This window comes from Camellia sinensis, chromosome 1, assembly GCF_055761805.1.
Source record: "Camellia sinensis isolate YWXY chromosome 1, ASM5576180v1, whole genome shotgun sequence".
NCBI lineage: Eukaryota > Viridiplantae > Streptophyta > Magnoliopsida > Ericales > Theaceae > Camellia > Camellia sinensis.
Window position 1 is genome coordinate 247,197,193 of NC_138961.1, and position 72,089 is coordinate 247,269,281.

Here is a 72,089-nt window from a genome sequence, read left to right on the forward strand (position 1 = left end):
AAGGAGGGGTGTGACAAGATGTAAAATTATAACAACTAAAATACTAACAACTCACAATACCAGACAATAACAAAGCACTTGGTTCGTACAAGAACCCAGACTCAGTACTTGAAATACTCTCAAATAGGATATGTATATACCAGCTTCATAAGCTACCTAAGACACTGAACTTCTCCAAAACAAAAAAGTACTTAGGTCAATGAAGGAAATGATGTAAGTGACGAGTACACATACTTGCTACTTTCAAAAGCATAAAGTCATACAAGATATTCCTACAATTATAAGGACTTTTACCACATCAAGTTGCTGACTACATGACTCCATTCTCTCAAAATCCCAGACTAGATGATTAGATGGAAAGAACTAATTGTAATGTTGCTAGAAAAATAAAATGTTGATGCTTCCACAAATGGCACATATACAAACCTATAAAAAAGTTTTTCTTTTATTTATAATTTTGGTAAACCAAGAATGGGTACGATCCTCAATAGAATTAGATAATCCATCAATTTACCAACTTTTTGGTCAGGTCTGAATAGCACCGCAGCACTGCATGGCAACGGAAAGTTGCCCCTAGTCTAAATAGTGCCGCAACACATGGCAACCAGTCCTCAGAGTGACAATTACAACCAAATTCTCGGATACAGAGAAGACAAAGACTAGAACCGTCACATAGACACAATCGAATTTGAAGTGTTTTACGATTGGACTTCAGAATGAAGTTGCCTACGTATCCCAAACATGGGAATCAAGCCTTGCGTAGTTCGGGGTTAAGGTACACTCGGGTATTAACCTCTCTTTTTGCGCTCTAACTTTTGCCAAGGCCGCCCTTTCTGGGTTTTCAACCTTGCGAGTTTTGTTCTTCTTTTCTTTTCATTTCTTTTCTTCTTTTTTCTTTTTCATCTTTTCTTTTCATTTTCTTCATTTTTCTTCTTCTTTTTTTTTTTTTTCATTCTTTGCATTTTTCTTTTTCTTTTTTTTTTTGTTCTTTTTTTTTTCTTGCTCTAACTTTTGCCTGTGTCGCCCTTCCGGGTTTTCGACCCAGCGAGCCTCTCAAGGGTAAAAGTGTAGCTTTGTCCATGTCAAATGGTTTTGAGATCCTGAAGTGATCTGAATCCAGGAGAATGGCTGCTGTTTGCTGACGATGCAGGAGTCCATCCAATGGGGGGCTGAATTTGCCCCTAGTGTTGTGGATAGGAACTCAGTTATCCTTTAGCAACACTTTCTTCTTTCCTCCCTTCTGGGATTTGGCATTCTTGCCGATCTTCATTAGCTTGAGCAATGACCCCATTTTTGACTCTTCGAGCACATCTGACATTTTTTCTCCTAGTTCAAGGGCTGCTTTTGATCTAGCTTCTCAAGCTTTCTTTGATCACATCTAATATTCTCGCCTCTAGTTCATGGGCTGCTTCTAATCTGGCCACACGGGCCTTACATTGTTGTTGACCGTTGAACATTCTGAATTAAGGTTCAAGGTTTGGAAGCAAAGGGGTTGAGTCTCGAGGCTGAGAGCAATCCTAAGCTACACAATCTCAAGAGTGATTTCACACAAGTCTTCGTAGAACCACGCAAAACATTTTTTTGAAATCTTTTAAGAAAGCGACTAATTGCTTGCGTCGAAGACAATGCAGAACCAATCTGGATCAAGCTAGGATCCTTCTCAGTACTCACATTAACAAACATGATCTCATTCATTAAGGAATTAGCATGCCTCTCTTTCTCCCACTTGATCAAATTTTTGCAAATCCCGAGAAATTTCTTCCTCTTTGTTTTCATCACAATGTTCAAAAAGTTTTGAAAAACTCAGGTCAATGTAATGATTTCAAAGGACAGAAAAGACACAATTTTTAATCAAATACTGCCATCTCATTCAGAACTTCTGGCACAACTAGCACAAGGCAGAAGCAAACACAAGAGTGTGAAAATCACTGCTGTTTCATTAAGATCTGTTGGCATAACTGGCTCTAAGGCAGACTCAAAAGAAAGCAAAAATACAAACACAAAACAAGATAGTGATGTCCGAGGTAACACCCCCGGAATCACCCGACTCCAACGCAACAAGACTAACTCGATACAACAAGACAGACCTGATTGACTCAGTACAAAAAGACTGACTATATACAAAACAACAAAGCTGACCCAATACCCAAGTCAGAAAGTATAAAAGCTAGTATTTGCATATTGCTCAAAACAGTGTGTGTCGTTCCCATGTCTGGAGTAAATTGAGCGCCACCCGCAGCTGGTTCATCCCCCGATCACATGGTCACATTATCCCCCAAGTTAACCGACCCAGTGCCGATAGACTTTGCCGAGCTTGGCGTGGCAATGACCCCGTTGTCAATCAAATCTTGCACTTCATGGCGAAGACGAAAGCAATTGTCGGTGCCATGACCGGTTTGTTGATGAAAGGCACAGTACTGGGCAGCATCATGCGTAGCTGACAGAGAATTCGGGAGAGGCCGAGGCTCAAGGGGTTTGAGATGGCCTTGTCTAACAAGGATTTGAAGAGCTTTGGACAAAGGCATATAGAGGGCATGGAAGACCCTTTGACCTCGGGATTGGTACTTCAAGGTTTGTGGATTTTTGCTGGACGCACCAGCAAAGGGATTGGCATGTGCTGGCCTGGTTTGCTGACCTCTTCTGAGTGGAGGATTAGAGCTAACAGGATCGTTTCTGGTACGATGGCCCTTCTCCCGGTTTTCCCCTTGCTTCGAACTGCTCTCATTCTGAGTGACGAAAGTATCTTCCATAATCTTTGCAACAACTGCAAGCACTTGCTGTTTGTTTAGCCCTTCTGCTTTCAAAGCCTCCACAGCCCACAGAAGGTGTTCATGGGGACCAATTGCCATGACCCGAACCCGCCCCTATGGGTTAAGGCTATAACCGGCCAATAATCACGAGATTACCTACGGCCTCAAACCAAATAAGACAAAACTCATTAGAGAAAAAGGGGCCAAACGGAAGCAAATTAAAAACTTTGTCCATAGTGCCGTGCTTATATGCACATCATAACATTCCAGACATACATATGTTAATAACTCACAACAGAAAGTATAGCAACATAAAATTATGTACAGACAAGATCATTCAAAATTGAGTCAACCAAACAAAACTATATATAGATGCACTCAAAAACTTTGCCGACATGATAACATAGAACAAAATGACATAAAGGCGAAGGCAAGTCTCGTGCGTGAGACGCAAGGGCTGACTCTCCAAAACCTTTGTTGTTCCACACAGATTTCACTGAGGCTGGGTTTAGGCTTCTCTCAGCTCACCTACAAACACATGAATGAGCGTGAGCGATAGCCCAGTGAATAATATCAAATAAAGAATATACATTGGAACAATATACATCGAACGGCCTCGGGCCCAATTTGCATTTCCAACTAATACATGCATACATAGACATATGTAAGTTGAGTAACTGAGGTTCCAAACACATCATACGGCATCGGGCCCAATTCATTCATGTCCATCGGCCTTCGGCCCAATCGTTTATGTCAATCGGCCTTCGGCCCACATTTATATCAAACGGCCTTCGGCCCACATTTACATCAAACGGCCTTCGGCCCACATTTATGTCAAACGGCCTTCGGCCCATATACACCTTCGTGTCAAACTGGCTCATAGGCCTTTCATATCAAATTGGCTCATAGGCCTTTCACATCAAACTGGCTCATAAGCCTTTTATATCAAATTGGCTCATAGGCCTTTCATATCAAACTGGCACATAGGCCCTTTATATCAAACTGGCTCATAGGCCCTTTATATCAAACTGGCTCATAGGCCTTCCATATCAAATTGGCTCACAGGCCCTTTATATCAAAATGGCTCATAAGCCCTTTATATCAAACTGGCTCATAGGCCTTTTAAATCAAACTAGCTCATAGACCTTTCATATCAAACTGGCTCATAGGCCTTTTATATCAAACTTGTCCACCATTCAATATTAATAAACTTTACAAACCTTACACAGAAGTAAGCAATTGGACGACAATATGTATTTCAGATATTACTCACAGTGATCGACTTGTGGATTTACCCTGGAGCTTGACCCTACACATCACATAACATGTATGGGTCACAAATAATTCAATCCGTTCTAAATTCACATTTTCATCTTTAGGCTTCATTCTTATCTCTTTAACTCAATTACAATGCTCAATGTATGCCTAAGAGTTCTTACAAGTGAAAGGGAACGGAAAAACATAACACAGAATGCATTTTCAAAATTTCAGAAAACAGGGTCCCTGCTCGAGCGTGGACTTCCCCGCTCAAGCGGACCCTTAAGGCCTGCAAAAGTACTGGTTACATGAAAAATAAGCTCAAGCGTGGAATAGGGCGCTCGAGCGGAATGCTTGTCTAAGTAGCTCCCCCGTTCAAGCGTGAACTCACCCGCTCGAGCGGACACCAAGTCTGCAAAATGTACTGGGAGCACGTTTTTCCCGCTCGAGCGGCCATTACCCCGCTCGAGTGGACATCAAAATTTTGGGTTTTCCAGATTGTGTTCTTGAGCTCAAATTCGACATTCCAACCACATTTCATGCATGCTAAGGCTCAAATTTCACATATACACATACTAACATGGTACCAATACAAGATTACAACATTAGGAAGCTCAATTTCTTGATTTATCTACATGCATGTCCCAAAATATGTCAAACTCATCATCGACATGCTCAAATTCAAACATTCAAGACTTACACTCCCATGATTTGTACATGCATGTGGGAGATGCTCATCATTCTCAACTTAATTGGTGAAGAGGTGGTCAAAACATGAGTTTCCTTTAATATTTCACATGGATTATACATATTTGTGCTCAAACATGCAATTTCAAAGCAATTTCTTACATGCATGCACATATCAAGCTTCAATTCAACAAAACCAATCCAATTTCATTTCATCTTACTCTTGATCACCCAACTAGCTTGAATACACAAAATTACAAACTATAATCCAAGAATTACTCACCTAGAAGCTTTAATTCTCACAATCTATAACAAATTCTTAGATAATCTTCAAGGTTCCCAAGCTTTAAGCTAAAATTGCACAATTCTCTCCTCTCTCTCCCTCTACAGCCGGCTCTCCTCAAATTTTGAGTCCCAAATCAGTCAAATGAAGCAAGAAGAGGGAATAGAGGGTGTAGTGCCCTTACCTAACAAAACCCACTATTGGCATTATAATAATAATAATAAAGTAATGGGGCACTAATTCACTAATTTAATCAACTTAATTTGATCCAAATCAATTTTTAATTAAATTTCACCGTAGGCTCTAAAAATTATGTCAATCACGATGGCACAATCAATTTCGGGTTCTGTGGCCGATAAGGCCTTCAATTTAATTTCCAAAGCAGATAATCAAATAGATATTCCTACGGTAAACAGATAGAAATTCAAAACCACATATTTTCACATGATGGCACACAAAATCATATCAAAATGCATAATCACATTCGTATTAAGGACCAATTAACGTATTACGGAACAGGGGTATCACACCAATGCTTGCCCCTACCTCGTTCTTACCACCTGCCTCCACTTTGCCAAGGGATTGGCCTTCTTCCACTATAACCTGTCCCAAGATTGGGGAGCCTTTTGTCGTGAAACTCCTAGCATGTGATGTGGTCGATGATGGAGCCAAGACCAGATCTGTCACAGTTCTTTGAAGATCTTCAATCATTCTCATCATCTCAGAAGTAGTGGGTTCACGGGTTTGAGATGATTGGAGTTCAGGTGCACCCATTATGCATAAGTTCATGCTTTCCGGAATGAACACCTCAGGCTTGGGTAGATGGGCTGGGGTGATGTATATGCTGGGGTTGAAGGTGGATGGTAGTATATGGATGAGGTTGAGGTGGGGATGTGATGAGTCAGTACTAACCTAAGGTCCTTTGGGTGAAGCTAGGGGCTCTTCGTCAATAAGATCCTGAATCTTATGACGGAGGCGGATGCAACGGTTCATATCATGACCGTGTTGTTGATGATAGGCACAGTATTTAGCCGGGTCATATCTTGGTGGAAGAGGATTTGGAAGAGGTTGGGGTTCTAGGAGTTCTAGGTGGCCTTCTTCTCGCAGCTCTTTCAAAGCTTGAGAGAGACTCATGTAAAGAGGATTGAACTTTCGGGCTTGGGGCCGATTTGAAGTGGCGGGTTTTTGGCCATTGAGGGAAGTGGTAATAGAGTCTACTTTTGAGCATTTTGCAGCTGTGCTACCATCAGTAGTAGCATTGGAACTGCGAACAACATTCTTCCGCGAAGGCTCATCATCTTCCACAAAAATTCCTTGTTTGCTAGCATCCTCGATTTGAACCTCCATTTCATGAAGGGCTGGAAAGGTAAACAGAGGTAGGACGACCATCTTTTGCAACAGCTTGCCATGTAGATTTCGAACAATTATCCTGATTTGATCTTTGTCGGAAGGCCTTGTAGTCATCATTGAGACCTTTGCTCTCCATCTCGCCACGAACTCTGAGAAACTCTCCTTTGGCTCTTGGCGGGTGACTTCGAGATCACGAGTTGTGACCTCGATCTGTGTATTGTAGGAGTATTGAGCAATAAAGGCCTCAGCCAGCTCTTCCCAGTTCTGTTTCAAAGAGTCCTCCAATTTTGCATACCAGATTGCAGCGGCTATCCCAGACATGGTTCGACCGAATAGTGACAGCTTTTGGGCTGTGGTCAAACCCATTGGCCTCAGAATATCATAAAATAGGTGGAGGTGCACCATTGGGTCTCCAGAACCATCGAAACGATCGATATGTGGCATCTTGAACCGGTCCGGTAATGTCATCGCCGAATCGGTGTATCCATCCTCTGTGTCCGAAATGGACTTCACACCCTGAGATTTCTTGAATAACTTTTCAAGCTTGCTTACTTTTAGTGCTGTGGGGTCCATCTCGAACTCAAAGGGAGAATCCGGCAGGTTGGTCTATGCTTTGGATAGCTGGGGTAGGATTAGAGGCGGAGCCGGCCCTGTTGGAATGTCTGTATCTTCCTGGACATTAGCTGTCTCCCCGAGTTCTTGGTGGGGGAGGAGCTTGGTGTGAAGCGGATACTCCGGTTTGCTGTTGTAGCCTGGCAATTAACTCTGCCTGTTGAGCCATGACCTCAGCCTGTTGTTTGGAAAATTCTGCTTGACGAACAGCGTCCTGCTGTATGGTTTTCATACTTTCCTGGAGCTGACGCATCATCTCTTCCATGCTAACTGAAAACTGCTGATCTAACTGAATAAGTGTGTATCCCCTTTCTAAGGTGGAAATAGATATCTCAGCCCAACTGCGCACAGGTGAGATGGATAATGATTACTGATCCGAAGACTGTTGAACTGATGATCTGTGCCTGACTGGCCTTTTTACCCTGCCTCTAGCAAAAGAACACTGATTGCCCTTAAACTGAATCTCTGACTTGACAAAGTTTATCAGCACAAGTCCAATGCACCCGGGGGATATCGAAGCCTTCTGAAGCTATGGTTCCCAAGACTACCTAGCAAAGGAGAAAACAAGCAGCATCTCAGCCCAATTTCACCAGAACAGATATGAGCAAAGCTGATGACTCTGCTCTCCACTGAATTCTGCCCCAAAACTGAATCTGATACCCGCAGATATAACTGATTCTCAAAACACTGATACCAATGCCCGCAGGCCTGATACCCAGACTTGCAAACTGATATATGCATTCGTGTAGAGACACACTCTAAAAGCACATAGCAAGCAAGTGAGAGCCAAAAACACCCCTATGGAGGGGTAGGGTTTCCCTGTCCTATTTTGTTAGGAGCTAGGGTTTCACTACGCACACAACGGTTTCACACAACCTACAATCGGGTAAGCAACTTGTTCTAACTTGGAATGGTCACTATGGATTCCGATATGCACTAGGTCGAATGGTCAAAAGGGGTGCACCTGGTAAAAACTGGGGTTTGTGTTCCCATCGTGGCAGAGCCCGTAACCGGTCAGCCTTATGGCATACTTCTCAAAGCGAGCCTCCGGCAAACAGTTCAGGACTAGTAGATGGCAAACACGGTGTCCTAGGCGCACCAATGCACATGCAATGCAAAGAAACACATAAATATAGTCAAAACAAGATATCATGAGTTCGAGTCAAGTTTTCTAAATCCCCAGCAGAGTCGCCAGAAACTGCAGACGTCCCTGAACGTCCCGGGAAAATCCCGTTTTGTTCATTGGGCTTACTACAGTTCGGACACAATGTCACAGTCCTGTATCTAATCTCGCAGAGTGCAATGCAAGACCGATGAATCATCAAAGAGTCCAAATCTGCCAAATCGTTTTGAAAAATTAATTTTTAGAAAGAAGTGCCAAACATGGATTGCTTTGCCAGATACAGAGTCGCCACCTAAATATTTTATTTTGGAGAATTTAGGAAACCCTGACTCGTGCCTAAGGCCACGTGTCCGTCATCACCAAAGTTGCCTCGGTTCGGGAACTTGGGTACGATTGGGGAAGGTCACTTCGTGAGCACCCCCGCTCGCCCAATCAAAGATCGGCCTCTACTAACCATGATATCCAGTTTTGAAAACATTATGTGCTCTTATTCCGGTTATTAGCCTAGAATTACTATGTGATGCACACAACATACAAGTATAGACTGGATCATTTGAGTTGGAACAAAATATTTCATGTTTGTTTATTTGAAAGATGGTTTGATAGTGCTACTCGTAAATAGGCTAAGACGTGGATTTGCCACCCTCAAGTGGGCTTAAGAAAACATGATTTTACTACTCTCAAGTGGGCTTAAAACTCTCAATTGGTGAATTGTTCCAATTCAAATAACCCAACATTCACCCACAGGCATTCAGGCAGTTATATCACATAAGCACATAGCCTCATGGTAAGCATGCTATCATGGCAGTCACTCACACACATGCAAGGATGCTAAAGCATAAACACTTACCGAGTACTCCGAGCCAAAGAAAAAAGCTAATTAGAAAACATGCATGAATCCTAACTATGCTAAGAATGCCTAATGCAACACATGCAAAAAATGCAACTATAATAGGCTCAGCTATTCTAAGATGGCATATGAGATGCAACAACTGATATACGTATTCAACTCGGAATTGAAATACAATGCAGTTAGTATGATGCGCTGAGCCCGGTGCATGCAAGACAGATGAATGAATGTAAACATGCGAAGCATAAGGATGCTAATTGAAACATGCCCTAAAACTAACCATCATAAGCTGGTAAATAAAAGGGAGAAAGACGTGGGATTGGGAGACATGCATCACACGCACGCACACTTATTACAAAGTTCGCCCTCTCGCGGAGGGTCCAAATAAATAATACAGAACCAACTAGCTAATCTAAGCTAATTAAACTAGTTATTACACAACCAAAATGAATAACGAATTACAGCTAAATATTACACAACATTAATTAATTAACAAATTAAACTAAGGAAGCAAATAAATTTGTTCCGAATGATAAAAGATGCATGCATGCTCGAGTCGCCTTGTCGGGAAATCCATCGTGATGTCTCAACTCGCCTTTGATTGTAATTGAACTCAGAAACTTGCACAAAACTCCAGAAGGCTGAAACTCCACCCTAGGAATTTGTGGGAAGGCTACTGACCAGCTTATGGGCATGGGAGACCACCTGCCGACCACCTTCTGCAGGAGAAACCAAAAGGGGTGGTCAGTCTGCCAGAAAAGCTGGTCGATCGACCAGTTTCTGCCTCTGGTTTCTGGATTTTCTGCAACAAAGGCAAGAGAGAGAGAAAGCAAGGTAGTTGCAACACATGTGTGCACGACCACTCTCCCCATCATTGCGTAAGCTCTAGGGAGTGTAGTCCTCGATCCTCGGGCCACCAATCACGCATCCCGATGCATGATGGCCGAGGAATCGAATTGCACGACTCAATGGGACATGAATGCACATATAAGTAACTAAAACCAACAACTCCATCATGGATGGTCAAGAGTGTCGGCGACCGGGAATCGAGGCACGTTTCATCACTTGGAGTATAAAATGTTTCTCGTTTCCCGTGTTTAGACTAACTCCTACTCCAAACACTATGCAACAACTAGAATGGCATGGCATGCAAACACAATGCAACAGCTAGCATGCAATCCTAAACGAAACGCAACCAAGACATGCAAACATGCAAGAAATGACATGCAAAGGTGCAACTAGCATACGCAATGCTATGAACTAGGAATGGCATACTCAATGCACATGACGCTATATGGCATACACAACGCACATATGATGATGGACATACACAAAGGCATAATCAAGGCATACACAATGCAAGATGGACTTAAACTAAAATGAATGAGCCTCGGCCACACTCAAATCAGTGGCCATACATGATGAAATTAAGGCAACAACACTTATACAAACATGCACAATGTGAGGGACCAAACCTAAGGCACAAAGTGCAACTCTACTAAGGCATGGCAAGGGATTAAATATGGCATACAATCACACATTTTTCAGCTCTGAAATGTCATACAGAGTGGCTCCAAACCATGCAAATACCTCACACAATGCATATTGGATGGCCCGGATACCGAAACTAGTGAGGTGCATTACACTAGAGGTATGCAAAGCAATGCACAAATGACCAAACCAGCCCCAAACAGTCCTTATGCAGGCCCAAAACAATAGGAAAATGGACTAAAATGATGACTCGAAATGCATGAAAATGAAGCTCATACAATGGCCCATAAATGAGGTATTTAAGCACGACTCTCAAACACATTTAAAGAGTGGAAAATATGGGAATATGGCACAAGTATAGGCTCTGAAATGACATGCTCAATGGCCCCAAAACATGAAAATACCTCAGTATAAGCATGCAATAGGCTTCAAAACTCAAGGCTAGGCAAGGGTATTACACTACAACCATGCATAGCAAGCATCATTCGATCATGAGGCATAAAAACAGAGCTAAAGCAGTCCAAAACATACACGAAATCAGTTTAAGGCATGGCCAAAAAGTGCTAGAATCAAAGACCAAAATAGCATGCAATACAAGCTAGTGAAGAGGGTTTACACTACAAGTATATGAAGAATTCAAGAGGTCACTAAACCAGCAAAATTCAGAGGTATGAAATGCCAAATAAAGCCCAAAAACTCATTGAAACATGGTCAATGCATTCAAGAATGACATGCTCCTTTGATAAGCTATGAAGAGGGTTGTTCTACACATGCAAGATGGACACCCAATATGGAAAAACAAGCTCTGGACAGAACCTATGCAGGTCCTAAAACTCACCAAAAAAAGGCCTGAAACAAGGCTTGGAAGCATGCAAATAAGGGCTCCTTTGTTAGGCCAAATATGCTAGGAAACAAAACAAGGGGAGAGAGGGTCATCCCTCTCTCATTTTGGCACTCAAAACAGCATGCTAACCACTAAAAATCCACTGGATTTTAGTGGCTAGAAGGCCAAACAAAGGTCAATGCAAAGGCCCTAATGCATGGCTCAAAATATGGCAAAATGAAGCATGCAAGGGGGGTAGATGACGCCCAACAGAAAAATGATCTCAAACAAACATGTTAAGGACCTCAAAATAAGACTTTTTTTAGTTTACACCAAAACTCGAAAATGCTTGCAAGTATGGCTAAAAGATGGAGCAAAATAAAGCTCAAAAGAGGGAATAGGGTGTTACCCTTGTTGTAATAACCCACATTCATGCCTTAGTCATGTTCATGTACATTTGCATGATTTTGTCTTATTAAGCTTGCATTTGCAGACTTTAACTTGTTTTGCCTAAGTAAAGGTACCTGTCTTGTTTTGTGCTTATGTGATTTGCCTAAGTGTTGTATGCATGTTTTGTTCCTTCCTTGCTATGTCAAGCGTAGGTCATGCCAAGCCTAGGTCATGTTAAGCCTAGGTCATGCCAAGCCTAGGTCATGTCAAGCCTAAGTCATGCCAAGCCTAGGTCATGTCAAGCCTAAGTCATGCCAAGCCTAGGTCATGTTAAGCCTAGGTCATGCCAAGCCTAGGTCATGTCAAGCCTAAGTCATGCCAAGCCTAGGTCATGCCAAGCCTAGGTCATGTTAAGCCTAGGTCATGCCAAGCCTAAGTCATGCCAAGCCTAGGTCATGCCAAGCCTAGGTCATGCCAAGCCTAGGTCATGTTAAGCCTAGGTCATGCCAAGCCTAGGTCATGCCAAGCCTAGGTCATGTTAAGCCCAGGTCATGCCAAGCCTAGGTCATGTCAAGCCTAAGTCATGCCACGCCTAGGTCATGTTAAGCCTAGGTCATGCCAAGCCTAGGTCATGTTAAGCCTAGGTCATGCCAACCTAGGTCATGTCAAGCCTAGGTCACACCTACCATGTTGGAACCACTTTGGTTGACCTCCACCATCACTTAGGCATATTGGCCGAGATGTCATCATCTAGGCTGAGGTGTGCATCACCTAGGCCGAGATGTGCATCATCTGGGCCGAGATGTTATCATCTAGGCGTCCTAGATCCCTGATCCTTGCACCTAGTGATCTTGTTCCGGGACTGGAATGACCTAGACCGAGGTGTGGCACATCTAGGCCGAGGTGTGGCACAGCTAGGTCAAGTGTTATCCTTCCTAGCCGAGGTCATTGGAACCTTACTTGCCGAAGCCTTTGTCCTTAGCCGAGATCATTACTTGCCGGAGTGCCCTTGCCATCTAGCTTGTTGAGTACACTTTGTCTTACACATGTCTTGTCACTTAGTCACCTTTTTTAGGAGAACCAATCCGGTAGTGCCACGTGTCCCGGTAGAGTGTTAAATCAGCCGTCAAAGAGAGAAACTTATCATTTCTATATCTTTGTTCTAAGGAGGAGAGAGAAGCTCTAGGAAGAGAGGAAGAGGAGTTCTAGAGAGAGGTAGATTTCCAAGCTTGATCCCTAGAGATCGAACCGTTAGATCCATGTTTTAAGGTTAGATTCGTGATCTACTCTTCTTATTCTTTATGTTGATCTAATTGCATTGCATGATCTAGCATGTTTCATGAACCATGCATTGCTTTGAAGTTCGGTTTTAGAAAGAGAAAGTGATATTCATGTGTTCTTGAGGAAAAACCATGTTTTAATCCGAAAGTTTGTATCAATATGCATGTTTTCGTGTTTGTTTTCATATGATCTTCAAGTGTGGGTACCAAGGTCCATGTTTTCGAACTCATAGCATGAAATCCCAGATCTTGTAATAACAAGTTATGATTTTAGCATTCATGTTCTTCATGTTCTTCATGCTCATGTTCTTCATGTTCTTCAAGGAGGAAACCCAGATTTCCAGGCTTCATTTCCCTAGGTGTGATCACCGAGACCCCTCTTGCCTAGATCACACACCTTGGTCTACCTTGCATGATCACTTGCACGTTAGTTTATCTTGCATGCACACCTAGGCCGACCATGGTACACCCATGCCGGCACCTTGTAACACCTCGGCAGGCAGCTGCATACTGAAGCCTAGGTAACCACACCTCGGCCAAGAGGTGTGGGACCTCGGCCAAGACCTCTTGAGTTCACCCAGCTAGGTCGTTTTAGCCTAGATCATCTCTGTGCATCCATTCCAGGACCTGGTTGGTACCCAGCATGTTTTCCCTAGATGTTTTCCAGCATGTTTTCCCAACATGTTTTCCCAACATGTTTTCCAGCATGTTTTCCCAGCATGTTTTCCCTAGATGTTTCCCAGCATGTTTTCGCTAGATGTTTTCCAGCATGTTTTCCCTAGATCATTTGCATTCATGTAAAGCTTGTTTTTTAGAGTACATGCAATAGACTTTGCCATGTGTTTGTAGGACTTGGACCTTTGCCTTGATCCCGACGTCCCAAGAACTATGTGAGTGGTATTTTTAATAAAGATATGCTCTTAAGGTTTTGATAAAGCTTTGCCTTGTTTTGATAAAAGTATTTGTTAAGCGTGAATGATATCCCTATTTTATGTATCAAGTATAAGCTTTGTTTTGAATGGCAAGTTATCAAGTGAGCTTTGTTTTGACGTCAATCTTTGAAAGTCCGTACGTGCCAGGGGACTTTAAGCATTTGTGGCACAAGTCCGTACGTGCCAAGGGACTTTAAGCATTTGTGGTACAAGTCCGTACGTGCTAAGGGACTATAAGCATTAGTACCACACATGTGAAGTCCGTACGTGCTAAGGGACTATAAGCATTAGTAGCACACATGTGAAGTCCGTACGTGCCAGGGGACTCTAAGCTTTCGTGGCACCTTTGTTTGTTTTGTCCGGAATGTTGTCACCCCATGTTTTAAGATTTGACGCATGTTAAGTATGTAAGTTTTGTAAGATCAAGTTTGATGAACAAGATTTATCTCATATTTTGTACAAGCTATGATAAGTATGGTTTTGACAAAGATATATTATGTATTGTTTTGAAAGACCTCGGGAATCATTCATTTAACCCCTTTATTACTTGTGCCATTCACTGAGTATCCAAGCTCACCCTCCCTATGTATATATGTAGGTAACAAGCAAGAAGTCGGCTACACCGAGATGTGTGTTTTGCATGTTTGTTTATGCCGACAGTGAGGATGTCGGCAAACTAGAAGATTATGTTTCATGATTTGTGGCTCAAGTGTTTTTGTTTATGTCGGCAATTTTTGAAGCTTATGTATTTTGAACATGTCAGCTCGAGAAGCCTTTTTCCAAGATATAATATGTATTTTTGTACTTCATTTCTATTTGTATTCAAGTTGTATAACTATGTAAAGATGTATGCCATTTCATTTGACTTATGCACTGCTCTTATGGACCACTTGTATTTTAGATTATTGCTTCCGCACTTGTGAGCCCCCTATATCTATACTCTGATTGTGTGTGAATTTTTGAAGTTGGCCTTCGGTAATCACGGATTACTGGCCATCACAGCACCAAACTACTAGGGGCGGTTTGGGGTCGTGACACTTGTAGCTCAGCAACTCCAGTAGCTTATGGACCAAAAATGCAGCTCCTTAGGACCTCTTAAGACCCTCCAAGAAGCTTAGGTTGGTGTTGGAGGTGTTAGGCTAAGAGGTAGTGAGCAAAGGGGCAAGAACTTAGCACTTTTGAGCCCCAAAATAGCGATACAAAGGGAGAGATATATATTTGCCTTAACCAAAATTTGAACCTTTTCCAATGAGGGAGAGGGTCTCTCTTATAGCCAAAGGGGTCCAAAGCTTCTCAAAGAAGCTAAAACACAAGCTTGAAGATCCTCCATACACGCGTATGGAGGATCCATTCTGTGCCTTCCAACTGGTACAGCTGGCAACAACTCACAGAGACATAACTGAGGGAGGCAGGCCGACCAGGGTCAAAAGGTTCAAGTCTCAAAAGCTGGTTGGCAGCCTCCTAGGGTGGTCTCCTCACTCAATGCAAGCTAGTGATATGGTGGGAGACCAGTAAATGTGGCTCAAAAGTCAGGGAGACCAGTTACCTAACAAGAAAAACTTGCCGGCAGGGAAAAGTGGTCTCCAAGAAGAAAAGGTGGTCTCCCACCCTTGTACCACCTTCCAAACAATGAAAATAGGGTCCATGCCAAAAATGAACCAAGACGGATGCAAAACGAGGGTTCGGGGGTCAAAACGCACAGCCGAGTGCCCTGAAAACTGACTGTTAAGCATCGAAAGTGCCGTGCGACCACGAAGGTGGTCTCCCGGGCCATAGTGTCCCTCTAGAGAGAGGAAACAAGGTGTGTGCCAAAAACCGGAGCAAACGGAGAAAGTTAAGCGATCCCGAACCGAGGCACACGGCCGACGACTCTGAAAATCAGAAACTGGTCTCCAAACAGGAACAGTGGTCTACGACCACAAAAAGTAGCCTACGGCCACTGAGAGATGGTCTACGAGACCTCTCCCTCTCTTCGGGAAGAGAAAACAAGACCTGGTTCGCAAACCGAGGCAAAACACAAAAGAGTCCCGAGGTCCGGAGGTAAGGCTCTCAGTCGAGACTCTATAACCTCAGAACGAGCACAACATGTGTCATCACCGAGCGCTCAATCGATGACGTCTGAGTTTTAAGGTTAGTCAAAAATGGGGTGTCTACAAACGTGTTTCATGTTAGTATGCTTCGGAAGTACAAGCCGAATCTATCGCATGTATTAGATTGGACCGACTTAGAGGTTGACGAGGATGCCTCGTATAAGGAGAGACTGGTGCAGGTCTTGGATATATGGGATCAAGTCTTGAGAGGCAAGACCATTCCCTTGGTAAAGGTTTTGTGGAAACATCACGGAGTGAAAGAAGCCATTTGGGAATGTGAGTTGGAGGTCCGTGAAAAATATCCGGATATGTTTGTTGATGTGTAATCTTGTATTGGGAATTTTGTAATATTGATGAACTTTAAGAGCATGGGATATGTCTTAAGTTGTAAAACACTGTATATGTTTTGATTTATGAAAGTATTATGGAACTGGCCTTGAAATGGAAGTTTATTTTAACATCGCATATGCTAATTTTGTTTTAGAAATGCAAATATATTATTGGCATTGAATGTGAAATTGAATTGTGGATTATGTATTGAAATTTGTTGAATGTCAAGGAAAGCATGTTAATAATGCATATTGAGTTATATATATTGTAATTTGCCTCTTGAAAAGAGATGGGATGACCGGTAATGGGTCAGGTTTTGGAATGTTGGTTGGTAATGTTATTGAGAATTGAGAAAAACTTGTTTTTGAAAACTTGTACTTAATTTCGGGGGTGAAATTCCTTAAGGAAGGGAGGTTATAGCGATCCCTATTTTTCCTTCCTTATTTACTGTATTCCGAACTCGGTTCCGTTGATAGTTGTGGTTGTCTGTATTTCATTTCCGTCCTTTAATGCTTTGGATTGGAGTTTAGAAATGTCTTGGGCGTGTTTCGAACAGGTTGGTTGAGCTTTAGTCCCATTTCTTGTTGCCCAGATTTTTTGTGGTCCGCTCGAGCGGATCCCTTCGCACTCGAGCGAAGTTTGCACACCTTCAGTAGTTTGTCCATCTGCAAAAGTACTGCAGATGTGTCTTTCACACTCAAGCGGATTTCCTTACGCTCGAGTGGGTCGCGCTCGAGCGAGTATCCTTGCGCTCGAGCGGGTGTTCTTTGTCTGTAAAAGTACTGGAAGAGTGTAATCTACGCTCGAGCGGGTGTGTTTTGCAGTTGTGTCTTGACGCTTGAGCGGGTATTCTTCCGCTCGAGGGGGTTCAGTTTTTGTGCTTGACGCTCGAGCGTCCTATTCTCCACTCGAGCGAACTAGTCGTATATCAGATTGCAGCTGGGTGATTTTAAATCACTTTTCACACTTTCTTTCTCTCTCTTACTTTTCAAAACCTCCTTTGGAGAGCACCACACTCTAAAACTCCAACTTCTCTCTAGGGTTTAATCTAGTAGGAGTGAGCTTCTATCCTTGAGCCTTTGTAAAAAGTGTGGAGCTTGTTGAGGGCTACAATTTGATCCGAAAATGTTGGGGTTTGGAGCATTCGAATTTCTTCATCTTCCTCCTTTGAGCTCCAAATTTGAGGTAGGGATAACTACTCATTTTTATGAGCTTTAACATAGATGTTGAACTTTTTGTATAAATGGTTTGATTTGGGAAGTTAGGATTGGTGATGTGTTATATTGGAAAGAGGGGTTTTGTTCTTTTGATTCAAACATATGTGTTTTGGGTCTAAAAAGGGAGGTTATTGATGTTGTTGATAATATTTGGACCTTTGGGTCAATGTTGAGAAAATGGGAAAAATGCCATGTTTGGGTATATTTGGATCATTAGTGTAATTAATGACATTTATTATGGGAATATGAAATTGAGTGGAAATAATGAAATTGACTCAATATAAGGTAGAATGATGGAGTTGGATTCATTAATCACTCACCTTTGAAAATGTTGATAAATTATCTGTTGATATAATTATTGTGTGTTTAGAAATAATTACTTTGGGCTATCGGTGGAGGATAGTCTTGATTGTTGTAGACGTTGCATGATGATTAGGCAAATTAAAACTAATCAGTTGTATGTCATTGATTATGATGAATGGAATAATACATCAAATTTGTGTATTGATTGAACATGTATATGATAAATGCTTATATACATTGTGTTGTGTGGGAGGAGATAGGGGATGTACTCCACGGTTTAGGGGAAGATAGGGGATGGACTCCTAAACCGGATATTGTTTGGAAGGAGATAGGGGATGTACTCCATTGATACAGCAAATATGTGTATCTATTGAAGTATTGATACAGCAAATATGTGTATCCATTGTGAAGTTTGGAATTGTTTTATGTAATATTAATACAACAAATATGTGTATCTATTGTGATGTATGAAAGTATTTTTGATATGAGATGTAATCTCACCCAAATTGTTTGGCCAGGTTCTGAGCCACGATTATAAATTGAGAATCGGTTAAGTAAAGGAAAGAGAAATGAAACATGGATATATGTGTCATGTAATTGAAATGAATTATGAATTGATTTATGGGAGTTAAACATTTATCAAATGCTAATGTTTTAGTTATTGCTCATATTATGTTTAGTATATCTCTACTGGGCGTTGGCTCACACTATATGGGACATCATTTTCAGGTGCATGTGCTATGCTACCTCCAAGGACGTAGCTTGGGAGGCTTGAGACTGTTAGACCCTTTTTGTTGTTTTTGTTGTATTACATGTCTATCAAGCCAAGGGCTTATTTTGTGTAGAGTTAGTACTCTCCTTTTGTAACCAAGTGTTGACTTGGAAAGTTGTAAGCCTATATGGCATTTACTTTTGTTGTCAACATGTAATACTTTTGTAATGAATATTCTGATGAATGAAATTATGCTTTATTCTCTTATGTCTAAGAATGTCAAGATTGTATGATTTATGGGTTTATTTTGAGGGTATTACAATTTCCCATTCACCCGATAATGGTTTTGAGCAACCAAATATACCACGTGAATCACAACGCGGCATAGAACGCGTTACCACTTAGACCCGCCAAAATAGACGCACGAGTCCCACCAATATAATAGACTAAAGTTAGGAAAAAATTTTGTTTTTACCCAGAATTTTTCAACCATTTCCAACAAATTGTTATACAGTAGGGATTACTTTCAGGTGTGAATGTATTTTATGGAAAAACTTGCATGTTTGATTATGATGCTTGCATTTAGACACGACCCTGTGCATTGAGGTACATGAAATATTATTGGCCATTCAGATTTGCCAGCTCTAAGGTTGTGTTTTTCTATCCCGATCTAATCATGGTCGATTCTCATTATTGAATCTATTGATAACCTGACTAGTAAATCTGTTTGTCCAAAAAAAAAAAGGTGAAAAATTTATTGAGAATTTGATTATGTGGGCTATCTTTTTTTAATAAAAAGGCGCTTCTATGATGAAGGAGGTAATGTGGACTATCTTGTACATTATGTGTAGCCGTCCGTTCATCTCAAACACATAGCCCAACTACCACCTTGAGGCATGGACAACACATAGCCCAGCCAACACCTAGAAGTATTGTCTGCTTTGGCCTAAGCATGATAGCTGGCAACCCGCACGGATTTATTCCTTTGATTTTCCAAGGACGTCTCCACAATGGAAGTGTCCAATGCTATCTTATAAGTCTATTCTAAATATTATCTACAATCGATGTGGGATGGCAACACATATTTCAAACAAGATAATTGAGAATATTATCCCCAATCGATGTGGGGTGGCAACCCATATATTTGAAACAAATGATATAATAACAAATATATAGCCTGGACATGAACTTTGAATACATCATATTAATATTTTTCCAAACTGGTGTCATTCAATGGTCAATTTTATTGAATTATTTTAGAAAATTTGAAGTTATTTTCAAATTTTCAAAACTTTAATTTATATTTCTTTATTTAACTTGATGAAACTTTGTACCACGTAAAAAAGAAAGGACAAAAATAATGTATTAATAAATGAAGTTTTCAAAATAATTTTGAAATCAAAGAGGCTTGATGATTTAAACCAAAATAGCATTTTGACGGTGGAGGTATTGCTAATCAAGAGTGATAAAAAAAAATTATTAAAAAATCTAAGTCAATAAATTTTTAATTTAACTTCACAAATGGTTGATATATACATACATAGATATATTTTTAATAAACTTAAATAATTTGATAGATATAGACTGTTAGTTTTTAAAATTTTAATCATATAATATAATCTTATGAAATCAAATAGAAATCTCGACATGATCGATCAAAATTCTAATATTTAGAGCTTGTTTGGTATAAGGGTTTTTGATGAAAATAGTCAAAATGTCAAAACATCCAATCACATCACTTTCTTTACTTTTTACACATATTTTCTTAAAACATAAAAAAATCAATTAAAATAATCAACTCCCAAATAACCCCTAATGTCATTTTTCACCTCTCCATTTATTTATATTAATCGTAACTAATAGATTAAAATTTTACAATACATATGGCACGTTTGTTTGTTTGGTGAGTGCTACATATGAACTAATATTCATTTCATCAACTTTTTTCTATTATAATTTGAACTCACAAAATGATTACAGAGGTGTGAACCAAAATGATAAGCAAATAAGTCTAAAAAATTAAGGCTCCGTTTGGAAAGCCTCTCAAAATATGGTTCCACCCATTGATTTGAGTGTGTTGTTTGTTTGGAACTTTCAAATCATAATTCTACACCCATTTCTCAAAACTCAATTTAAAACATAATTATTACTTTTCAAAACTCATAATCAAACAAATAATTCAAAAACTCTTTTCGAAACTCAATTCAAATCAATATTTTAATTTTTTAAATATTTTAAAAATATTTTAATTTTGTTAAGATTTCAAATATTTTAATATTTAAATATGTTACGCTTTTTTTAATTTTTTTAATTTTTTGAATATTTTTAAATATTTTAATTTCAAAATATTACGATTCTCATTTTTCAAATTTTAAAATATTTTATAAAAATAAATTCAAACTCTATCACACTTCATTCACTTAGTGTATCCATCACACTTTATTTACTTCATTTACCTTTAGTGTATCTATCATACTTTGATCACTTAGTGCATCTATCACACTTTGTGTTCATTTTTAGTGTATCTATCATACTTTGTTCACTTAGTGCATTTATCACACTTTGTGTTCACCTTCTGTGTATCCATCACACTTGTTCACTTAGTGCATCTACCATACTTTGTGTTCGCCTTTTGTATATCTATCATACTTGTTCACTTAGTGCATCTATCATACTTCGTGTTCACCTTTAGTGTATCTATCATACTTGTTCACTTAGTGCATCTATCACACTTCGTGTTCACCTTTCGTGTATCCATCACACTTGTTCACTTAGTGCATCTATCACACTTTGTGTTCACCTTTAGTGTATTTATCACACTTTGATCACTCAGTGCATCTATCACACTTTGTGTTCATTTTTAGTGTATCTATCATACTTTGTTCACATAGTGCATCTATCACACTTTGTGTTCGCCTTTAGTGCATCTATCATACTTGTTCACTTAGTGCATCTATCACACTATGTGTTCACCTTTTGTGTATCCATCACACTTTGTTCACTTAGTGCATCTATCACACTTCGTGTTCACCTTCAGTGTATCTATCATACTTGTTCACTTAGTGCATCTATCACACTTCGTGTTCACCTTCAGTGTATCTATCATACTTGTTCACTTAGTGCATCTATCACACTTCGTGTTCACCTTCAGTGTATCTATCATACTTGTTCACTTAGTGCATCTATCACACTTCGTGTTCACATCTTGTGTATCCATCATACTTGTTCACTTAGTGCATCTACCACACTTTGCGTTCGCCTTTTGTATATCTATCATACTTGTTCACTTAGTGCATCTATTACACTTCGTGTTCACCTTCAGTGTATCTATCACACTTGTTCACTTAGTGTATCTATCACACTTCGTGTTCACCTTCAGTGTATCTATCATACTTGTTCACTTAGTGCATCTATCACACTTTGTGTTCACATCTGGTGTATCCATCACACTTGTTCACTTAGTGCATCTACCACACTTTGTGTTCGCCTTTTGTATATCTATCATACTTGTTCACTTAGTGCATCTATGACACTTCGTGTTCACCTTTCGCATATCCATCACACACTTTGTGTTCACATCTTGTGTATCCATCACACTTTTTCACTTAGTGCATCTATCATACTCTGTGTTCACAACTTGTGTATCCACCACACTTGTTCACTTAGTGCATCTATCACACTCTGTGTTCACCTTTTGTGTATCCATCACACTTTGTTCACTTAGTGCATCTATCACACTTTGTGTTCACCTATTGTGTATCAATCACACTTTGTTCATTTAGTGCTTCTATCACACTTCGTGTTCACCTATTGTGTATCCATCACACTGGTTCACTTAGTGCATCTATCACACTTCGTGTTCACCTATTAGTGTATCTATCATACTTGTTCACTTAGTGCATCTATCACACTTTGTGTTCACCTTTTGTATATCTATCATACTTGTTCAGTTAGTGCATCTATCACACTTCGTGGTCACCTTTTTTGTATCCATCACACTTTGTTCACTAAGTGCATCTATCACACTTTATCTATACTGCACTCGCTTTGTGTATCTATCGCACATGCTTACTCACTCTGTGTATCTATCACACCACGTTCGTTTTGTGTATTTATCACACATGCACACTGTATTCGCAGTGAGAATTGCAGTAATTCTCTTGCACCCTTTCTGCATGTAATGTAGTTAGATTTGTGTATGCTTGCTTAAAACTGTTGCATGTTATGCTTCGTTACAGCTTTCTTTGCGTGATCATAAGTTATGACCGGCTTTGTGCATGTCTCTTGCATTTTGTCCCTACCTGCGGGCACATCTCTTGTTTATCTCGCCTGTTTGTCTAAGTCTTCGGCCTTGTCAAAAATGGGTCGTCTCTGGGCTTTAACATTCACTCCCGTCACTTATGACCTTCGAGTTCTGTCAAAGTGGGGCAACTATAGACACCCCATTTTTGACCGACCTTAAGACTTAGACGTCATCAATTGAGCGCTTGGTGATGACACATGTTGTGCTCATTCTGTGGTTACAAAGTCTCGGCTGAGAGCCTTGCCTCCGGACCTCGGGACTCTTTTGTGCTTTGCCTTGGTTTGTGAACCAGGTCTTGTTTTCTCTTCCCGAAGGGAGGGAGAGGTCTCGTAGACCATCTCTCAGTGGCCGTAGGCTACTTTTCGTGGTCGTAGACCACAGTTCCTGTTTGGAGACCAGTTTCTGGTTTTCGGAGCCGTCGGTCGTGCGCCTCGGTTTGGGACCGCTTAACTTTCTCCGTTTGCTCCGATTTTTGGCACACACCTTTGTTTCCTCTCTCTAGAGGGACACTGTGGCCCGGGAGACCACCTTCGTGGTCGCACGCCACTTTCGACGCTTAACAATCAGTTTTCGGGGCACCCGGCTGCGCGTTTTGACTCCCGAACCCTCGTTTTGCATCCGTCTTGGTTCATTTTTGGCATGGACCCTATTTTCATTGTTTGGAAGGTGGTACAAGGGTGGGAGACCACCTTTTGTTCTTGGAGACCACTTTTCCCCGCTGGTCAATTTTTCTTGTCAGGTAGCTGGTCTCCTTGACTTTTGAGCCACATTTACTGGTTTTCCACCATATCACTAGCTTGCATTGAGTGAGGAGACCACCTTAGGAGGCTACTAACCAGCTTTTGAGACTTGAACCTTTTGACCTTGGTCGGCCAACCAGGGCAAGTGGTCGGCTGACCACTTGAACTGGTCGGCCTGCCTCCCTTAGTTCTGTCTCTGTGAGTTGTTGCCAGCTGTGCCAGCTGGAAGGCACAGAATGGATCCTCTATACACGTTTATGGAGGATCTTCAAGCTGTGTTTTAGCTTTTTTGAGAAGCTTTGGACCCGTTTGGCTATAAGAGAGGCCCTGTCCCTCATTGGAAAAGGTTCAGATTTTGGTTATGGCAAATATATATCTCTCCCTTTGTATTGCTATTTTGGGGCTCAAAAGTGCTAAGTTCTTGCCCTTTTGCTCACTACCTCTTAGCCTAACACCTCTAACACCAACCTAAGCTTCTTGGAGGGTCTTGAGAGGTCCTAAGGAGCTGTATTTTTGGTCCATAAGCTGCTGGAGTTGCTGAGCTACAAGGGTAACACCCTATTCCATCTTTTAAGCTTTATTTTGCTCCATCTTTTAGCCATACTTGCAAGCATTTTCGAGCTTTGGTGTAAACTAAAAAAAGTCTTATTTTGAGGTCCTTAACATGTTTGTTTGAGATCATTTTTCTGTTGGGGGTCATCTACCCCCCTTGCATGCTTCATTTTGCCATATTTTGAGCCATGCATTAGGGCCTTTGCATTGACCATTGTTTGGCCTTCTAGCCACTAAAATCTAGTGGATTTTTAGTGGCTAGCATGCTATTTTGAGTGCCAAAATGAGATAGGGATGACCCTCTCTCCCCTGGTTTTGCTATTTTGAGCCATACTATTTCTAGTGGATTTTTAGTGGCTAGCATGCTATATGTATTAAAAATATATATATATATATCAACCATTTGTGAAGTTAAAATAAAAATTTATTGATGTAGATTTTTTAATAATTTTTTTTATTACTCTTAATTAGCAATACCTCCACCGTCGAAATGCTTTTTTGGTTTAAATCATCAAGCCTCTTTGATTTACAAATTACTTTGAAAACTTCATTTATTAATACATTATTTTTATCCTTTCTTTTTTACGTGAGACAAAGTTTCATCAAGATAAATAAAGAAATATAACTTAAAGTTTTGAAATTTTGAGAATAACTTCAAATTTTCTAAAATAATTCAATAAAATTGACCATTGAACGACACCAGTTTGGAAAAATATTAATATGATGTATTCAAAGTTCATGTCCAAGCTATATATTTGTTATTATATCATTTGTTTCAAATATATGGGTTGCCATCCCACATCGATTGCGGATAATATTCTCAATTATCTTGTTTGAAATATGTGTTGCCATCCCACATCGATTGTAGATAATATTTAGAATAGACTTATAAGATAGCATTGGACACTTCCATTGTGGAGGCGTCCTTGGAAAATCAAAGAATAAATCCGTGCGGCTTGCCAGCTATCATGCTTAGGCCAAAGCGGACAATACTTCTAGGTGTTGGTTGGGCAATGTGTTGTCCATGCCTCAAGGTGGTAGTTGGGCTATGTGTTCGACATGAAAGGACGACTACAAATAATGTACAAGATAGTCCACAATACCTCCTTCATCATAGAAGCGCCTTTTTATTAAAAAAGGCAGCCCACATAATCAAATTCTCAATAAATTTTTTGACCCTTTTTGTTTTGGACAAATAGACTTACTAGTCAAGTTATCAATAGATTCAATAATGAGAATCGACCATGATTAGATCAGGATAGAAAAACACAACCTTAGAGCTGGCAAATCTGAATGGCCAATAATATTTCATGTACCTCAATGCACAGGGTCGTGTCTAAATGCAAACATCATAATCAAACATTCAAGTTTTTCCATAAAATACTTTCACACCTAAAACTAATCCCTACTGTATAACAATTTGTTGGAAATGGTTGAAAAATTCTGGGTAAAAACAGAATTTTTTCCTAACTTTAGTCTATAATTTAGGTGGGACCCGTGCGTCTATTTTGGCGGGTCTAAGTGGTAACGCATTCTATGCCGCGTTGTGATTCACGTGGTATATTTGGTTGCTCAAAACCATTATCATGTGAATGGGAAATTGAAGCCAAAATGAGCTCCATGGAAATGGAGTTTTTGTGGAAATTCCTTAAGGTCGGAAAATGGCTTGTCCCACATTGATTTGGTGGGAAGTTTTGAGTGGGTTTATAAGGCATGGGATTGGACCTTGGGGTGTGCCCCAAGGGATGCCCAAGTTTTGTAGAGATGGAGGTTATGAGCAAAATGGGCTTGACCCATTGGATCCAAAAATCACCACACGGGCTTGACCCATTGGGCAAAATGGGCTTGACCCATTGTCTCAAATCATTTCTTTTTATACGGTCAAACTTATCGTATGACAAATAAATAATTTGAAATATGTTGAGGGAAAAATAGGGACATAAGATCTTGTGTGGCTAGATGATTGGCCTTATTAATGTCATGCGCACAATTTATTAGCCTCTATAGTAAGGTGGTTGAGTAAACGCTATGGGATATTTTTGAAATTTAATAATACCATTGTATAGCATACTTCTTATAACTGTGATGTTAATAATATATTTGTAACGAGTTGTATCAAATTGAATTTATTTATTTATTATTTTTTGGGTATCTGTTAAATAATATTCTTAATTTGTTTGTGGGTTCGGACATTGACTCGAGTTGAGTTGGTATGAATTTACAAATCCTTTGAATTGTGTAGTTTTATTATAGTTGTAGTGTCGTGAACCATTCTATTTAAACTGAAAAAAACAAATTATATTTACATCTCGATTTCAACTTCGTAAGGCCCGTTTGGCAAAATTTTTAATTTTTTGTTTTAATTATTCTTGGATCTTAAGTAATGAATGATATATAAATTTTTGTTAGTCGTGGTATACCATTTTTTGGCTTCTAAAATAAATTTAGTTGCCAAAAGCTAGCATAATGTTTGCCATTAAACTTTGGCGACCAAAGTTTTGGTCAACAAATATTAATTTTCGGTGACAAAAAAAAAATTTTAGTCGCTGTAAGGTAATTCTTGCCTACTAAAATAATTTAGTCACTAAATAAAAAATACAAATTTTACTTTTATCTTTGGTGACCAAAAATTTGGTCTTAGAATATTTATTTTCGATGACCAAAATACTTTTAGTCGCCAAAATAGTTATTTTTGGTGACAAAAATATTAGCCGCGGTTAGTTAAATGTTTGGTTGCGAAATAAATTAGTCTGTCATAAATTAACATTTGGCGACAAACAACAAGTTTAATTGCTAAAGGTATATAAAATTTTAGTGGGAAAAATTAAAAGATTGGCGTCCAGTTCTTCTCAGTATTTTCGAAAATAGGGGTTCTTCTCTTCTCTTCCCCTCTCTCTCTCTCTCTCTCTCTCTCTCACACACACACACACACACACAGAACCAGCCACCACCAAATCTCATCTCACTGCAATCGCTCATCATTGTTGCTCACCATAAGTCGCACATCGCCACCGCCACCGCCGTAATACAAATAGTTTCTCGCTTGCTCTCTCTCTCTTTCCCCTTTCCTCTATTTCCCCATTTCTCACTCTTGCTTTAGGGTTTATATGACTTATTTAGTTTAATTTCCTGTTTAGCTTGTTTTTTTGTTTAATTTCTTCAAATTGCAGTAAATTTGGAGTTGCATTGGTAGATTGTCTAGCTAATTTTGCAGTTCTCTTTGTTTTTGTCAGGGGAAAAATTTGGGTTCAGTGAGGCATTTGAGTTTATCAAGAAAAAATTTGGGGTTCCAGTGGTTGTGTGTCCTGCTTTGGGGGGTTAGGAGCTGGCTCTCTCTTTGATCACCAACATTGTGGCCATATCATCGTTATCATCACCATCTCTCATTTCTCTCTCGTTGGTTAGAAGTAAGAACCCTCGTTCTCTGTATCTCAATCTCTATAGATACCTACCTATTACAGAAACAACATTTCCATAAATGGGGTTAAGGCTAGGTACCTCTTACCCTCTTCTCTATTGGCATTATTATTATTATTTAGGAACAAAATTCAATTTTTGAGGAGTGTGTAACTTGGAAAAGTAATTGTGATTTACAAGGGTCTTTGTTTTAAAATGTCAATAACGAAATTGCTTTACTTGATGCTATGATATATACATATATATATAGTTGCAATTAGATTCTTTTACATTTACCTTTCAATCTCAGGCATTTCTTGTATTTCTGATGCTGTAGAAATTCAAGTTCTCATTTTTCTCCTCTTAGCATTTTTATTAGTGTGCTTTCATTTTCATTCTTGATAAAGTATGCTCAAGGTATTTTCTTATTGCAGAGTATTAAGGTGTCCTTTCCGCTTATGGTCAGTCAACTTGATAATGCTATCAAGAAACATAAGTGAGTGTTATTTGCATCACCCTAAATTATTATTCTCTCTCTCTCTCTCCGGTTATTTCAATTGTTCTAGAGTGAAAAATAAATTTTGAGATGAAAGGAAATGGAAAACGTTAAGTTTCCAGTTGTAAGGTGTGAATGGCATCATACAAAAATTATGTAACCACTAGCTCTAAAAACTCATTTGAACATTCCTGTATAATAAAAAGGTAGGACACAAGTATATATTCAGTAGATAATCATAATTCAAGAAACTTTGAATATCAATCAAGTAACTATTCAAAATGGATTCTTATATAAAGGCCAATTATTTTTTAATGTATTGTAGTTATTATAAAATTTCCAATGGCGGCTTTTGCAATGGAAGCTTCCTAGTATAGAGCCTCTATTTCAAATGGAGGTTTTCGGAGCCTCCATTCCAAGTCTAGGCTTATAATTGAATTTTCTACTTCATCATCTATTTCTTGTGAGGTGTGTGACTTGGGGAGAAATGGGTCTAGATTGTGAAATAGGTTGGGGTCAAGACAACTCTAGTAAAATTTTCTAAATCAACAATATTTTAATAATGTTTTTGGTAAAGTTAACGTATATCTTTGTTCTCCTCCAAGTTAACATATATAGTTGTACCTTGTGCACAAAGCTCCTACTTACAACATAATCTGGGAGAGGTAGTTAACGTGTAAAGATAAATAATGTTGATTTGGAATGAGTGACTGATCTTATGCTTCTAAACTGTTGATCATGTTTCTTGAACAGTGCAAAAACTTCCATTTTATTGTGACAGTCTTCTGAAGTAATGATTTAAGCCCCCTTCCACTTTTCTAGGGGCAACTTTCAGTTGCCATGCAGTGTCGTTCAGACAAGGGACAATTTTTCATTATTTTGGATATGAGGTTGTGCATCTCAAGAGTAAATTCTGCGTTCGTTGAGCAATGGCCATTTGTAAAAATAGTTTTGAGAATTTTTAATGAAGTTGACTAATTTTCTCGAAAATTACTCAATTTTTCCAAAACTGGACCATTTCTTGGACCCAAAAAAGGAAATTTTTCTGTGCTCATAACCTGACTTGCATGATTTCAAATCAGAAAATCGAATAAGCATGTTAATCTAACTCTCATTTGGTCAAAATTGTTTTAGTAAAAAGCCAAAAACAAAAAAAAATGGTCAAAATGATGAACTAGGGGCACAGTTGAGCCAGATTTTCTGTCTTTTCCCCATTGACAACATACTCGCCAAGAAGGGCACTCATACCTACCGTAAAAAGGTACCACTGAAGCTAACCGCAAAAAGGCAGAAAGTTCTCTCATCCTCTAAGCAGCGAGGTATCGAGCCAAGTGCGAAGCACGAACTGGAATGGATCAAGATATTCCACTCCCTCATCTGGATAGATCTGGTCACGTCCAAACTTCCCAGCAGAGCATCGTTAACCGATGTCAGCTGCAGATTTGCTACACACCCAATTGTAGCATAACCCCTCTGTGGGAGAAATTCACTGTTGTGAACAAGAACAAGAATATGGTAGAATACCAAGGGCAAGAGCCCATAACTTCCTGCTTATCCATCAACCACCCAGGGGAGGGATAAAAAATGAGAGATTGAAGAATAGAGAGATATGCGCTGAGAGAAAAAGTGAGGAAAATGGCTTTTTCAGAAAAAACAGAGCTTGAGGGCCGAGTGATGTAAGAATCACAAGTGAGAAAGGGTGGGAAACAATACCCGGAGAAACTGGCTCCTCGTGCACCAAGAGGTCTATTGTCTTTATAACACAGCTGAGTGTTGTGTTTGTGTGTTTTTGTTTGTTTCGATTCTTGTTTTGAGTCGTTTGAGTGTCAATAGATGTGTTTAGGTTGTTTTACCTTGTTTTTCCTTTGTTGAGTTGTGTTTAGGTTGTTTTACCTTATTTTTCCTTTGTTGAGTTGTGTTTAGGTTGTTCTACCTTTTGTTTTCCGTTGTTGAGTCGTTTTGGCTGTGGTCAGTTATATGCTCAATACCCGGTTAAGAACCCTTTTCTCATCTCACTTTCAAAAACTCATTTTGTGCTCAGAGTGCCGTGCCATTCTCCACATTTGTGCAAAACAAAATTTGTTCTTTCATAAAACCGCAGGGTTCAACCCAGGTCATATGAGAACAGTAAAAACCAGGACCCATCTGAAGCTATGAAAGTTTCGGGCTGCAAAGCAAAATAAAAGAGGGAAAATTTGGAGCGTCTGAGCTTGTTTCAACTTCTGCAAGTTCTGTCACCACATCCCATATGTTCGGAATGAGTTGTGTACCGAATAAACCAAGTACTGTGTTATGAGCTGTGTGTTCAGAGTGAGCAGTGTGCTGTTACGGGCCGTGTGTTCAAAATGACCAGAATATTGTGTTATGAGCTGTATGTTCAAAAGAAACAGAGTACAGTGTTACGGGCTGTGTGTTCAGAATGAGCAGTGTGCTGTTACGAGCCATGTGTTCAAAATGACCAAAATACTGTGTTATGAGCTGTATGTTCAAAAGAAACAGAGTACAGTGTTACGGGCTGTGTGTTCAGAATGAGCAGTGTGCTATTACGAGCCATGTGTTCAAAATGACCAAAATCCTGTGTTATGAGCTGTATGTTCAAAAGAAACAGAGTATAGTGTTACGGGCTGTGTGTTCAGAATGAGCAGTGTGCTGTATGAGCTGTGTGTTCAGAGTGAACAGAATACTGTGTTGATTGTTTCAAAGCCAGAATGACAATCAGATGTGCTCTTCCTGAGTACCATTCCCTGCCGGAGGCATCTTGGTTGTGTTTGCAATGAGTTCCTAGGGAAAGTTATGAATATGATTAGGATGAAAAACGGCATTTGTGGTTTCTACATGCAGATGTTGCTCCTTGTCAGCATATCAGAACCTTTATACTGTAAGTTGAAGGTAAGTGTTCGAAGAGCACAAGGGGAGATCCCCATCGAAGTAGAGTGGTTCATCGCAACTCACCCCATGAGGTGCTTTCTAAAGCGCCGCTAGGTTTGTTTATTGCATTCCTTAAACATCATGCATTGTATTGCATTGTACCTATCAGGTTTTTTTCTCATTCATGCACGATATTGTATGTACGGTTCATTTGAAACTGGCACAACCAGGTGATATTGGATGTACGGTTCATTCAAAGAAGTTCCGTTTAAGATCATTCACTTAGTGTATTAGCATTATTAAATTTTCAAAAATATCCCATGGCTTTTACTGAACTACCTTACTATAGAGGCTAATAAATTGTGCGCATGACATTAGTAAGGCCAATCATTTAGCCACACAAGATCTTATGTCCCTATTTTTCCCTCCACATATTTCAAATTATTTATTTGTCATACGATAAGTTTGACCGTATAAAAAGAAATGATTTGAGACAATGGGTCAAGCCCATTTTGCCCAATGGGTCAAGCCCGTGTGGTGATTTTTGGATCCAATGGGTCAAGCCCATTTTGCCCATAACCTCCCTCTCTACAAAACTTGGGCACCCCTTGGGGCACACCCCAAGGTCCAATCCCATGCCTTATAAACCCACTCAAAACTTTCCATCAAATCAATGTGGGACAAGCCATTTTCCGATCTTAAGGAATTTCCACCAAAACTCCATTTCCATGGAGCTCACTTTGGCTTCAATTTTCCATTCACCTGATAATGGTTTTGAGCAACCAAATATACCACGTGAATCACAACGTAGCATAGAATGCGTTACCACTTAGACCCGCCAAAATAGACGCACGGGTCCCACCTAAATAATAGACTAAAGTTAGGAAAAAATTATGTTTTTACCCAGAATTTTTCAACCATTTCCAACAAATTGTTATACAGTAGGGATTAGTTTTAGGTGTGAAAGTATATTATGGAAAAACTTGAATGTTTGATTATGATGCTTGCATTTAGACACGACCCTGTGCATTGAGGTACATGAAATATTATTGGCCATTCAGATTTGCCAGCTCTAAGGTTGTGTTTTTCTATCCCAATCTAATCATGGTTGATTCTCATTATTGAATCTATTAATAACCTGACTAGTAAATCTATTTGTCCAAAAAAAAAAAAGGTCAAAAAATTTATTGAGAATTTGATTATGTGGGCTGTATTTTTTAATAAAAAGGCGCTTCTATGATGAAGGAGGTATTGTGGACGACTTGTACATTATTTGTAGCCGTCCGTTCATGTCGAACACATAGCCGAACTACCACCTTGAGGCATGGACAACACATTGCCCAGCCAACACCTAAAAGTATTTTCCGCTTTGGCCACATAGCCCAACTACCACCTTGAGGGATGGACAACATGTTGCTCAACCAACACCTAGAAGTATTGTCCGCTTTGGCCTAAGCATGATAGCTGGCAAGCCTCACGGATTTATTCCTTTGATTTTCCAAGGACGCCTCCACAATGGAAGTGTCCAATGCTATCTTATAAGTCTATTCTAAATATTATCTACAATCGATGTGGGATGGCAACACATATTTCAAACAAGATAATTGAGAATATTATCTGCAATCGATGTGGGATGGCAACCCATATATTTGAAACAAATGATATAATAACAAATATATAGCTTGGACATGAACTTTGAATACATCATATTAATATTTTTCCAAACTGCTGTCGTTCAATGGTCAATTTTATTGAATTATTTTAGAAAATTTGAAGTTATTTTCAAATTTTCAAAAATTTAATTTATATTTCTTTATTTATCTTGATGAAACTTTGTCCCACGTAAAAAAGAAAGGATAAAAATAATGTATTAATAAATGAAGTTTTCAAAGTAATTTTTAAATCAAAGAGGCTTGATAATTTAAACCAAAACAGCATTTTGACAGTGGAGGTATTGCTAATCAAGAGTGATAAAAAAAATTATTAAAAAATCTACATCAATAAATTTTTATTTTAACTTCACAAATGGTTGATATATATATTTTTTTAATAAACTTAAATAATTTGATAGGTATAGACTATTAGTTTTTAAAATTTTAATCATATAATATAATCTTATGAAATCAAATAGAAATCTCGACATGATCGATCAAAATTCTAATATTTAGAGCTTGTTTGGCATGAGAGTTTTTGATGAAAATAGTCAAAATGTCAAAACATCCAATCGCATCACTTTCTTTACTTTTTACACATATTTTCCTAAAACATAAAAAAAATCAATTAAAATAATCAATTCTCAAATAACCCCTAATGTCTTTTTTCACCTCTCGATTTGTTTATATTAATCGTAACTAATAGATTAAAATTTTACAGTACATATGGCACGTTTGTTTGTTTGGTGAGTGCTACATATGAACTTAATATTCATTTCATCAACTTTTTTCTATTATAATTTGAACTCACAAAATGATTACAGAGGTGTGAACCAAAATGATAAGCAAATAAGTCTCAAAAATTAAGGCTCCGTTTGGAAAGCCTCTCAAAATATGGTTTCACCCATTGATTTGAGTATGTTGTTTGTTTGGAGCTTTCAAATCATAATTCTACACCCATTTCTTAAAACTCAATTTAAAACATAATTATTACTTTTCAAAACTCATAACCAAACACATAATTCAAAACTCTTTTCAAAACTCAATTCAAATTAATATTTTAATTTTGTTAAATATTTTAAATATTTAAATATTTTAAAAATATTTTAATTTTGTTAAGATTTTAAATATTTTAATATTTAAATTTGTTATGCTTTTTTAAATTTTTTAAAATATTTTAATTTCAAAATATTACGATTCTAATTTTTAAAATTTTAAAATATTTTATAAAAATAAATTCAAACTCTATTTTATAAAAATATTTATAAATATTTTAATTTTTTTGTTATGTATTTGGTTATGATTTTGGTGTAGAGTTGTGAAAATAGTATGGAGTTTCGAGTTATGCGTTTGGTTATGAGTTTTAAAAATAATTTCTTAATTGACTTTTGTTTTATGTGTTTGGTTACAATTTGAGTGTAGAATTGTTTTTAAATTTAAAATATTAACATTTTAAATTATTTAAATTTTTTGAATATTTAAATTATTTAAATTTTAACTATTTAGATTTTTGGAATATTTATTTTAATTTTTTACTTATTAAATTTTTTAGATTATTTAAATTATTTAAATATTTATGATTTAAATTTTTTGAATATTTATTTTGAAAAAAAATTATTTCCTTTGTAGTATTTTCAATTAAAAAATTGATTAATGTTATTTTCTGTTAATAATAATTTTTTTTAATTGAATTTTAAAAAGAGTTTGGTTATTAGTGTTGATTAGAATTTTCAATAGTGTGAAAGTAGTATGTTTTGTTATGAGTTATAATAATTTGAATTAAGTTATGAAAACTCTTTCCAAAACTCATAACCAAACAAATTTTCGTACTTCACATGTCAAATCAAACTTTCAAAACTCAATTCCACACTCAATTCAACACTCTATTTAAAAACCATAACCAAACAAATTTTCTACACCCAAATCATAATTCTACAACTCACAAACTCAAAATACAACTCATACTTTCAAATCATATTTACAAAACTCTACCAAACGCAACCTTAGTAGCCTAAAACATGATCTAATGCTGACTAAAACAATTATTAGTCGCCTATTGTGGCATATTTAGCGACTAATTTTTTTTAGTCACCAATAATTAAGATACAGTTACTAAAAAAATTAGCAGCTAAAAACCATATTCAACGGCGACCAATATAACTTTTAGTCGCCTATTCTAAAACTTTTGGCGACTAAAAAACGCTTAGGCACTAAAAGTGTAAATTGTTGTAGTGGTGGCTTGTTTACATGTAAGATTATTGGATCGAACCAAAAGGCTTACAAATGGGTATGCATGGTTCCGTTTGATCATGAGGCGATAAAAGAAGAACTCAGTCATTCATATTTCAAAAATAACACGCAATTAAAAAGAGAAGTGCAAACAAAAAACCAAGTCTCAAATAAATATTCATTAAACTATAAACTAATCTTAGGGGTAATTTCGAAGGCAGCATGGATTATGAACATTAATATGATAAGTAAGCAAGGAAGCTATGCATCGTACAAAAATTTGAAACGAAATTTCAAACTGAGTTTTAGATATGTACCTAAATCATCAGCACAGCATCAAGTATCTGTGTCGGCATCTCAATAAGATAAGATTGACAAGACTCTGCAAAAGCCTTCAAGTGTCCTTTGCCATCACTAAAATCGCAAGCAAAGCTCAACAAGCCGAAATTTGAAACAATGCAGTAGCGTCAAATCCCGACCACTGCACTCGACTCGAAGCAAATTCAAAAGAACTCGTCGCCAGAAAGATGAAGCAACACAGGGTTGTCAGAAGAATTTTCCATTTCCAGGCCTTTTATATACCCTGAACAATGCCATTTGCTAAAACAATCATAAGCCCGAAGCTTGGAGTCCTCAAACCATAACAAATTAGAGCCTACAAACAAAGTTTGCACACGGAATGGACCGTGATCTCTCTCATAATCCCGTAGTTTCCAACAATCGGTCACCACATTATGTAGGCTTCTGTTTTGTGGTGTTGAAGGAATCATTCTCTTTTCTTTCTTTTTATTTTCTTTTCATTTCTTCTTCCTTTTAAGTTAGGAATTTATGTCCCTCTCGTGCAGCCAACTCTCAGCTTCAACTGATCTGATCAAAGTGTCTAGCTTACTTGAAGTTGAATTTGTATTAACAGTTTGTGTTAATTGGGTCTAACAGTAGATGCACAAATTTGTGTACACAAAGTATTGTGATTTGCAGTGCGACTGTTTTTATGTTTACTATAATTCAGTGAGAGCATGATACATGATAATGTGTGCCCTTGTTATATTGAGTAATAGGGTACCAGGCGCCCGGCAAATTTACAGTTCGCTGAGAAATTGGACGTGAAAACGAGGCAGTGATTTTCAGAGTACAAGTTGTTTGTTGCAGCCCAGACCTGGATTTTGGAAGAGGTAATAATCAAGGGCCAACAAAGGGGGATCGACCCGTGATCTGAACAGGATAGAATATTTTATGTGGCACATGATAATAAAATTAACTTTACATTTAAAATATATAATTTGAGATTTATTACACTTCCAATATTATTTATGCACCTTTCAATACTTGATATATGAAATTAACGTGAGCATTTTTCAAAGAAAAAATATTGCATTATTCATGGATGCAATTGATACAAAATTTAAATTTTGTGAAACAAAATGAAATTATTTGTTTAGCTGTGTTTATATCTGGAGTCCATCCCTCGAACAGAGCGGAGGCGATATAGCATTATCGGCAATAATAGTGGAACTGATGCAGAAGAAGAGAATATTTTTCAAAATTGCCCACGTTATCATCTGTCTCCGTCTTTTTCCAATAACCAAAATATCAATTTTTATAAAAAACAAATTTATGCTAAAAAAAATTGTGAAACCGGCCTTAAAATGAATAGAGCCAGTGTAGGCTAATCCTAGCCGGTTAAGTTATTTTCTAAGCTGCCAAACAGAGCGCAGTAAACCATAGGCATCAGCTATGACCTGAACCTATAAGGCCTGTTTGGCAATATGGTTGGGACTATATTAGCTCTACTAAAAGACAATAAATTTAAAAAATTAATAAAATAAAATAACACGTATAAATTATAATCATTTCACTTTTTCTCTCACAAAATTATAAAAAAAATCAAAAATCAAAAACCAAAAAGTTAAAACAGTTCTTGCCAAAAGAAGGCAAAGATTTAGGTCCTCAAGCTATGAATCCCGTATCCCCAAAATATAGTACCCTGTCAAATGCATGAATGGATGCTCCGAATCCATGGGGGCACAAATGAAAACAGCAGGCAATTCATGCACATTAGAGGACCAGCCCTCAACATGAATACAATGTCACAAACATCCAGCAGCTTCATTAACTATGTAGACATGTAAAAAATCGGTATTGCCACATCAGGGTCACGAAAAAACTTTTACACGCTGCAATAGCCAGAGCAATATCAATTTGGGTTCTTTGATCTTGAGACACCAGCATTTTTGTTCAGAGCTCACCGACGCTTGTACAAACAAGGCTTCAACTCAGGCCATTCAATTTCCCTCTTGGAATTTTGCTTCTCCTGTAGAACAAAGAATGAAGTTATTTTAACGGGCACTGTTCTTGAACAGGTACTGTCAACAAAGCAAATGGGCATATATACTCTTGCAAGAAAAATGGGATAAAGCTACTGACCTTTTTCTTGAAGTATAATAATATAAACATTTTGTTGGAAAAATCCTGCGCATAATACTTATAAATTAGAGAGGATAATGGGAAAATTAGATTGTTATGAACAACGAGAGAACAAGAATAAACCTTTGATACAGAAGCAAAACCCAGCTCACAGATGGCTTTTGAGAACTTATCTGGATCTGCTCCTCCAGTATTTGGATCAAACCTGCTCTTTACTTCTGCTATCAAGAGCCAGCCACTGTGAAGAGCCATTACCTCTCAAATTATGAAATAGAAAAAGAAAAGAAATCGAAAAGCTTTAAAAAAAATATCACATGCATACGATGGCTTAAGAACTCTGTGTGCTTCTTGAAGGTAACTTGAGAAATTAGTGCCCATCAGTGAAAGGCAAAAGACGGCAACATCTATAGATGAAGAGTCAAGGGGTGTCTGCAGTTCCAAGCACAATCATTTAAAGTCAAAAGAAGGCATCTTACAAGTAGCATTAACCAAAAAAAGATCAGTAACCATAAAGTTGTTAATAAGATCCAATCTATATGAACCACCAAGACATTGGGAGGTTATAACAAGAACAACATAGCATGCATCAGAAAACCAAAAGGTACATTGAGAAATAAGAACATAAGCAACATTTTGAATGACAAGGCCATTTGCATGGTTCAACAATTGAAATATTGAGTTTATGCTAATACTATATGGCCATGTATGTTTGGGTGGACATAAGCTTGGGATTGGACTAATAGTCCAATAAAATTATTAATCCGATATTTGGTTAAACAATTAAAGTACGGACTAATTATTTTAAACTTGACTATTAGTTAAGATAGGATTCATAATCCAACGGATTCGTAGTCCTAGGACTATTAGTCATGGGAATGCTAATCCAATCCGCCCAAACAAACATGGCCTATAGTTATAATAGACAAAATTGCCAATTAAAGGGTATTTTTTTTATAAGTAATTAAAGGGCACTTTCAAAAACGAAAACTTGAAAAGTTAGTACATGATGTAAAGAGGATAGATCTTTATATTATGAGTTAATATGTCCTGGTCCTGTTTTCTCTTGCTGAATTATTTATTTACTTACATCTTGGAATCATATACAATTTCAATTCTCTTTATAGCTTTGGATATAGACACAGAGAACAAATAAGAAGGTTAATCTACTCTCTTTTTTTAACCTTTTTCCCTTTTCATCAACACTTGATTTCAGAGGTTACAATCCATAAACACAATAATGGCACAAGTGAGAGAAAAGCAAGCAGATCACAGCAAAGCTATAAAACCTCTAAAAGCATTATTAAGAAGCACATACATTTGACATATCACACGCAATTACTGATGGATCATTTGAGACAAGGTCAAAAGAGAAGACTTTATTCTTGACATTTCTTGCAAGGAGTGCATCCCCTGGAATATAATTGAACATAATGATTAATGACACTTAGATGTCCACGTAGAGTACAAACTAACAAGTCCTAATATTTGGAGGAATAAATTCACAAGGTTTCCATTGCAAATGTTGTAAGTTCTCACCACATCCAAAATCAGCAACAAGAAATGAAGGGTTGTGATCCTTTATCCATTTAATGATAACATTAACTGGTTGCTCGGGCCAATGTGACATTTGCTCTTGATATCCTGTATGATACTGGCCAGGTAAGTAAACATAAGTTACAATGCAAAGAGCATCAAAATATAGAATAAGTCAAGTATATTTGAATAAACAAAGTTGTATGAAGACCAAATAATTTTAAAGAAAAATATAAGACAATCTATATACAATAAAACGTGATAATTTTGTTCTGACCTGCAAAAATTATCCTACACACTCGAATTGACTCAGATTTGATTTTTTTTTTTTTTTTTTTTGAATGTTTCCGTAGGATTTCATTTGGATGTAATTATCTAAGATCTGACTTCAAACTTCAATCCTCGTATGTTTTCTCTAAGTTTAACCTTGACAGATTGAAGTTTGCTCCAAGTAAGACACAAAAACATGAGAATTAAAGCAGCCACAGAAAATTACTAGTTTCAAATTGAATTCAACTACATCCATAACAAACATAAGCTCAAAATGCAATGTAATGTAATGTACTTACCACATTAAACAGCATGGGATCTTCTTTAAAATAGTTAAGGGCATCGTTTCCACTGTAGAAAAAGGAAAATAATTCAAAATCTAATTTGCAAACTCAATTTTGAGATAGAAATTATTATGTAAATATATAAATTCAAACAAACACAAAGCTTTTTCTCTTCAGTAGTGTTAGAATATAATATGTAAGGTATTGCTTTAATAATTAGGTTAGTATAATAATTAGTATGCTTTAATAATGTACCTTTAATAATGTTGTTTGGTTTGTGCTTCTACTTTAGGTTTGTAATTGTTCTCCCTCTCCTCTATAAAGGAGAGAGCTCAACACAACATTCAATACATCAATCATAATATATACACAATTTATGCTCTCTCTTTCTATCAGTTTATCTTACATGGTATCAGAGCTAGGTTAACAACCTAGTCATTCTGCTTCACCGGCGGGCGGCAGCATCGCCTTGGCCGCCCGCCGGACCTCTACACATACCTTCATTCCGCTGCCACAAATTCCATAGTTGAACTCTTCTCTGCCGTACGATGGCTCAATAAACTTGCTAACCTCTCTTCTCTGCCAATGAAGGAATCCCACCTTCCTTGACAAGCAAACCCCTATTCCACACACTCTCGCCACACAACTGCAACAACGTCATCACCGCGAACTCCTTCGCTCCGTCAACATCACCGACTTGAAAGGCGGCAAGGTGACGGTGTTTGCGCCGTCGGATGAGGCGTTTACGGCCGTCAATGTGCCAGATCTGAGCAAGCTATCGAACGCTACTCCACTCATCCTTATCCTCATCATCATCATCATCATCATCTGCTAAACAACACACACACGGTACACATCTCTCTCCATTGACACATGCATGACAGACACCCACACCCAGCACACATAGGAGGGTGGAAGAGTTGAGCATAAGAAAGAGGAAGACACACAATACACAGAAACACACAACAGAACTCCTCTCTCCCTCACTCTCGGAGCTCTCGAGCAAGGGCCATGAAAAATGTTCAAAGCTGCTGGATCTCTCTCTCGACACCACGACGGCTTTCTCTCCAACCCGGCTTTCTTCTTCTGGAAGGAAAGCTCTGTTTGTACAATACTTAGAGAATTCCCGCTGCTACAACTCCGATCGCAACCACCATCCTATCCCAGCTCCACTTCCTACAGACGCTGTGACCCAGGCTGCGTCGGTCTCTCTCTCGCTCTCTCGGCGGTTGACAGTGGAGGGAGATAAGAGGAAGAAGGAGGAACTCAGCAGAGAAAATGATTGATATCTCAGGAACTCCAGAGCCAGAGGAAATTATGCTCGAAGTATGCAAGGGCCTTCACGAAGTATCATATATTTGGTCCATGGGATGGGTCGGCTCGTTGAGTTTTTGGCTTGTGAAGTTTCTGCAAATTAGAATTTAATTAATTAGTATAGTTAAAAAAAAAAAAAAAAAAAAAAAGAAAAAAAAAAAAGAGCAAGCCTCGGTATGCAGAAAAGCTTAGGTCCACAGACGCCAGCAACAGAAAAGTGCACAAAGCTCACATGAGATGGGCTCACACAAATGCATCTCCATTCTTCCTTTGAAATCTCATTCATTTTATTATTATTATAATTCTTATTATTATTATAAACACCATCAGCATCTATGACCCAACCCCATGCTCTCTCTCTCGTTTTTCAAACTCATTTTACTTTTCTTCCTTTATTATTTTTTTATTTTTTCTTTTCATTTATTTTACACCACCAAACACTTTACACCCACTCTCTCTCTCTCAATCCGGAAAACAGATTTTCTCTCTCTCACTTTACTTTTTCCACCACCCACAAAACATTATGTAGACACCCCATTTTTGACCGCCCTTAAGACTTGGGCACTACTGATGGTTTGCTCGGTGTTGAGAGATGTGCAGGGCAAAGAATCAGTTTCTTCGGCTAGAAGAGAGGCAAATCTTTCAAAACACTTTGTTTAGGAGTTTGGAGTTGAAGAAGAGAGGAAAGGAGAGGAGAAAACTAATTTGGGAGAAGTTCGGCATGAATCCGGGTAGAAGCGAGTCGAGCAGCCCTCGCTGAATCGGGCTTATCTGTCTGTACGCTTGGAGTTTAGCTATGGGGCCACCACCGTCGGAAAGCTTACTTCCGGGGCTTCATTTTGCACTCAAGAATCTCCTAGAGCCAAGTCCGGGTGGGGGAGATATGATCAGTTGAAGTCGGGCATCATCCCGGTTGGATCGAATCTGCGCGGCTTCACGAAAAAGGGCATAACTTTTTGCACAGAAGGAATTTTAATGCAAGGTTTGCGCCATTGGAAAGCTAACTTCTGGGGCTTCAATTTGGACACCAACCAGCACTTTTTTGACCTCACCGGCCACCCATCGGCACTATATTTATCCGACCGGCAATTTATTGTGCCGACCGGCAATTTATTGTGCCGACCGGCAGGTTAAAGTAGCCGACCGGCCTTTTTTGCTAGCCGACGACCTTCCGGAGCATTCTGCAGATTGAGTGGATTCCAGCTGTGCCAGCTGGAGGGCACAGACTGGATCCTCCATACACGTGTATGGAGGATCTTGGCTCTTGGTTTTGAAGCTTCTAAGAGAAGTCTTACTCCCTTGGCTCTATAAAGGAAGCCCTCTTCTTCCTTATACTAGGTTAGAAGAAGAAAACCAGCTGGAGCATTATACATACAACCCTATATCTATACATTCAACCCTCTCTTCCAAGCTCCAAAGTCCATTATCCTTGGCCATTTACACACCAAGCCATAGCACAACACCACCACTTCCATTTCCAGCAGCTGGAGGCTGTTCTTCAAAGCCTAAGGAGCCACAAACTCAAGCCAAGAAGCCATCAAAGTTTGGTCTTCAAGGGTGAGTAGCATTTCCTCTCTTTTGAGCTTTTTCTTATATCATTTCTTAGCCATATTTGCTTACGGTTTTAGGCTCCGACCTTAACTGAAACTAGGTCTATTTTGAGCTATTCTACATGTTTGTTGAAGGGCTCAACCCTCTTTGAGAACCCTATCTCACACTTTCTTCATTACCCCTTTGTATGCCATTATTTTGCATGATTCTTTTAGCCTATGTGTGATCTGTTTTCGAGCCTGAGATAAACTGAAAATAGGCTTATTTTGAGCCCCTCTTCAACATTGAAGAAGGGCTCATCCTTGTTTGGGACCTCCATGTACCACTTGCCATTGTAGCCCTCTTTGGCCCACTCTTTTTGCATAATTTATTAGCCTGTTTTTCTTCTGTTTTTGTGGCTTGGTCTGAACTTAAAGTGGCCATATTTTGACCCCGTCATGTTTCATTGAGGGTCTTTGGCTATTTGATGAATATTTTGTGTACTTCATGTTATAGCCCTCTTGTGGCCTTAATCTTGCATAAATTGTTTGCCATGCTTGTATCTGTTTTCGAGCCTTGTCATCTACTGAAAAACATCATATTTTTGGTCCCTCTTCAGTGTTGTAGAAGGGTATTTTTCTGTTTGGGTTTTGCATCTACCACTTGCTTCATTACCTCCCTTGCGGAGCCGTTTTTGTATGCCATTTTAGCCCTATCTTTGCTTGCTGTTTGGCCATGTCATAAACTGTGAAAATGCTTGTCTCAGGGCTGCCTTGCTTCTGTCTTCATGCTCCATGTCCATATTGTGCATGCTTTGTATAGCTGTAGGCCATTGTGTATGCCTAATTTTGCATTTCGGGTCGCATGTCATGCATCGGGTGCCATTTTGCCATGATTCGGGGCTGTTTCGGGTCATGTTTAGCTTCTGAAATTTGCATGCTAGCATATCATCTTGCCATGTCTTGTTAGAGTGGCATTCCGTGCTGTAGGTTCGGTCCTCGGTTTGCGTGCACGCGTGCACGTACTTCGAGAGTCCCATTTTCATCCGCCGGCATCCTATGTGAGTGTGGCTGAGGCTCACTCATGTTGGTATAAGCCCATATCATGTTTTCATGTCATTGCATCGCATTCTGTCATCGCCTCGGTTTGCGTACCCGTGTGCACGCATTTCGAGGCACTTCATTTTCATCCGTCGGCATCCTATGTGAGTATGGCTGAGGCTCTCTCATGTTGGTATAAGCCCATATCACATTTTCATGTCATTTACATTGCGTATGCCATTGCCTCGGTTTGCGTGCCCGTGTGCACGCATTTCGAGGCACTCCATTTTCATTCATCGGCCTCTTATGTGAGTGTGGCTGAGGCTCTCTCATGTTAGTATAAGTCCATGTTGCATTCTATATGCCGTTTTAGCCATTGCATTGCATATGCCATTGCCTCGGTTTGCGTGCCCGTGTGCACGCATTTCGAGGTATTTTATTTTCATATTATGGCCACTGTTTTGGGCCTAACTAGAGCTGCCTAATTCATGTTTAAGACCATCCTTTGCTTATTTGCATGCTCATCTTGCATGTTTGCTTGTATCGGCATGTTGCATCCTTAACTCGTATGCCTAAGTTGCATTGCATCTTGCATGCATCACCTTGCCTCTTGAGATGAGTATGATAGAGGTTAGGCCTCCTTGTGTGTTTATTTGGTTTGCATTGCATTTGAAATCAAAGTTGCATACTTGGTTCTTTGGGCCATCATGCATGGAAATGCGCGATTGGTGGTCCGAGAATCGAGGCACATGTCCCTTTGAGTCATTACAATGATAAGAGACATGGTTAGTGCATATATGCCTTGAAATGTGCTGCCATGCTTTGCCTTGTCCTCTGTTGCTGTGGGTTGCAGGTTCTGCAGGAATACTCTGCCGACCGGCAGTGTAAGGTGCCGGCCGGCAATCTTTTCTCTGCCGACAGCTTCAATTTTGTGCCGGTGGCAACATCTCAGTGCCGGTGGCAATTTCACCCAGCCGGTGGTGTCTCCCAGCATCCAAGGAAGCAGTCCTGAAATTTTGGCAGCCTCCAGAGGAGCACAGGAAAGAAAACAGAGGCAGCCTACGCATGGCGGCGCGCTTCCCGAGACGGTTTACTGTTTTCTTAGAATAATTAATTTGTTAATTAATTTGTAATATTTAATTAGCTCGCGTAGTTAATTAATTTGTAATATTTATTTGGTCCCTCCGAGCGAGGGCAAACTTGTAATAAGTGTGGGTGTGTGTGTGCATGTCTTCCAACCCCCACTTCTTTCTCCCTTTTATTTACCTGCTTATGATGGTAGATTAGGGCACATTTATTTTAGCATACCTTATGCTATGCATGCGTGCATCCATACATTTGTACTGCATGCATTAGGCTCGGTACATCACGCTAACTGCATTCGTACTTCAATTCAAAAATTGACTATGTGATAGTTGATCGCATTTCATATGCCATGTTTAGGGCTAGCCGAGCCTGCCTAGATCGCATTTTGCATGTGATGCATTAGCCACTTTTAACATGGACTTGGATCATGCATGTTTGCTAACTAGTTTATTATTTTGGCACGGAGTACTAGGTAAGCTTTTATGCTTTAGCATATCGCATGCGTGTGAGTGTTGCCATGACAGTATGATTACCATGAGGCTAGCTGCTTATGTGATATAACTGCTTGAATGCCTGTGGATGGAGGTTGAATTACCTAAATTGGAATAATGCATTAAAACTGTGAGTTTTAAGCCCACTAGATAGTGGCAAAATCATCTTTTCTAAAAGCCCACTTGAGGGTGGCAAAATCTGCATTTTAGCCTACTTGCGAGTAGCAAACCATTTTCAAAAATGTTTTGTTCCAATTTGGGTGATTTGGTCTATACTTGTTTGCTGCGCGCACAAGTAACGTTTTCAAAATTGGATATCACGGTTAGTAGAGGCCGGTCTTCGGACCGGGCGAAAGGGGGTGCTCATAGCTGACCTTCCCCGATCGTACCCAAGCTCCCGAGCCGAGACAACTCCGGTGATGACGGACATGTGGCCTTCGGCACCGAGTCAGGGTTTCCTAAATTCTCCCATAAAAAAAATATTTAGGTGGCGACTCTGTATCTGGCAAAGCAGTCCATGTTTGGCACTACTTTTTCAAAAATCTGTTTCTCAAAACGATTTGCCAGATTTGGACTCTTTGGTTCAGATTAAGAACCGTGACACAAATCGAGTCCGAACTGTAGCATGAGGCCCGCGGACGCTGTTACACATTATCATCACCATTCCACCAATACTAATATATATATATTTATGTCTCTTTTTATTCCATCCCACCACACTTATTGGGCCACCTGTCCACCCACGTTGGCTCCACTTTTCATTACCAAAAAAAAAAAAACCCTTCCTCTCATTTTTTTTTTTTTTTTTTTTTTTTTTTTAACATCTTCCCTCTGTGTTGAGCTGTTTTGCTCCACTTTATCAATCCCTTTGTTTCAACCTCAAATAGGTTTCTATCTTCACACCTATTTGAGTTTGAGGAGGGATTATACATATATCATGGTGAGCATGGTTATATACCATGGGAACCAGCCAAGCCAACCCATGACGTACTCCCTAAGTCGCCCTCTTGGTGCACTACCAAAAGCTTCTACATTGGTCCGGCATGACCTCGTAAACTGTCCCGACATTGATTCCGGTCAGCTTCTACAACGGTCCGGCATGACCCCATAAACTGTCCCGACATTGATTCCGGTTAGCTTCTACATCGGTCCGGCATGACCTCGTAAACTGTCCAGACATTATCTGCTACAACGGTCCGACACGACCATACAGTGTCTTCTCCAACGGTGTGATACGACCATACCGTGTCTTCAACAACGGTCTGACACGACCATACAGTGTCTCCTATCCTATTTTATTTTATTTTATTTTTCTACTCTCTCCAAACTCAAGTTGGTTGGTTCCTATCCTCCTTGAGTTTGAGGGGGCTGTTAGAATATAATATGTAAGGTATTGCTTTAATAATTAGGTTAGTATAATAATTAGTATGCTTTAATAATGTACCTTTAATAATGTTGTTTGGTTTGTGCTTCTACTTTAGGTTTGTAATTGTTCTCCCTCTCCTCTATAAAGGAGAGAGCTCAACACAACATTCAATACATCAATCATAATATATACACAATTTATGCTCTCTCTTTCTATCAGTTTATCTTACAAGTAGATACCAAAATCCATCAATTCGCCAATACATGTGAAAAAATAAAAATAAAATTAAACATTAGGTAGGTAAAAAGTAATCGTACGTGCAAGTGTAGAGCTTCTCGTTAATCATCCGAAAATGGCCTCCCGATAACCTCGCTCTCATCTGCATACATAAATATATACACACATACATACATACAATTCCCAAATCAATACCAATACATGAGTTGCTGTATATATATAGCGACAGAGAGAGAAACACGTATGTTCATATAGAGAGACCTTGTCAAGGAAAGAAGAGGACTTGGAAATTGTACGGCTAGGAGGAGAAGCAGAGTCTTCGTGTTCATCGATCTTTTGAGACACTTGATGAAGATGATCATTGTTGGGATTATCAGAAGATTTTTCAGGTCGTGGTTTGCGATGCCTTGGCCTTTTACGCTTTCGATTCGATCTTTTCTCTTCCTTCATCACTTCCAATAGCTTGCTTATTCGATTTCAGGGTTCAGCACAGGGCATTTTAAACCGACTCAATATGGGGCTTGGCCTCATACCCAGACCCGGACAAACCCCTCTTTACAATAGGTCCTAAACCATAAAATTTAAGGCCCACACTCATGGGCTATATGTCCATAGGCTTAAAAATAGATGAGTTTATGGGTTTGGGGCAAAGCCTAACTCATATGGGCTTAATTTGGGTTTTAATTGGATTTAAAAAATTATTTTCAAATGAATGATAAATTTTTTATACATTAAAAAGTAAATTCGTATACTTCTCCATGACTTTGTAATTAAATTTTGAAAAATTCTCTAGTCAGTAATTTCCCCGTTTTAATTTGGGGTTTTTTTTTTTTGTTTTTATTGAATTCAAAATAAATTAGAAAATAATAAATAATTTTGAAGTGCATTACAATAATTATAATTGAATATTGAATCATAAATATAAAAAAATTATTGAGAAGTAATTTATATAAAACTTATGATGCGTTAATCTGTGTCAAGCGTCTTGAATACTACTCGCCTTATGTGGAAATTGCTGGTAATACACAACATATAACTAGCTTGATGAAAATAGTTGTTTTGTATATTAAATTACAAATTGAGAAGTTCAATTCCTAAATTAGTATTTCATGAAGTTTCTCGGAATTTGATTAATTTCTTTGTTTCTTTTTTCCCATACAAGATGAAAACTTACATTTACACAACAACCAACACAAGCTTATCTTACCTATTTTTTCCTTTCATGATACTATAATCACATTCATTTGATTATATATTAAATTGTGTGCATCATTAATCTCGTAAAAATATAATTGATAGTTTCATAATTGATGTTTTACTCAATTTTTTAATCTTATTATTTTACTAAAAATATATATAATATAAAAAAATAAAAAATAAAAAACAAGAGAGGAAAAAATAATAGTCTATTATTTAAGAATATGAGTTTATATGAATTTTATTTTATTTTTTTGAATAAATTTTATTTTATTTTTTTGAACTCGAGTTCAACTAGCTTTGACTCATTTAAATATTTGTAACCAATTGCATTTGCAAAGTCACAGAGAGTAATCTTAATTTACAGTATGAACCACAATAATGTTGGGTCAGTGAGTTAATGAAAATTTGATTTTCTATTTGAACTCAAGTTCAATTAGCTTTATTCATTTAATTTTTTGTAACCAAATTACATTTGCAAAATCACATAAGAGGGAGTAAATATTGAATGTAACAGTGATAACATCATTTAATGAGTAATTTTAATTTACAGTAGAAATCACAATAATGTTGAGTTAGTGGGAAACAAAACTTACCCATTTTCATTCATTTGTAATTTTTTATTGGGAGTTTACGCTCAATATTTTTTTTTTCCACATGATGACAAATGTTTTTAATGATACATTAGAGATGAAGGGAGCGTGGACCAGGGCAGTGTACCCACCTAGTGGTTAGCTAGTAAGGTTCTTTTCATGCAATAAATTTCCAAAGACAATCACTCCACAAACCTATCCTTTTAATTTCTCATAATTGAATTCTCTAACTCTTTTTGTTTATGTTTCAAATTAAATTATTTTACAATATGATTTACATTTTTAGTTTAATTTTATGGTAGAAAGTATATTTAAGACAGGAAAACCTTCACTAATTTCAGTGCGGCAAGCACACCTTTCTAAATTCTTATCTTGTTTCTGAAGATTTCTTCATGCACTTCATAAATGTCCCATCCAAATGCATCACTTTTTTTTTTAACTCAACATTGATTAAATGGTATAAAACAAGAGCAATATGTGACCTTTTGTTTTTAACCAATCCCTACATCTACATCTTTAACATCTAAAAATTGCAAAATATATCACATCATATGATAAATATAAAGGATATAAAGAGAGAATCAACATTGCAAAAAAAAATTACTCATGTAGGAATAATCCAAAAACAGTCGTAATCTACTGAATCAAATGATCTTGATCGAAATTAAGGGTATTTTGTCTTCCTGTTTCAAAATACTCGTAACAGTCAATCCCACGTAAAAATCTCAAAGGATTGAAACTGAATTTGGACAAAAAAAACCCATAGCCTTAGTCAAGTTAATAGGTCAGCGTTACATCAAGGTAGGTGGGAGTTGAGAATTCCACATTTATGTGGACTGCAAAAGTAGATCAACTAAAACAATTTATACGGAAACAAACTCACTCACATGGACTCCAACAATACTGATGTACACCATTTAAGTTCCCCTATCTAATGCTCAAAACAAGGTAGGCTGAAGATAAAAAGGGCCATAGCATAGCCAGCCAAAACCACCATCCAAAATCTCACATCTCTCTCCTAAACTCTCATCGTCAAAGAATGGCAACCACCGTGGAGGATATCACTGCCAAGGCTAAGATGGTTTCCTTAGAGGCACTGACACCTAAAGAGGAGAAAGTGAATGGCCCTGAATCAAATAAGATTGCCGATGGTGAGATGGGGAAAGCTGATGAAGAGCCACAAATGGGCAAGAAAGATGACGTGCCGGTTGAGACTGAACCCAAGACCGGGGTCTCCTTTCCGATTAAGTTGGATGATGGGAAGCAGTTGAATGCGGTTGGGTTGAGGAAAAAAAGCGTGCTTGGCATCGGCATCAAAATCTATGGCTTCGGTATCATTCTGTCAAAATCTCAGTCTATTTACTCATATATACTTGATCTATGACTATAAAACCTCACATATTTGGTGTCATACCCATGTAAAATCAGTAATGGATTTTATGTGCCTATGTGATAAACAGAGGTGGTTGAACACCTGCAAAGGTGATATAATTAACACAGCCGAACCCAAGAAGGTCTGACGTGTTCAAAACTACAAACTTAGCTAATACTAATAGGGTCACACAAAATAAAACCAAGAAAGATACTTGGAATTACATAACAAGAAATTGATCATCTACAAACAATTTGAACAATCAATTTAATGATGTAAAATCCAACAGTTTGGCCACTTGATCAAGATTCTAAGAGCTGATCTCAGAGAGGATAATGAATATCATTATGCAGCATAAATGCAAGGTTAATTACTTGTATTGTTTTCCAATTGCAGGAATATATGCAGATAATGAGACACTGAAAGATCTTCTGAGGACAAAAATTGGGAAAGCACCAACAAAACCTACCAAGGAAATGTACCAACTGGTAATTGACAGTGATGTAGGAATGCTGGTGCGATTGGTAATGGTGTTTTCCAACCTCACAATGAGCATGGTAAGAAAGAACTTTGATGAAGTTCTTGGAGCATCTATCAAAAAGCTCACTGGTGGAAAGAATGACGAGCTCACAAAGAAGTAAGTTTGTCCTTTCAAATCACCATGACTGCATATTTATATTTAGCCACTAGTTGAATTTTCCCTTAGAGCTCGTCTCTCCTGTCTGTTGATGAAGGATTATGGGTGAAGCTTCAGATGACATAAAGCTGACATGTGGTTCAATAATTGAGATTTCTCGGCTTCCAGGATACACTCTCCAAACAAAAGGTAAGGATACAAGGGATGAAACTATTGTACATTTGCATGGCTATGAACATTGTGAAAAAGGATATTTCAACAAGAATTTCTTTTCTGGTGAGTGCAGTGATGGATGAAGTTGTGAGCAAGGTTGAAAGTGAACTCCTATGCAGGGCCTATACCCACATGTATCTTGGAGATGATCCTTTTGACAAGGAAGCAAAAGAGAAATTTGGAATGACTCTGCTTTCTCTCTTCTAAACAGAAAACTCTTGGCAACTTCTAGGTTTGTGAGGAATAAGGCCTACTACATCTACTTTGTAGTGGCTGAACTTTTGTTCAATAAAAGGGTGATAACAGGAGAGTGGTTGGTTTCCATTACTAAATCTAAGTGTCATCAATCCCGCTACTATATGTTTGGAACTCACACATGCATATATTTACTATGTGAGTATATATAACAAATATCCATCAACAATAAAACACTACCAAATAAGTAATTCATCACAATTACAAGGAAACAGCATTTGGGTACCAACAGGGTATATTCCTCACAAATTACAAAAGGCAAGATGAGGACATTGTCCATGGTGAACTGTTTCTCGGCAATGATGCTGTTATATATTACAACCAAACAACTGTATCATAGGAACAACATATACCTGCATCTGGCATGCCTTCCTTGCGCAGAACAAAAGTTGTGGTCTTCGTGGTCTATTATTACTGTACCAAATTAGGCGATATCCAGAGTTTGTTCTTGTTTTTCTATTGAGAAAACCCAACTAGATTGAGAACAAAAGCATTGCAGTATCTCAACATCAAAAAGGTAATTGCATCTGCTTGCTCTGTGTACCTTTCACTGTGCAACAAATCAAACTGCATCATGCAACCTAATCTGAAAAGAATAATGCTAGATATATCAATTAATATACTAACTAATATTTTAAAGGTTTTGGGTATTTATAATTTGTATAATAAGTGTGGTCAATAATAATGGCATAATCCTAATTGGTACACTAATGTGTACATTAATTGGTGGACCACCAGATCTGAAAAAGATAACAATGAAGTATCTTTTGAAACAGCTACAAGGATAACCAGCAAGGGTACAAAACTAAGTTGCACGAAGCGGGAGCGGGGGCGGGGGCGGGAGCGGAGAAGCGTGAGCTGATAGAAGTTTCTTGGGTTGGGAGCGCCTCGGGAAGCGGTAATATATATATATATTTTTTTAGTAGTTATTTCTAAAATATATTTATTATATAAATGTGAGTTAAATAGTTATTTTTAAATATATTTATTATTTTTATCTTAGGTATTATTTTTATAGATAATATTTTTAATTTATTTATATATATTTTTTAATTTTTAATTGATATATATTATAAATAAAAATCAGTAAAATAATAAAATATGTTAAAAAACAGTAAAGTAACAAAATAATGATTTATTTTATAAATCTTATTATTTTTTTTATATTTGATTTAATTAGATTTATTATATTTGAAAATAACACGATTACAAATAGGAACACAATTTTTTATATTAAAAAATAAAAATAAAATTAGAAACACCCAAAATATAAAAATAATTAGAACCAAAAAAACTATTTAGCAAACAAAAATGATAAAACCAACCACCACTTGATTACCTGGATTAAAAAATACATGCAAAAAAATATAAAAATTAGAACCCCCCCCCCCCCAAAAAAAAAAAAGAAGATATATAAACCTCAGAAAACTCCCAAAAACAATTTAAAAAATGTTGCATTAACAACAATATATACAACAATTTAAAAATTCAAACTCAAAACAAAAAACTCAAATGGTTAAAAAACACACACACACACACACAAACAAACAAACAAAAACCCAAAAAACAACTAAAAGGAAGGGTAAAATTAAAACAAGATTCATCACAAAAATTAAAACAAGAAAAAAATAAATAAAAACACAAACAAAATAAAAAAAACCAAAAACCAACTTAACGAAGGGAGAAAATTAAAACACAAACAAAACTGCAAAGTTTCCAAAGTATAAAATAATAAGCAGAATTAAGGTCTAAAAACAACAACTCCAAAAAAGTAGAACCCCAAAAATATAATATAAAAATTAGAAGAAATTTGCTCAACATATACTGATAAGAAATGACATATTCAAAATTTGAAAAAAAAAAATTAAAAACACCCAAAATAAACAATAAAAAAATAATTAAACTAATACATGAAAACAACTTGAAACTATAACAGAAAATACTGAAAAAACCATCCAAAAACAACAGCTGGGAAAATTCTAAAGTTGAAAACACATAAGAAAAACAGTTTTAAAAAAAAAAAAAGGGGGTCATAATATAAGGTCTGCAAACAACCCAAAAACTGAAAATGGTAAAAATTCAAATACAAAAAAATAAAATGTTGAAAACTACTTAAAAATTAAGAAGAAAAAACTCAAAAAACCACCCAACAACAATAAAATTAGAACACTGAACAAAAAAAACTCTCATAAAACAACTAAAAGCAAAAAATAAAATTGCAAAAATAAAATTATACATGCAAAAACATGTAAGGATAAAGAACCAAATAAATAAATAAAATCAGAAAACACCCAAAATAAACAATAAAAAATTAGTTGAATTAATGCCTAAAAACAACTTAAAAACTATAACAAAAAAATCAACAGCCCAAAATAATCTTTATTAAATAATTGGGCAAATGGTAAGATTAAGAATTAGAATACAAAAAAATAAAGAGTTGAAAACAAACTTAAAAGCTAAAAAAGCACATAAGAAAAACAAACATATTTTTAGAAAAAGGTAAATATTAAGGTCAGTAAACAAAAAAACAAAAAATAGCCACACAAAAAAAAAAAAAAAAAACTCAGAAAAACCAAAGTTCCGCAAAAAAAAAATGTAAAACATAAGAGAAGAAGAAGAAAGAACACACCCAAAATCAATTAATTAATACCTAAAAACAACAACTTAAAATCTATAACAAAAAAATTCAAAAATAGTTATTAGCAAGGAAAAAAAACTCAGGAAACACCCAAAAACCTATTAAAAACAATTGCATCAATAGCTGCATTAACAAAAAAATAATAATAGTTTAAAAATGACAACTTAAAATTGATAAAAATATATATATATATTAAAGAAAAAACATAATGCTTGGGACCTCCATTGGGGGAGACTCCCAGCACCCCCAGTAAGCGGTCATTGGCCAATTTTTTTTTTTTTTTCCTTCAATCACTAACCCTCTCGTGTGTGTGGGGCGTTGGTGGGGGTAGGGAATAGTGGGGGTCTGTACCATAGTTGCAAAAAAAAAACTCAAAATACACTCAAAAACCAGATCAGTGAAAATGATAAAACGACACCACTTGTTAATCCTGGATTAAAAAATTACAAGCAAAAAAATCAACACCTAAAAACAAACTAAAAGTTCTAACAAAAAAAAAACTCAGAAAACTCCCAAAAACAATTTAAAAAATGTTGTTGTAACAACAATATATACAACAATTTTAAATTTTAAATACAAAAAAAAAAAAAAACAAAGGAAAAAAAAATACAACAAAAACAAAAACAAAAAAACCCCAAAAAAAACCCAAAAAAAAAAAACTTAATTCACAACTAAAAAGAAGGGCAAAAATTAAAACAAACAAAACTGCAGCAAACATCCAAAATATAAAATAATAAATAGCTTAATTAAGGTCAAAAATAGAGCCTCAAAAATATAATATAAAAATAAAAATAAACTCAAACAACACCAAAACTTCAAAAGATAAGATAAATTTCATTTGCTCAACATATTACCGATAAGAAATGATATATTCAATTCAAATTTGAAAAAACTTAGAAAATATCCAAAATAAACAATAAAAATATAGTTAAACTAATACAGGAAAACAACTAAAACTAAAATAGACAATACTCAAAAAAAAAACCCAAAAACAACCGCTGAGAAAATGGTGAAAATTAGAACACAAAAAAATAAGAAGTTGAAAACAACTTAAAAATTAAAGAAAAAATTCAGAAAACCACCCAAAAATAGTTGCATTAACAGCTCTAATAACAACAATTTAAAAATTAGAACAATAAAAAAAAATAAAAAAACATACATAAAACAAGTAAAAGCAAAAAAACCAAGGATTGCCAAAATAAGATGTACATTCAAAAAAATTGAAAGACAAAGAACAAAAAAATAGAAAACACCCAAAATAAACAATAAAGATTATTTGAATTAATATAGAAAACAACTTAAAAACTATAAAAAAAAAAAACTCAAAAAACACCCTACAAAAGCTGAAAATGGTAAAAAATTGAATACAAAAAAATAAAAAATTGAAACGACTTAAAAATTAGAAGAAAAAATTCAAAAAACCACCCAAAAGCAATAACAATAATAATAATAGTTGCATTAACAGCTAATAACAACAATCTATAAAGCACGGATACTTCAAATACGAAGACGTATCCGTATCGGATACCGATACTCCTTAGATACTTATGGATACGTATCGGATACTTCTTAATTAATTTTTTATTAATTTTGAAGTATTGGATACTTTAATTTTGAAGTATCGGATGCTCCAAGTCACATATTATCGGATACTTCGTAATTAATTTTGAAGTGTCAAATACTCCAAGTCACATATTACTCCTTTTACGAAATTAGAATTGTATTATTTCTTGCATAACATCCTAATATAATATAATTGCGAGGATAAATAGAATATTTTTACAATACTCTGCTTAGTTTTTTTTATAAAAATAACATAGTGAGTGAAAGTAATAGAATTTATCAAATTGACATATCTTCATTGTATCATGTATGTCCCCTATAAGGATTAATAAGATAATATAACAATAGTAAAATTAAATATCAATAAATAAATAAGCAAATAAACTTGAATAGAATATTTTTGCCTAGTGCAAAAGGAAAAAGCATAGGGTCAAGTTGTGGATTGTTTTGATATTATAATATCAACATATTAGACTTGATATTGAAATGAAACATTTGCAAGACCTATTGAAAATTTAAAAACTAAACTAACTACTGCCTTAAATTAATACCTAATTCTTAAAGATTAGTATGTGATTTCTCAACATTCTTGAGTTTCTTGAGCTTATGTGTAACACACTACTAATAATTTTTTTATTTTTATTTTTTACAAACGTATCCTAACCGTACCCGTATCCTACTTTTTTAGGTTTTGCTGTATCGCCGTATCCGTATCGTATCGTATCCTATCTGTATCTCGTATCCGTATACGTATCCGTATCCATGCTTTCTAGACAACAATTGAAAAATTATAACACTAAAAAAAATTTTTAAAAACTCATAAAACAACTAGAAGCAAAAAATTAAAAAATTTGTCAAAAAAAAATGTACACGCAAAAAAATGAAAGATCCCAAAAAAAAAAACCAAAAAACACCGAAAATAAACGATAAAAATTAGTTGAATTAGTATTGAAAACATCTTAAAAATTATAACAAAACAACATAGAAAACACCCTAAACACCAATTAAAAAAACTTATAAAAAATGAAATCAGAAATAAAATGTACACACAAAAAATTAAAAAAAATGTCAAAATAAAATGTACACGCAAAAAAAAATGGAAGATCCAAAAAAAAAATTCAAAAAACACCCAAAATAAACAATAAAAATTAGTTGAATTAATACTGAAAACAACTTTAAAATTATAACAAAAAAAACATAGAAAACACCCTAAAAACCAATTAAAAAAACTTATAACAAATGAAATTGGTAACCCCCAAGAAACAAAAAAGAAAGAATAAATAAAAATAAAAACCAAAACAAATGAATTCGAAGTTGAAAACAACTTAAAAATTAGAAGAAGAAAAATTCAAAAAACACTCAAAAACAATAATAATAAAATAGTTGCATTAACATTTAAAACTTAGAACACTAAACAATTGAACAAAAAACAATAGTCACACACAGACAAAAAAAAAAAAAAAAACTTAATTAGAAGCTTAGAAAAAGAAAAAGACAGTTGCAAACAGCTGAATAATAAATAAATAAATCCTGAATTAACAGTTAAAAAATGGTAAAAATTAGAACAGAAAAAATACAAAAGCTGAAAACAGTTTAAAAGCTAAAAACACCCACAAAAACAATAACAAAAAGGCAAAGTTGAAAACAACTTAAAAATTAGAAGAATAAAAAACTCAAAAAACACTCAAAAACAATAATAATAAAAATAGTTGCATTAACAGCTAATACAACAATTTAAAACTTAGAACACTAAAACAATTGAAAACAAAAACTAGCAACACACACACACACCCAAAAAAAAAAAAAAAAATTAGAACGAAAAAAAACTCAGAAAACACCCCAAATAAACAATAAAAAGTAGTTGAATTAGTACCTCACAACAACTTAAAAATGATAACAAAAATGACAGCTTCTTAAAAAGAATTACAAAAAAAAAAAAATTCAGAAAACACCTAAAAAAACAGGAAAAAAAAAAAAAAAAAAAAAACTAAAAACAAAAACAAAAACAAACAAACAGTTGCATTAACGGCTGAATTACCAAAAAAACATTTAATTAACGGTTGAAACATGGTAAAAATTAGAACAGAAGAAATACAAAAGCTAAAAACACTCAAGAAAACAATAACAAAAAGGCGAAGTTGAAAACAACTTAAAAATTAGGAGGAAAAACTCAAAAAACACCCAAAGACAATAATAATAAAAATAGTTGCATTAACTACCACAACAATTTAAAACTTAGAACACTAAAACAATTGAAAACAAAAATAGACACACACACACACACACACACACACACACAAAAAAGGCTTAATTAGAAGCTTAAAAAAAGAAAAAGAAAAATTAGGACAAAAAAAACTCAAAACACCCAAAATAAACAATAAAAATTAGTTGAATTAATACCTCACAACTTATTAAAAATGATAACAAAAAAAATCAGAAAACACCCAAAAACTGGTAAAAAAACAGTTGCATTAACAGCTGAACTACCAAAAAAAACTTAATTAACAGTTAAAAAATGGTAAAAATTAGAACAGAACAAATACAAGAGCTGAAAACAATTTATTTAAAATCTAAAAACACCCAATAAAACAATAACAAAAAGGCAAAGTTGTAAGCAACAACTTAAAAATTAGAACCCCAAAAATAAATAAATACATAAACTGAAAAAAAGAAAAGAAAAGAAAAGAAAAAGAAAGAACCAAAAAACAGATGAATTAAGAGCTTAAAACAACTTAAAAATTAGAACATAAACAAAACTTGAAAAACACCGAAAGTGTTTGCTGGAAACATTAAAACAATCATTAAAAACAAAATCATGCACACAAAATCAATTTTACTTGGAACATTGATCTGAATCAGATCATGTCACGCCCTCAAAATAAACCCATAATAACCATAACATTAACATGCATTTATAAAAGAAACTGAATCATTTGAGTTATTCATCAGAGTATTCTTATTGAAAGACATCACATGTAACATCCTGCAACATCAAAATAAATGCCCTAAGGGCTTACATCTTTCCAAGCTAACACTTGGACACAAAAAGGATGAGTACTAACTCATTTACAAGTTAAGCCCTAGGCTTGAATGTTTACATGAAATCTCAAAAATAACAAAATAAAACATATAACTAAAGACAAGTCTTCAAAATCCCAAACATCAAATCCTTCCAGGCTAAGTCCGGGGAGGTAGCTTATCACCAGAACCTGAAAATGATGTTCCCATAAAGGGTGAGCCACAGCCCAGTAGAAAAATACTAAACCAAATATAAGCATTGAATAAAGCTATAGCATTCAATAGATGGTTAACTAAGATAACCAATTTTTACCATTAAACAGTCTCATGACACTAATGTCTAAGGCACATTTCACTTTCCATTATTATCAACATGGCTCAGAACCTGGCCAAACTTACAACAGTGAATTATATATCATATTCACATTACTTCCAATATCAACAAAACAAATGAGACTCATGCTCATATCAAAACACTTCATACTTCCCATTTGATACACATTTTAGTGCTGTATCAACAATCATGTAAAAACACTTCAATATAATAAGCACACATAAAAATGGTGCTAATGGAGTCCATCCCCTATCTCCTCCCAAACAAAAATCCGGTTTAGAGGTCCATCCCCTATCTTCCCCTAAACCGTGGAGTACATCCCCTATCTCCTCCCACACAAAAATGCATATACAATGTATTAAACACTCGTCATATACAACACACAATCAATACATGTATTTTCTGTATTAATTCAACAGTCTAAATCAATGACTTAACCAATGTGATTAGTTTCAGTTTTTCCTAATCCACATGCAATGTCTACAACAATCACGACTATCCTCCACCGATAGCCCAAAACAGTTATTTCTAAACAGGAAATAAATGTATCAACTAACGTAATTCCAACATTTTCGATAGGTGAGTGATTAAACTAACCTACTACACCATTTAATCAATAAATTCATTAATTCCATGAATTCAACTAAATTCCCCAATTTTTCCTAAATTAATTATATAAATTAATTTATTATAACAACTAGGGGTCTTTCCAAAATTACCAAAGTATCCCCAACATATCAAAATACCAAAACTTAGAACAAAGCTTATAAAATAGAGTAGGAAATCCCTACCTTGAAGATCACAACTAAAATAGAGAAGATGGAGATGGTGACCCAAAATCCAAAGTGCTCCAGATCCTCTCTTTTTCAGATTAAAAGAAAGATCTCGCAAAGCTCTACCTTTCTTCCAAAGGAACTAGGGTAGAAGATCACAAGGAATAGATCAAATCTTAGAGAGAAGGTGAGAGTAGAGAGAGAAACTCTCAAATGGCGGTTTTTAAAGGTTAAGAAAGAAAAGGTAGGTCAAAAAGTGATCCAAAAAGTGAAATCACGGACTGATATAATCGACTCTACGCTCGAGCGTAGAAAGCCCCGCTCGAGCGTAAGACACAGAATCATGCTCGAGCGTGAAGAAAGCCGCTCGAGCGTCGATTGCACCCTTCCAGAAGTTTTGCAGGCGCTGGCACCCGCTCGAGCGTCAAACTCACCGCTCGAGCGGAGGAACAAAAACAAGGGATCACGCTCGAGCGTAAAAACTACCGCTCGAGCGGAAGAACTGCAGAGCAAAGTACTGGGAGATGGAAAATCCCGCTCGAGCGTCAAAATTCCCGCTCGAGCGGAGAAGCAACAACGAAGGGACCGCTCGAGCGTTAAAACTTCCGCTCGAGCGTGAAGGCCAAAAACTGGGCATCACCTATTGGCATCCAAAATCAACCAACCTGTAACAGACCCGTCCAACACAACCTATACTTCAAATACAAAGAGATTAAAGGACAACAACAACCAATAAGTAATGACAGGATCCACGGAACCTAAGTCCGGATACAATAATTTAAAGAGAAAAGACCGGGGTCGCTATAGATCACGAAAGGAAATTTCTCTGCATTACACAATCATTAAAAACTCTAAAATAAACTCCCAAAAGAATCAAATCAATAACATTGATTATTCTCTCTCAAAAACAATCATATAACTCAAATTTCAAGCAAAAATTCTAGCAGTGGCTAGAAAACTTTTAAAACTCTAAATCCTCCGAACTAAACTTTAACATAATCCAAGAACAAATTCAAGATTCAAGATTCAAGCATTGCACTAGTGTCTACGAAAATCAGATCAATGACAACAATTATCTCTCAAACACAATCATATAACTCAAATTCCAATCCAAAAATTTGGCAGTACCAGAAAATTTCTACAACTCTAAATCCTCCAAACCGAACTTTAACATAATATAAGAACGAATTCAAGATTGAAACATTGCACTAGTGAACAGAATATAGTAGTATTCAACAATCAGAACAACAAAGAAAGAATCATACAAAACCAACAATAATCAAGCAATTTTAGACAGATTTCAAGCAATCTAAAACAAATTTCAAGCAATCTCAACTAATCTCAAGCAATTTTAAGCAAATTTTAAGCAATTCTCCATCATGAGAAAGACGATTTCAGAAAAATAAATACCTGGATTCAAGATGCGTGACGGATTTCAGACGGCAATCTCAAGCTTCGTCTTCTTCATCAGCTTCTTCTTAGGGTTTGTTCGTGCATCGTCTTCATCTTTTCCATCATAAAGACTATTTGAAGGAGTCAATTTCAAGGGTTTCGGGTTTCTCGGATGGATTGAAGATAGAGATCGAAAGGGTTTAGGGAGAGATAAAACATAGGGAAGAGAGAGAGACGACATCTAGCCGTTCATTGTGAGATTGGATTCTTTTTTTTTCACAATTCATAGCCGGTGATTTCTGTTCCAAAAAAAATTAGCCGTTTACTGTGAGACTGCCTTTTCTGTACCAATTCTTTTGGGTTTGTTTAATGAAATTTTTTTGCAAGTTAAAAATTTATAATTAAAACAAATTTAAAATTAGAAACATTCCCGCCTTAGCTTCTTAATAATTAGGGTGTTTGGCCAAAAATCTAATTTTGAATTTTTTTGGGTAAGAAATTCTAAGTGCTGAATTAACTTGTCCATAAAGACAAGTTTATATTAAATGACCAAAATACTCTCACTATATACATATTAGTATATGTCCGTGTTTGAAGGCACAGTGTAAACAATGTTATGATCAAAATATTATTGTAATTTACACATATTATGTTAAAATTTATGGAATCTGTAATATTTTTTGACTTTTGATAAAGACATTGAAAAAAAATAAAGAAATATGATTCTTCTTGAAGAACTTCTAACAATTTTAGTATCAAAATCGAATAATAAAATACAAAAATTAATTACAATAAATAACTGGCATGGATAAGAAATACTTAATGAGTTACAATCAAGATGAGAAGAGCAGGTAGATAAACAGAGAGGAGTTTTTTTTTTCATTCTAGAGAAAAGAAAAATGGGCAAATGGATATCATGTGTATATTTCTTCATTCTAGAAAACATTGAAAGGGAAGGAATATATATATATATATATATATATATCAGTTTCTTGGTCATTCCCATAAAAAGTATGAAAAACCAAATATTTAAGGTAGGTATCATTCACAATTTAAAAGAAGATATCATAAGGGCATCCACAATGGGATAGCTAAAATTGTTTGTTAAAGTGTGTGTTATATGACAAAAAGTGATAAAAGTAGGGCCCAAAAATGTTTGTTAAGATGTGTTAAGAGTTTGTTAATTTTAGAGAGTGAGTGGTGGTGCAATAGATATGTTAAGGTGTGTGTTAAATATATATATATATATATATATATGTGTGTGTGTGTGTGTATATATAATAAATAAAATAAATAAATAATTTAGTTTAATCAAAAATTTCAAACCCAAAATTAAATTTCAAGTCTGAAAAAAAAATCCCAACATATAAAAAAATAAAATAAAATAAAATAAATTCCGTTGACTGGTCAACTGGCCGATCAACCCGTGAGAACACAAACACACTCCCTCCGCTAGCTAAAACGCTAGCCGCAGTTAACAACTGACGCTAGCAAAACCCACTAACACACTGCTTAACACTTCCACTATGACATCCAAACATTACTGTAGCTAGCTAAAATTTGGCCACTGACACTAACACCACTATTAACGCGTCCATTGTGGATGCTCTAACAGACCAAATACTGTGCGTGAATTTACATTTTCTCCCTAAATAGTGAGTGAATATATCATAATTTAATATCTTATTTGATTTTGTTATAGCATTGACATTACCAGCACTTAGAGCTTTCAAGCATTGTTAATCAAACTCTCTATAGGAAAGATAAGTGAATCTACATTTTCCCCCCAAATAGTGATTGAATCTATCATAATTTAATATCTTATTTGATTCTATCATAACATAGACATTACCAACACTTAAAGAATTCACGCACTGTTAATCAAATTTTCTATAGGAAATGTTGTTTAATCATTTACTTGGTCTGTTATGATAAATTCACTCACTGTTTGACGAACAAAAAAGTTGAATTATATAAGTAGCTAGTTTAACCAAAAGAAAATAAACTATTTTAATTGAGGCATTTTACAGAATATGGTGTATGTACAAAGATACAAAAAAAGAAATGAGGAGATGGAAGAGGGGCCAAACTAATTTGTAGAAAAAGTTCTCAAGAAGCATTCAACAAAATTTCAAGTGGTATTTTAAACACAACAATGTGAGATTTTATTGGCAACAATGCACAGGAAAAAAAAACACACACACACAAAAAAGGAAAATAAAAAAGAAATAGAACACACACACACACAAACAAAACAAAAAAAAAAAAGAGAACACAAATCCAAAGAAAGAAAGAGAAACCCAAACATATACATAATGAAAGATAGAGTTTAATAAACAAAAGCAACTTAATCTAGTCAAGGTCTTCAGCAGATGAATTTCACAATACCTGTAACGCCCTCAAAAATAAACCCATTAATTATATATATCATCAGCATGCAATGTTAGAGAGGAAACATTTCATTATAATATTCATCAGAGTCTTACTAAATAAAAGCATTACATGTAACCTCAAATTAAATGCCCTACAGGCTTACATCTTTCCAAGCCAACACTTGGACAACAAAAGTATGAGTTCTAACTCAAATCCAAATAAAGCCCTAGGCTTGAGTGTTTACAAGTACTAACAAATAAAAACAAACAACTGAAAATAGTCTTCAAAATCCAAGTCCCTTCCAAGCTAAGTCCTTGGAGGTAGCTTATCACCTGAACCTGAAAATGATGTTCCCATATAGGGTGAACCACAGCCCAGTAGAAATATACTAAACCAAATATAAGCATTGATTAAAGCAATAGCATTCAATAGATGGTTAACCAAGATAATCAATTACATCATTATACAGTTTCATGACATTAATGACTAAGACACGTTTTACTTTCCAACATTATCAATATGACTCAAAACCTGGCCAAACTTACAACAGTGAACTATATATATCAAATTCACATTCTTCCAATGTCAACAAACAAATGAGACTCAAGCTCAAATCAAAACACTTCATACTTCCAGTTTGATACACATTTTAGTGTTGTATCAATAAAAACACTTCAATATAAATAAGCACACATAAAAGTGATGCTAATGGAGTCCATCCCCTATCTCCTCCCAAACAAAATCCGGTTTAGAGGTCCATCCCCTATCTTCCCCTAAACCGTGGAGTACATCCCCTATCTCCTCCCACACAAAACAATGTATGTAAACACATAACATATAACACACAATCAATACACATAATGTCTGTATTAATTCAGCAGTCAAAATGAATGACTCAACCAATGTGATTAGTTTCAGTTATCCCTAATCCACATGCAATGTCTACAACAATCACGACTATCCTCCACCAATAGCCCAAAACAGTTATTTCTAGATTTGGAAATAAATATATCAACAATTCAATAGGCGAGTGATTTAAATTATCCAACTACACCATTTAATCAATGAATTCCTCAATTTCATGAATTAACCAAATTCCCCAATTTCCTTAAATTAATTATACAAATTAATTAATTAATACAACTAGGGTTTTTCCCAAAATTATCAAAGTAACCCCAACATATCAATATACCAAAACTTAGAACAAAACCTATAAAATGGAGTAGGAAATCCCTACCTCAAAGTAAACAACCCAAATGGAGAAGACAGAGATGAATACCCAAATACCAATGTGCTCCAAATCGCCAAATGTTCAGATTAAATGAAAGCCTTCGACTCCCTCTATCTTTTTAATAAAGCAACTAGGGTAGAAACACACTCTAAATAGATCAAACCTAAGAGAGAAGGTGAGTAGGGAGAGAGAGAAGTCGGACCTAGGGTTTGGAATCAAAAAGAAGATGAAAAAGACTGATCAAAACCCGCTGCTGCGTATATAAACTGGACAGGCTCGCTCGAGCGAAGACTTGGTCGCTCGAGCGACCAGAAACAAGAAATCCTCGCTCGAGCAAAGAAAATCTCGCTCGAGCCAAGAATGCAATGCTACAGGTCCATACTGGACGCAATCTTTCGCTCGAGCGACCAAACCCCAGCTTGAGCGAAGAACCAAAAACAACAGCTCGCTCGAGCGACCAACTCCTCGCTCGAGCGAAGAACCAAAATTCTGGACAGCAACACTTGGTTTCTAAACCCAACCAACCTGAAACAAACCTGCCCAACACATCCTATAACTCCAAATAAGAAAATATGGGACAACAACAACAATTATATAATGACAAAATCTACGGAACCTAAGTCCGGATACAATAATCAAATGGGAAAAGACCGGGGTCGCTATAATACCTCTTTAGATCTTCAAGGCTTTCCTAGAAATCATGAAGTTTTACTTGATTTCAAGCTAGTTCAATCCCATCATGCTTATCAAATTATCTAATACTACACAAACAAAACAAAAATAAGAAAAAAGAATTCATTACATGAAATAGCAAGTTATGAAAAAGTATTAATTTTGCAAGGGAGATGTTACAACGCGCACCCTAAATAAGGTGTATATGGTATACTTTTCATAATTTTTTCACAAAATTTCATAACTTAAACCTAAAATGTCATAACTTTTTTACTACAAAAGTCATAACTTTTTTTCACTGAAAAATGCCATAACAAAAATCACAAAATATCATAACATTATTATTCCTAACTTTAGGATGCTCATCCTAAATTTGTTATTTATAACTTTACTACAAAATATCATAACACATATCACAAACAATTATAACGTTCATTATAAAAAATCATAACTTTTTTACAATGTGCACCATTTAAAATGGTGCACATTTGTAAATTTCTCCATTTTGTAATCTTAATTATACGTCAAAGTTTCCATAAATTCAGGACTTTTTGCAATCCTCAATACAATGCTCACTTCCCTAAAGGCACAATGTAAATAATTATTGAGATCAAAATGTAGTTGAATACAAATGTAATTTGTCGAAAAACATACCAAAAACTAAGACATTGAGAAATAATAACCCCTAGGCACAGGTATATATATTATTTTTAAACATTTCCAACAATTTTCTTGGTATCACACACTCTACAAAACTCAATTAAAAATAACAACCCCTAGGCACAGGTATATATATTTGATGTTTAATAAAAAATATTATGTTTTCATTATTTATTCGTTACCAAATAATGCTAGCCAAAGCTATTGTACATATATTAGTACTTTACAATAATAATAAAAAATTACCAAACACCAAATGAAGCATACCAGTCAGTGCTATGCAATCCAGAAAAATAGAATTCAAAATTAAACAACAAACAATGCACACCAATCAGTGCTATGCAATACCAAAAAATTAAATTTAAAATAAATAATAAACAATGCACACCAATCAGTGCTATGCAATCTCAAAAAATAAAAAGAAAAATTAAAGTGAAACTTTATAGAAGAAGACATTCAAGACTTTTCGAACTTGAATATGAGACTGAAATTGTCTTAAACACCTATCACTTGGAGAAAACAAAAAATTTTATTAGAAGTAACTTATAGAGGGAAAAGAAGCATATTTAAAAAATATAAATAAAAAAAGACCACCTACTTTAATGTGTGGTATACCATTGATGTGTAGCATAGAACTAATGTTGTAAAGTGAGATAATGATATGAACAGTTCTAATCGATTGTAAGCGATGAACATTTTCAAAAATTGTATTTTTTTATATAGAAGTGAATGTCTATTTAATTAGATAGACCCAAAATAGCAATGGAATAACAATGTTGTCTTAATATCTTACCATATTGTGACTAGATGTACTGGAAAAATTTCCTGCGTCATTTGGTTCAATGTTCAACTTCAGATTAGACCACAACAAAGTTTTAAGATTAAAAAGCTGTAAATAAATAAATAAATAAAAGACAAATTTTATCCTAAGATGTTTTATGTATCATCAAATCAAATATTCAAACAAAATTCTGACTTCAAGAATACAAAATTTTCATAATGGTGCAACCAAAAGATGTAAATTAGTCTGCACCCTCCTAGAGCACATGAAATAAACAAAATGGGTTGAGGCACTGATTCTTTAGGGTAGTTAACAGTCAACAGCTAAGAACTTGAAATGTCCGAGAATATCAATTTAAATTTAGATAGAGATTTGAAAAGCAAAAAGAAAAGATGATGGAAATATAAAGTTATTATGATTCAAACACAACCTTACATACCTAAGCATAATTATTTTTGTTGATGGAATGGTACCAATACATGTTTTACAGATGAGCCAATTTGAGAGAGTGTAGACAAATGCATGCTTTTGACAACTATCAATTAATAACCAAACAAATGTGACAATTCGATCCACAAATGTGAGTGCCAAAAAGCATGAAAAATCATTTCTATGAACATATAAAGAAACAAACCAAGCTGAAGGTAATAAATAGAAATTAAGCACAATCACTATTGTGAAACTTTAAACTTGGAAGGCATATGTGGTATATATTCAAACCTAAGTCAAGCAAATCCATTCTATGATCCAACTTACCAAGTTAAGTTGTCAACAAAAATCATTGCATTCATATAATGGCTGAATGCAGCTAAACCAAAGATTTATTGAAAAGATGATTAATGTAAAAGTTATCAATTACACAAACTAAAGACAACTCTAAAAATGAAATTGTTGCCCTAAAAAAAAGCCAAAGTCAAAAGGATTTGAAAGTCATTCAATAGTCATCCCAGTATCCATACTTGAAATAAAGAAATTAAAATTTTAAAAAAAAGAATAATAAAGTTAAATTAGATGGATTAAAACAGAAAATCCATTTAAGAGAAAAAAATGCCTAATGTTCAGTATTTCCAAATCATGCCACATAGTATATAATAAACTTTTTAACTGCTCAAAAGTATATATGATGTATCTTAGTTCGCCACCACCACACAGTCTAGCTCCCTGTTTTAACGTGTTTTCTCATCTAGGGAAAAATTAAAAAGCTCACTTGGTCTATGTGCCTTGTGTAAAAAGGAATACTTCCTCTCCATGAACATCCACCTTTTCATCTACCAACACTACAATTCATATCCATAAAATACATCAATTATAAATTACTTGCTTTCAATTTCAAGAATATTTTTCTTAAAATTTTGCTTATTTTTACATCTATGATAGTCCAAATCTGCAATTTAGGGGCAGACAATTTCAACAATTAATAACCAGTCTATTTTTCAGAAATTTTAGAATTTAATCAACCAATCAACCCATTTGCTTCAAATAAAAGAATAATGAACTTGAAATATGAATTAACTTATGTTGTTCATGTCAAAACATTTAAGTTCTATTGATTTCTAGAAGGCACAAATTGCAAAGTCTAAAAATATATAGAACATGAACTTGGCATTCATTTTCATTCTAACTACCATGTCAAAATTAGAGCGTCATAGTGTTGGTGATAGGTTCATACCTAAATCTTGCACATACCATGACGGAGAGGCTTGAATAGCAATTTAACTCACCGATAAAACTCAAAGCATTATGAGCTATTTTGTAACGCCCTCAAAATAATAACTTTAAAACCCATCAATCTAGACATGCATTGGTATAAAAGATAAATATTCTTCCGTTCATCAGAGTAGCTCTTTACAATGAGTGTTACATGTTAACAATAAAAGCAAATGCCCTACGGGCTTACAGCTTTCCAAGTTAACACTTGGTTACAAAACAAGAGTACTAACTCAACTACACATTAAGCCCTTGGCTTGAATTTACATGTAATACATCCAAAAGATCACAAAACGACAAAAGCCTGACTGCCTCTTGCCTCCCAAGCTATGTCCTTGGAGGTGGCATGCTACCTGTACCTGAAAATGATGTCCCATAAAGGGTGAGCCACAGCCCAGTAGAAATACACTAAACCAGCTATGAACAATGACTAAAAGATTAGCAGTTGATAGATGGCCAACACAAATACATCCACATATATCACATTTCGGTTTCATGACGTTAAGTCCATGTTACATTTCATTTCCCATGTCTTTTCCAACTTTGAGTTTGAAAACAAGGCTCAACACCTAGCCGGATAGCTTAATGAGATTTAGACTCATCTTTAAAACACTTTCGAAATTCATGAGAGATACACATTTTAATGCTGTATCAATAACACATAAACCATTCCCACACTTTGCAAAAGATACACATTTCAGTACTGTATCAACATAACATAGAATCACTTCTATACTTCACAATTGATAACGATATACATTTTAGTGCTATATCAAATCAATTCAAACACTTCCATAATCAACACTTGATACACATTGTAGCGCTGTATCAATGTCACACAAAATCCGGTTTAGAGGTTCATCCCCTATCTTCCCCTAAACTGTAGAGTACATCCCCTATCTCCTCCCATACAACACATGTATATAAACATAGATCATATACAATCAATCAATACATAGAATTAATGTATTATTCCAATCACTATATTCAATAGCATACTCAATCGATTAGTTTTAGTTTGCCTAATCATCATGCAGTGTCTACAACAATCAAGACTATCCTCCACTGATAGCCCAAAGCAGTTATTTCTATACTGAAAATAAATGCACCAAATGGATACATAATCAACATTTCAACTAGGCGAGCGATGAACGAATCTAACTACACCCTTTAATCACATACACATCCAATTCCAACATTCTCAATTTAATTCCTCTTTTCTTCAATTTAATTATGCCAATTAATTTATCAATGTAATTAGAGTATTTTCCATAATTAACATCACAACCCTAAGGTTCCATTTTCACCAATAATCCAATATTGATCTCATTTCTCTATGCCAAACATGCATATAAGTTTATATAAACAAAACCCCAACTTTTGTAAAATTACACAAAGGCCCAAACTTTCTCAAAATTACCCAACAACCCCCAACTCATCAAAATGCTAAAATTCAAAGACAAAACTCATGAGAAGGAGTAGGATATCCCTACCTCGAAGTTAGAGCTCAAACGGGAAAGTCGAAGAAAACCAAAATGCTCCAAACTCAAAGATCCACGGATCAAAATGGAGCCCTTGACGATCAACACACTTTTTACAAAGGCCAGAGGATAGGGAGACACTCTAACTAGATCAAACCCTAGAGAGAATGGAGTTTCTAGAGAGAGGAGCTCTCAAAACATCTTTTTAGAAAGTAAGAAAGAGAGAGAGAATGTAAAAAGTGATTTTAAAATGCCCAGCTGCCAACTGATATACGGCATTCCCGCTCGAGCGGAGAACACAACGCTAGAGCGTCAAGAACAAAAAAACTAGGTACGCTCAAGCGCAAGAAGGCCCGCTCGAGAGCCAAGACACAAGAATAAAGTACATCCGCTCGAGCGCGAAAACCAGTCCGCTTGAGCATAGATTTCCCCCTCCCAGAACTTACACTAAAAAGTACTACCCGCTCGAGCGCCAGAGTACCCGCTCGAGCGCTACCGCTCGAGCATAAAGAAACCCGCTCGAGCGTAAAAATCACACCTGCAGAAGTTTTGCAGGGACACGAAATACTAGGAGTGTACAATATCCGCTCAAACGCAACAAGGCCCGCTCGAGCGGAACGACCAAAAACCTGGCAACAAGATTTTAGACCAAGGTTCAACCCACCTGTTCAAAATATGCCCAACACATCCTAAAACTCAAACAACTGGAATTAAAGGACAACAACAAGATAGATACAACTACCAACTCCACGGAATCGAGTCCGGAATACAACTGAACAGTAAAAGGACAACCGGGATCACTATATATTTGAAATATTTTTGTTCAACAAATAGAATTAAAATGCAATACTCACGACTTACATATGTCAAAATAGACAACAAAAGATAACATTCATTTGAATATTTTATCAGGCTTGGAATTGCATTCTTACTTTCTTTTAATGCTAACGTTGTGTTTGAATCATGAATTTGGATAAGAATTTGGAAAGGGAAAGAAAAATAGAGAAATAATTTAGTTTATATTCCATTCACATTTCCCTCATTCTTTTCCTCTATCTTTTCATAATCCTATCAAAATCCATGATCCAAACACACCTACGAAGATTATACAACACGTCCGTAACATAGACATTTTCATAAATATATCTTTTTAAAAAAAAAAACACACAAGCATAATGTAGACACCCCAATTTTGACCGGCCCTAAGACTTTGGTGCTTTCTTTTGATTACCCGATGATGACAATTAGAATGTGTTTCTCACAGAATCCTCAGTGCGAGAGATGGAATTTGAACTTTAATCCCAACCTTCACCATTATAGCCAAATTATTTGAAAATACTAAATATTTCATTAGTTTAGTATTTTTGTAATTTTGCATAATTTTATGTGTTTGTTCATATTTTTGACGTTTTTATATAAATTGGTATAAATTATATATTTTAGATATTTTATATATTATATATATTATTAAAAAAATATAATAATAAAAAAATTGTTTTGATGGCGGCAACCAACATTCAAATCAAACTTTATATATATTATAAACCATTAAATGGGTTGATACCATTAATTATAATATATATATATGTATATATTATTAGATTTGTATTATTATAAAAAAAATAATAATAAAAAAAATTGTTTTGATGTCGGCAGCCGATATCCAAATCAAACTTTGCATAACTTTGCATATATATATTATATATTATTAGATTTGTATTATTATATATATTGTTTGTTGCCTATATAAATCAATAGAAGGAAGAGGCCCAGGAGAGGAAGAAAAAAAGGAAAAATCTGAGAGAATCAAAAGGAGAGGAGAGAGGCTAATCAGAAAGAGAAAAAAAGAAAAAAGAGGGAAGCGTCTGAGAATTAAATTAGAGAATCAGAGAGGGAAAAAAGAAGTGGTGCGAGAGAATTTGAGAAGAGAGAGAGGGAAAATAAAATATTTTCGTTGATATTTTTATGTCCATTTCATCAATACACCATTCAAAAACCAACCACTAAAGCTGTAATTTCAAACTTTGGACTGAGAATTGTGAACACATTCCACAGACTTGAGAGTAACCAAAAGAAAGTTTGTGACTCAGAAAATTCATCATTTCCCAAAAGGTGAGTTTTCGCAAATTTTCATTTAATTTTAAAGTGTGATATAATTTGTTTAAATACTTCATTTACTTCTTTTCATAACTGTTTTTTTTATCGCTTTAATGGAATAGCTGCACCACCCACATATCTGCTGTAATTTAAATATTGTATATAAATTGTTGTAATTATTACTTTAAATAATCTACCCCACCGGATGAATAGTACCTCCAGCGGTGTATAGTAACCTCCGGCGGTGAATAGTACTTCCGGCTATTTAATTTTGCTCGTTTTCTATAGCTTAATTACAGCACTATTGTATGCTATTTAGGGGGCTGTTTAATTTATTTCAATAATTTACGTTTTAAATATCAAGTTTGTTTGTACTAACCAATTAATCAACTTCGCATAATCATCTCTGCAACCTCCTTCCCTTCTTTGCTTATTTCAATTAAAAAGTTGTGAAAAATTAAGATTGTGGTACAAGTATAAGAAAGAAACTCTTCCATGCTTAATGGTTTAATCTCTTCGGAGGTTCATTACCAAAAGTATAAAACGCTCCATGCTTAATGGTTTAATCTCTTCGAAGGTTCATTACCAAAAGTATAAAATGCTCTATGCTTAATGGTTTAATCTCTTTGGAGATTCACTACCAAAGGCATAAAACGTTTTATGCTCAGGAGGTTCATTACCAAAGGTATAAAACGCTTTATGCTTAATGGTTTAATCTCTTTGGAGATTCACTGCCAAAGGCATAAAACATTTTATGCTTAGGAGGTTCATTACCAAAAGTATAAAATGCTCTATGCTTAATGGTTTAATC

General features: G+C 36.0%; 2 protein-coding genes and 3 long non-coding RNA genes across 7 annotated transcripts; 3 read left to right on the plus strand and 2 right to left on the minus strand.

The window, feature by feature from the left end:
- The first annotated feature begins 26,782 nt into the window (after positions 1-26,782).
- LOC145805605 (uncharacterized) lies at positions 26,783-27,716 on the plus strand. 2 transcript variants are annotated; one of them, XR_014347919.1, is made up of 2 exons: positions 26,783-27,109; positions 27,309-27,716. It is a non-coding gene; the product is annotated as an uncharacterized LOC145805605 (long non-coding RNA). The 2 variants fall into 2 exon arrangements; XR_014347920.1 differs by having other exon boundaries at positions 26,783-27,097.
- An 8,805-nt stretch (positions 27,717-36,521) lies between these two features.
- On the minus strand, positions 36,522-48,784 carry LOC114318460 (S-adenosyl-L-methionine-dependent methyltransferases superfamily protein). 2 transcript variants are annotated; one of them, XM_028265360.2, is made up of 9 exons: positions 46,553-48,784; positions 46,372-46,433; positions 39,243-39,294; positions 38,677-38,791; positions 38,456-38,550; positions 37,463-37,569; positions 37,264-37,378; positions 37,141-37,185; positions 36,522-37,027 (listed from the first exon to the last, which is right to left on the minus strand). In XM_028265360.2, the coding sequence occupies exons 1-9, from the start codon at positions 46,739-46,741 to the stop codon at positions 36,959-36,961; spliced, it is 849 nt and encodes a 282-aa protein (XP_028121161.2). In that variant the 5' UTR covers positions 46,742-48,784; the 3' UTR covers positions 36,522-36,958. The 2 variants fall into 2 exon arrangements, with proteins under 2 accessions (XP_028121161.2, XP_028121160.2); XM_028265359.2 differs by having other exon boundaries at positions 37,141-37,378.
- Positions 48,785-48,936: 152 nt separating this feature from the next.
- On the plus strand, positions 48,937-50,635 carry LOC114318459 (chalcone isomerase-like protein 1). Its single transcript, XM_028265358.2, has 4 exons — positions 48,937-49,412; positions 49,850-50,090; positions 50,188-50,279; positions 50,377-50,635. The coding sequence occupies exons 1-4, from the start codon at positions 49,121-49,123 to the stop codon at positions 50,508-50,510; spliced, it is 759 nt and encodes a 252-aa protein (XP_028121159.2). The 5' UTR covers positions 48,937-49,120; the 3' UTR covers positions 50,511-50,635.
- A 28-nt stretch (positions 50,636-50,663) lies between these two features.
- On the minus strand, positions 50,664-60,605 carry LOC145805619 (uncharacterized). Its single transcript, XR_014347922.1, has 2 exons — positions 60,295-60,605; positions 50,664-51,144 (listed from the first exon to the last, which is right to left on the minus strand). It is a non-coding gene; the product is annotated as an uncharacterized LOC145805619 (long non-coding RNA).
- LOC145805624 (uncharacterized) lies at positions 50,936-55,588 on the plus strand. The gene is made up of 3 exons (XR_014347923.1): positions 50,936-51,075; positions 51,335-51,456; positions 55,448-55,588. It is a non-coding gene; the product is annotated as an uncharacterized LOC145805624 (long non-coding RNA).
- Positions 60,606-72,089: the final 11,484 nt, after the last annotated feature.

Bases quoted from the DNA above. Each gene is read 5' to 3' on its own strand.
- LOC114318460 (XM_028265359.2), bottom strand. From the start codon at position 46,741: ATGAAGGAAGAGAAAAGATCGAATCGAAAGCGTAAAAGGCCAAGGCAT. The intron at 46,434-46,552 runs GTCTCTCTATAT...TTATGTATGCAG, and splicing joins CCTCTTCTTTCCTTGACAAG to ATGAGAGCGAGGTTATCGGG. The intron at 38,551-38,676 runs GTGAGAACTTAC...ATTATATTCCAG, and splicing joins TGTTGCTGATTTTGGATGTG to GGGATGCACTCCTTGCAAGA.
- LOC114318459 (XM_028265358.2), top strand. From the start codon at position 49,121: ATGGCAACCACCGTGGAGGATATCACTGCCAAGGCTAAGATGGTTTCC. The intron at 49,413-49,849 runs GTATCATTCTGT...TTCCAATTGCAG, and splicing joins CATCAAAATCTATGGCTTCG to GAATATATGCAGATAATGAG. The intron at 50,280-50,376 runs GTAAGGATACAA...TGGTGAGTGCAG, and splicing joins ATACACTCTCCAAACAAAAG to TGATGGATGAAGTTGTGAGC.